We start from the raw sequence: 72,089 nt of genomic DNA, 5'->3' as shown, positions 1-72,089 counted from the left end.
TCTGGACAGCACTTTTTGATTGGTGGATGGATTTTTTCCACCAATCAGCAAGGACAACCCAGGTTGTTCACCAAAATGGGCCGGCATCTAAACTTAGATTCTTGCATTTCAAATAAAGATACCAAGAGAATAAAGAAAATTTGATAATAGGAGTAAATTAGAAAGTTGCTTAAAAATGAATGCTCTATCTGAATCACAAAAGAAAAAAATTGGGTTCAGTGTCCCTTTAATGCTTTTATTAAAAATTAATATTACATAAATATACTTTTACATGTTTTCTTCTACTTAATAGAAAAGGGCTCCAATGCACTTATATATATATATATATATATATATATATATATATATATATATATATATATATATATATATATATATATATATGTACAGGTATATATCTATATATATCCATACATACATACATATACATCTTTAGACATGTGTATATGTATGAATCTCAAAGTTAAAGCCCTTTTTCTGCCTTTTTTTCTGCCTTTCTGTCTTTTTTATTATGAGTGCAATTGTACTGTGTAATGTATTTATTAGATGGTGTTATTATGAGTGTAACTGTACTTTGTAATATATTTATTATATGTATGTATTAGATGGTGTTATTATGAGTGTAACTATATTGTGTAATGTATTTATTAGATGGTGTTATTATGAGTGTAACTGTACTGTGTAATGTATTTATTAGATAGTGTTATTATGAGTGTAACTGTACTGTGTAATGTGTTTATTGGATAGTGTTATTATGTGTGTAAATGTACTGTGTAATGTATTTATTAGATAGTGTTATTATGTGTGTAACTGTACTGTGTAATGTATTTATTAGATGGTGTTATTATGTGTGTAACTGTACTGTGTAATGTATTTATTAGATGGTGCTATTATGAGTGTAACTGTACTGTGTAATGTATTTATTAGATAGTGTTATTATGTGTGTAACTGTACTATGTAATGTATTTATTAGATGGTGTTATTATGAGTGTAACTGTACTGTGTAATGCATTTATTAGATAATGTTATTAGATAATGATCGGAACAGCCAATAGAATGCGAGCTCTATCTGATTGGCTGATCCAATCAGCCAATCGGATTGAACTTGAATCTGATTGGCTGATTCAATCAGCCAATCAGATTTTTCCTACCTTAATTCCAATTGGCTGATAGAATCCTATCAGCTAATCGGAATTCGAGGGACGCCATCTTGGATGACGTCACTTAAAGGAACGTTCATTCGTCGGGAGTCGCCGGAAGAAGAGGATGGATCCGCGTCGGCTGCTTCAAGATGTCCTGCTCCACGCAGGATGGATGAAGATAGAAGACGCCGCCTGGATGAACATGTCTACCGGTCCGGATGTCCTCTTCTTGCCGGATAGGATGAAGACTTCGGAGCCTCTTCTGGACCTCTTCTTGCCGGATAGGATGAAGACTTCGGACCCTCTTCTGGACGGATTGGTGATACCCGGCGTGGTGAAGATAAGGTAGGGAGATCTTCAGGGGCTTAGTGTTAGGTTTTTAAGGGGGGTTTGGGTTAGATTAGGGGTATGTGGGTGGTGGGTTGTAATGTTGGGGGGGTATTGTATGTTTTTTTAAAATGCAAAAGAGCTGTTTACTTTGGGGCATGCCCCGCAAAAGGCCCTTTTAAGGGCTGGTAAGGTAAAAGAGCTGTTAACTTTTTATTTTAGAATAGGGTAGGGCATTTTTTTATTTTGGGGGGCTTTGTTATTTTTTTAGGGGGCTTAGAGTAGGTGTAATTAGTTTAAAATTCTTGTAATCTTTTTTTATTTTTTGTAATTTAGTGTTTTTTTTTGTAATTTAGTTTAGTTGATTTAATTGTAGATAATTGTAGGTAGTTTATTTAATTAATTTATTGATAGTGTAGTTTTAGGTTTAATTGTAACTTAGGTTAGGATTTATTTTACAGGTAATTTTGTAATTATTTTAACTAGGTAGCTATTAAATAGTTATTTACTATTTAATAGCTATTGTACCTGGTTAAAATAAATACAAAGTTGCCTGTAAAATAAATATAAATCCTAAAATAGCTACAATATAATTATTCGTTATATTCTAGCTATATTAGGGTTTATTTTACAGGTAAGTATTTAGCTTTAAATAGGATTAATTTCTTTAATAAGATTTATTTTATTTCGTTAGATTTAAATTATATTTAATTTAGGGGGGTGTTAGGGTTAGGGTTAGACTTAGCTTTAGGGGTTAATACATTTATTAGAGTAGCGGCGAGGTCTGGTCGGCAGATTAGGGGTTAATACTTGAAGTTAGGTGTCGGCGATGTTAGGGAGTGCAGATTAGGGGTTAATACTATTTATTATAGGGTTTTTGAGGCGGGAGTGAGGCGGTTTAGGGGTTAATACATTTATTATAGTGGCGGCGAGGTCCGGTCGGCAGATTAGGGGTTAATAAGTGTAGGTAGGTAGCGGCGACATTGGGGGGCAGATTAGGGGTTAATAAATATTATGTAGGTGTCGGCGATGTTAGGGGCAGCAGATTAGGGGTACATAGGGATAATGTAGGTTGGGGCGGTGTGCGGGCGGCAGATTAGGGGTTAACATTTTTTATTATAGTGGCGGCGATGTGGGGGGACCTCGGTTTAGGGGTGCATAGGTAGTTTATGGGTGTTAGTGTACTTTAGAGCACAGTAGTTAAGAGCTTTATGAACCGGCGTTAGCCCATAAAGCTCTTAACTCCTGACTTTTTTCTGCGTCTGGAGTTTTGTCGTTAGAGTTCTAACGCTCACTTCAGCCAAGTCTCTAAATACCAGCGTTAGGAAGATCCCATTGAAAAGATAGGATACGCAATTGGCGTAAGGGGATCTGCGGTATGGAAACGTCGCGGCTGGAAAGTGAGCGTTAGACCCTTTCCTGACTGACTCTAAATACCAGCGGGCGGCCAAAACCAGCGTTAGGACCCCTTAACGCTGGTTTGGACGGCTAACGCAAAACTCTAAATCTAGGTGAGTGTTATTATGTGTGTAACTGTACTGTGTAATGTATTTATTAGATGGTGTTATTATGTGTGTAACTGTACTGTGTAATGTATATTTATTAGATGGTGTTATTATGAGTGTACCTGTACTGTGTAATGTATTTAGTAGATGGTGTTATTATGAGTGTAACTGTACTGTGCAATGTATTTATTAGATAGTGTTATTATGTGTGTAATAGTACTGTGTAATGTATATTTATTAGATGGTGTTATTATGAGTGTACCTGTACTGTGTAATGTATTTATTAGATGGTGTTATTATGTGTGTAATAGTACTGTGTAATGTATATTTATTAGATGGTGTTATTAGGAGTGTACCTGTACTGTGTAATGTATTTATTAGATGGTGTTATTATGAGTGTAACTGTACTGTGTAATGTATTTATTAGATGGTGTTGTTATGAGTGTAACTGTACTGTGTAATGTATTTATTAGATGATGTTATTATGAGTGTAACTGTACTGTGTAATGTATTTATTAAATGGTGTTATTATGTGTGTAACTATACTGTGTAATGTATTTATTAGATAGTGTTATTATGAGTGTAACTGTACTGTGTAATGTATTTATTAGATGGTGTTATGTGAGTAATTGTACTGTGTAATGTATTTATAAGATAGTGTTATTATGTGTGTAACTGTACTGTGTAATGTATTTATTAGATAGTGTTATTATGAGTGTAACTTTACTTTGTAATGTATTTATTAGACAGTGTTATTATGAGTGTAACTGTACTGTGTAATGTATTTATTGGATAGTGTTATTATGAGTGTAACTGTACTGTGTAATTTATTTATTAGATGGTGTTATTATGAGTGTAACTGTACTGCGTAATGTATTTATTATATGTATGTATTAGATGGTGTTATTATGAGTGTAACTGTACTGTGTAATATATTTATTATATGTATGTATTAGATGGTGTTATTATGAGTGTAACTGTACTGTGTAATGTATTTATTAGATGGTGTTATTATGAGTGTAACTGTACTGCGTAATGTATTTATTAGATGGTGTTATTATGTGTGTAACTGTACTGTGTAATGTATTTATTAGATGGTGTTATTATGTCTGTAACTGTACTGTGTAATGTATTTATTAGATGGTGTTATTATGTGTGTAACAGTACTGTGTAATGTATTTATTAGTTAGTGTTATTATGAGTGTAACTGTACTGTGTAATATATTTATTAGATAGTGTTATTATGTGTGTAACTGTACTGTGTAATGTATTTATTAGATGGTGTTATTATGTGTGTAACTGTACTGTGTAATGTATTTATTAGATGGTGTTATTATGTGTGTAACAGTACTGTGTAATGTATTTATTAGTTAGTGTTATTATGAGTGTAACTGTACTGTGTAATATATTTATTAGATAGTGTTATTATGTGTGTAACTGTACTGTGTAATGTATTTATTAGATGGTGTTATTGATTGGTGGATGGATTTTTTCCACCAATCAGCAAGGACAACCCAGTTTGTTCACCAAAATGGGCCGGCATCTAAAGTTAGATTCTTGCATTTCAAATAAAGATACCAAGAGAATAAAGACAATTTGATAATAGGAGTAAATTAGAAAGTTGCTTAAAAATGAATGCTCTATCTGAATCACAAAAGAAAAAAAATTGGGTTCAGTGTCCCTTTAATGCTTTTATTAAAAATTAATATTACATAAATATACTTTTACATGTTTTCTTCTACTTAATAGAAAAGGGCTCCAATGCACATATATATATATATATATATATATATATATATATATATGTCTTTCAGAGTATAACACTCAATGTCAAGGCCCAGAACTGAAAACAAACCTCCCAGATATAGCAGGCTGCTGATTATATGATTTGTTTCAGCTGGAAAGCAGGTGGAGCCAGAGAGACAAAGTTGCAGCAAACAGAAAGACCCAATATTCTTAGCCTGTGATCAAGCCAACTGGTGGCAAAGTGGTAAAACAACAGGCTGGGAAGAACAGCAGCAGAAATAGAGACTGGTCCCAGGTTCAATTCTAGGCTGGATCATGACAGTGACATGCATGGTAAAAAAACAATGCAGAAATTAGAGATCACTTTTTAAAGAATCATATTTGTAAATGTGCATACAAAAATAATTCTATGAATTCAAAATTGTACATTAATAATCTGGGTAGATAGCTAGATGAAGAAAAGTACTTTTAAAAGGATGACAAATGTTTGTTTTTGTTTCCCCATTTTCCCCAACCAAGCACCTCTTCAAAAAAAATGTTCCCATCTGTCAGCTGTACTTATGGATTTTGAAAATGCTGTATTCTATATGGTCTTGGTGAAACCATAAACTGTGGTACTCATACCATTAGATCTGGTTAAATGCAGGATTTAGGCTTGTCTGTATGTATTTCAAAATTAAGTCAGCTGTAGTGTAAACTGAACAGTTTTAAGTTAACCTGTCTCATTTCATTCAAACACTGAGTAATCTTAGTCTGAGAGTATAACATTTTATGCAGATGTAAAAATCATAGATTAAACGCCTCCTTGCATCTAGAAAGTCCTTGCATAAAGGGGCAGTAAACTGGAATGTAATTATTATATATATATTAATTAAAAAACTCATATCTGCCAAAAGGGCACCTACCATTTGTGTATTGAGGAGGAAACATTTCTGCATGGTTTTAAATATAGAATTTCGACAGCATTGTCAAATAATCATAAATACACTGCTGCTAAAAAAAATGTGTTTTTATGGACCCCTGGCCCCACCACACAACTACTACCACACTGAAGTTACAATCCGAAATTGCACAAAGAAATAAAAAACATTTATTGAGTAAGTCCTACCTCCTCTGCAAATGAAAGTGATCTGACGTCTGACTCAGGCACACACTGTACAAGCAAAGTGCTAAGTCTGTCTCACACTGTGCATAGTGGTTTAGTGCACACTCAGAAATCCTGTCAAATGCTAATACTTTACTCCTTGTAATAACATTTCCCATGCTTAATTAGCACTCTGCTGTAGTACCCACTGGTGGCTGCCAAAATTAAACAAAAAAAAAAACTTTAGTTGTTCTTGCCTCATGGGGCCCCCCTGGCCCATTGGGCCCCTGACAGGAGTCAACCCTGTCACCCCCTGATGGCGGCCCTGAATAGGAATATCTATTTACAAATACATAGAACATATTCTGCTATGTACAGAATATAAGAATGGAAAATATTTACACTAAATACATAGTTAAAGGGATACTGAACCCAATTTTTTTCTTTTGTGATTCAGATAGAGCATGCAATTTTAAGCAACTTTCTAATTTACTCCTATTATCAATTTTTCTTCGTTCTCTTGCTATCTTTATTTGAAATAAAAGCCATCTAAGCTTTTTTTGGGTTAAGAACTCTGGACAGCACTTTTTGATTGGTGGATGGATTTTTTCCACCAATCAGCAAGGACAACCCAGGTTGTTCACCAAAATGGGCCGGCATCTAAACTTAGATTCTTGCATTTCAAATAAAGATACCAAGAGAATAAAGAAAATTTGATAATAGGAGTAAATTAGAAAGTTGCTTAAAAATGAATGCTCTATCTGAATCACAAAATAAAGAAATTGGGTTCAGTGTCCCTTTAATGCTTTTATTAAAAATTAATATTACATAAATATACTTTTACATGTTTTCTTCTACTTAATAGAAAAGGGCTCCAATGCACTTATATATATATATATATATATATATATATATATATATATATATATATATATATATATATATATATATATATATATATATATATATATATATATATATGTCTTTATAAGTATACATATATATTTATGTGTTTCTATGTGTATATATGTCTGTAAATAATAATATACACAAACAAATACATAAATACATATGAACACACATTTATATATATATATATATATATATATATATATATATATATATATACTGTATATATATATATATATATATATATATCTATATATATCAATACATACATATACATCTTTAGACATGTGTATATGTATGAATCTCAAAGTTAAAGCCCTTTTTCTGCCTTTTTTTCTGCCTTTCTGCCTTTTTTATTATGAGTGCAATTGTACTGTGTAATGTATTTATTAGATGGTGTTATTATGAGTGTAACTGTACTTTGTAATATATTTATTATATGTATTTATTAGATGGTGCTATTATGAGTGTAACTGTACTGTGTAATGTATTTATTAGATAGTGTTATTATGTGTGTAACTGTACTATGTAATGTATTTATTAGATGGTGTTATTATGAGTGTAACTGTACTGTGTAATGCATTTATTAGATAATGTTATTATGTGTGTAACTGTACTGTGTAATGTATTTATTAGCCAGTCGGCTAGATTAAGAGTTTTGCGGCCAAAGGGGTGCGTTAGCTATGCGTGTTTTTTCCCCCCCGCACCTTTTAAATAACGCTGGTATTGAGAGTTCTCTGAAGGGCTGCATTAGGCTCCAAAAAGGGAGCGTAGAGCATCATTTACCGCCACTTCAACTCTCAATACCAGCGTTGCTTACGGACGCGGCCAGCTTCAAAAACGTGCTCGTGCACGATTCCCCCATAGGAAACAATGGGGCAGTTTGAGCTGGAAATAAACCTAACACCTGCAAAAAAGCAGCGTTCAGCTCCTAACGCAGCCCCATTGTTTCCTATGGGGAAACACTTCCTAAGTCTGCACCTAACACCCTAACATGTACCCCAAGTCTAAACACCCCTAAACTTACACTTATTAACCCCTAATCTGCCTCCCCTGCTATCGCTGACCCCTGCATTTTATTATTAACCCCTAATCTGCCGCTCCATACACCGTCGCAACCTACATTATAGCTATGTACCCCTAATCTGTATTTATTAGATGGTGTTATTATGAGTGTAACTGTACTTTGTAATATATTTATTATATGTATTTATTAGATGGTGTTATTATGAGTGTAACTATATTGTGTAATGTATTTATTAGATGGTGTTATTATGAGTGTAACTGTACTGTGTAATGTATTTATTAGATAGTGTTATTATGAGTGTAACTGTACTGTGTAATGTATTTATTGGATAGTGTTATTATGTGTGTAACTGTACTGTGTAATGTATTTATTAGATAGTGTTATTATATGTGTAACTGTACTGTGTAATGTATTTATTAGATGGTGTTATTATGTGTGTAACTGTACTGTGTAATGTATTTATTAGATGGTGCTATTATGAGTGTAACTGTACTGTGTAATGTATTTATTAGATGGTGTTATGTGAGTAATTGTACTGTGTAATGTATTTATTAGACAGTGTTATTATGTGTGTAACTGTACTGTGTAATGTATTTATTAGATAGTGTTATTATGAGTGTAACTGTACTTTGTAATGTATTTATTAGACAGTATTATTATGAGTGTAACTGTACTGTGTAATGTATTTATTAGATGGTGTTATTATGAGTGTAACTGTACTGTGTAATACATTTATTAGATAATGTTATTATGTGTGTAACTGTACTGTGTAATGTATTTATTAGCCAGTCGGCTAGATTTAGAGTTTTGCGGCCAAAGGGGTGCGTTAGCTACGCGTGTTTTTTCCCCCCGCACCTTTTAAATAACGCTGGTATTGAGAGTTCTCTGAAGGGCTGCATTAGGCTCCAAAAAGGGAGCGTAGAGCATAATTTACCGCCACTTCAACTATCAATACCAGCGTTGCTTACGGACGCGGCCAGCTTAAAAAACGTGCTCGTGCACGATTCCCCCATAGGAAACAATGGGGCAGTTTGAGCTGGAAATAAACCTAACACCTGCAAAAAAGCAGCGTTCAGCTCCTAACGCAGCCCCATTGTTTCCTATGGGGAAACACTTCCTAAGTCTGCACCTAACACCCTAACATGTACCCCGAGTCTAAACACCCCTAAACTTACACTTATTAACCCCTAATCTGCCTCCCCTGCTATCGCTGACCCCTGCATTTTATTATTAACCCCTAATCTGCCGCTCCATACACCGCCGCAACCTACATTATAGCTATGTACCCCTAATCTGCTGCCCCTAACATCGCCGACCCCTATATTATATTTATTAACCCCTAATCTGCCCCCCCCAACGTCGCCGCTACCTACCTACACTTATTAACCCCTAATCTGCCGACCGGACCTCGCCACCATTATAATAAATGTATTAACCCCTAAACCGCCTCACTCCCACCTCAAAAACCCTATAATAAATAGTATTAACCCCTAATCTGCCCTCCCTAACATCGCCGACACATAACTTCAAGTATTAACCCCTAATCTGCCGATCGGACCTCGCCGCTACTCTAATAAATGTATTAACCCCTAAAGCTAAGTCTAACCCTAACACCCCCCTAAGTTAAATATAATTTAAATCTAACGAAATAAAATAAATCTTATTAAATAAATTAATCCTATTTAAAGCTAAATACTTACCTGTAAAATAAACCCTAATATAGCTACAATATAACGAATAATTATATTGTAGCTATTTTAGGATTTATATTTATTTTACAGGCAACTTTGTATTTATTTTAACCAGGTAGAATAGCTATTAAATAGTTAATAACTATTTAATAGCTACCTAGTTAAAATAATTACAAAATTACCTGTAAAATAAATCCTAACCTAAGTTACAATTAAACTTAACACTAAACTATCAATAAATTAATTAAATAAACTACCTACAATTATCTACAATTAAATCAACTAAACTAAATTACAAAAAAACCCCACTAAATTACAAAAAATAAAAAAAGATTACAAGAATTTTAAACTAATTACACCTACTCTAAGCCCCATAAAAAAATAACAAAGCCCCCCCCAAAATAAAAAAATGCCCTACCCTATTCTAAAATAAAAAGTTAACAGCTCTTTTACCTTACCAGCCCTTAAAAGGGCCTTTTGCGGGGCATGCCCCAAAGTAAACAGCTCTTTTGCATTTAAAAAAAACATACAATACCCCCCCCAACATTACAACCCACCACCCACATACCCCTAATCTAACCCAAACCCCCCTTAAAAAACCTAACACTAAGCCCCTGAAGATCTCCCTACCTTATCTTCACTACGCCGGGTATCACCGATCCGTCCAGAAGAGGCTCCGAAGTCTTCATCCTATCCGGCAAGAAGAGGACATCCGGACCAGTAGACATTTTCATCCAGGCGGCGTCTTCTATCTTTATCCATCCGGCGTGGAGCGGGACCATCTTGAAGCAGCCGACTCGGTTCCATCCTCTTCTTCTGGCAACTCCCGACGAATGAAGGTTCCTTTAAGTGACATCATCCAAGATGGCGTCCCTCGAATTCCGATTGGCTGATAGGATTCTATCAGCCAATCGGAATTAAGGTAGGAAAAATCTGATTGGCTGATTGAATCAGCCAATCAGATTCAAGTTCAATCCGATTGGCTGATTGGATCAGCCAATCAGATTGAGCTCGCATTCTATTGGCTGATCGGAACAGCCAATAGAATGCGAGCTCAATCTGATTGGCTGATCCAATCAGCCAATCGGATTGAACTTGAATCTGATTGGCTGATTCAATCAGCCAATCAGATTTTTCCTACCTTAATTCCAATTGGCTGATAGAATCCTATCAGCTAATCAGAATTCGAGGGACGCCATCTTGGATGACGTCACTTAAAGGAACGTTCATTCATCGGGAGTCGCCGGAAGAAGAGGATGGATCCGCGTCGGCTGCTTCAAGATGGTCCTGCTCCACGCCGGATGGATGAAGATAGAAGACGCCGCCTGGATGAACATGTCTACCGGTCCGGATGTCCTCTTCTTGCCGGATAGGATGAAGACTTCGGAGCCTCTTCTGGACCTCTTCTTGCCGGATAGGATGAAGACTTCGGACCCTCTTCTGGACGGATCGGTGATACCCGGCGTGGTGAAGATAAGGTAGGGAGATCTTCAGGGGCTTAGTGTTAGGTTTTTAAGGGGGGTTTGGGTTAGATTAGGGGTATGTGGGTGGTGGGTTGTAATGTTGGGGGGGTATTGTATGTTTTTTTTAAATGCAAAAGAGCTGTTTACTTTGGGACATGCCCCGCAAAAGGCCCTTTTAAGGGCTGGTAAGGTAAAAGAGCTGTTAACTTTTTATTTTAGAATAGGGTAGGGCATTTTTTTATTTTGGGGGGCTTTGTTATTTTTTTAGGGGGCTTAGAGTAGGTGTAATTAGTTTAAAATTCTTGTAATCTTTTTTTATTTTTTGTAATTTAGTGGGTTTTTTTTTGTAATTTAGTTTAGTTGATTTAATTGTAGATAATTGTAGGTAGTTTATTTAATTAATTTATTGATAGTGTAGTTTTAGGTTTAATTGTAACTTAGGTTAGGATTTATTTTACAGGTAATTTTGTAATTATTTTAACTAGGTAGCTATTAAATAGTTATTAACTATTTAATAGCTATTGTACCTGGTTAAAATAAATACAAAGTTGCCTGTAAAATAAATATAAATCCTAAAATAGCTACAATATAATTATTGGTTATATTGTAGCTATATTAGGGTTTATTTTACAGGTAAGTATTTAGCTTTAAATAGGATTAATTTATTTAATAAGATTTATTTTATTTCGTTAGATTTAAATTATATTTAATTTAGGGGGGTGTTAGGGTTAGGGTTAGACTTAGCTTTAGGGGTTAATACATTTATTAGAGTAGCGGCGAGGTCTGGTTGGCAGAATAGGGGTTAATACTTGAAGTTAGGTGTCGGCGATGTTAGGGAGTGCAGATTAGGGGTTAATACTATTTATTATAGGGTTTTTGAGGCGGGAGTGAGGCGGTTTAGGGGTTAATACATTTATTATAGTGGCGGCGAGGTCCGGTCGGCAGATTAGGGGTTAATAAGTGTAGGTAGGTAGCGGCTACATTGGGGGGCAGATTAGGGGTTAATAAATATTATGTAGGTGTCGGCGATGTTAGGGGCAGCAGATTAGGGGTACATAGGGATAATGTAGGTTGCGGTGGTGTGCGGTCGGCAGATTAGGGGTTAACATTTTTTATTATAGTGGCGGCGATGTGGGGGGACCTCGGTTTAGGGGTGCATAGGTAGTTTATGGGTGTTAGTGTACTTTAGAGCACAGTAGTTAAGAGCTTTATGAACCGGCGTTAGCCCATAAAGCTCTTAACTCCTGACTTTTTTCTGCGTCTGGAGTTTTGTCGTTAGAGTTCTAACGCTCACTTCAGCCAAGTCTCTAAATACCAGCGTTAGGAAGATCCCATTGAAAAGATAGGATACGCAATTGGCGTAAGGGGATCTGCGGTATGGAAAAGTCTCGGCTGGAAAGTGAGCGTTAGACCCTTTCCTGACTGACTCTAAATACCAGCGGGCGGCCAAAACCAGCGTTAGGACCCCTTAACGCTGGTTTGGACGGCTAACGCAAAACTCTAAATCTAGGTGAGTGTTATTATGTGTGTAACTGTACTGTGTAATGTATTTATTAGATGGTGTTATTATGTGTGTAACTGTACTGTGTAATGTATATTTATTAGATGGTGTTATTATGAGTGTACCTGTACTGTGTAATGTATTTATTAGATGGTGTTATTATGAGTGTAACTGTACTGTGCAATGTATTTATTAGATAGTGTTATTATGTGTGTAATAGTACTGTGTAATGTATATTTATTAGATGGTGTTATTATGAGTGTACCTGTACTGTGTAATGTATTTATTAGATGGTGTTATTATGTGTGTAATAGTACTGTGTAATGTATATTTATTAGATGGTGTTATTAGGAGTGTACCTGTACTGTGTAATGTATTTATTAGATGGTGTTATTATGAGTGTAACTGTATTGTGTAATGTATTTATTAGATGGTGTTGTTATGAGTGTAACTGTACTGTGTAATGTATTTATTAGATGATGTTATTATGAGTGTAACTGTACTGTGTAATGTATTTATTAAATGGTGTTATTATGTGTGTAACTATACTGTGTAATGTATTTATTAGATAGTGTTATTATGAGTGTAACTGTACTGTGTAATGTATTTATTAGATGGTGTTATGTGAGTAATTGTACTGTGTAATGTATTTATTAGACAGTGTTATTATGTGTGTAACTGTACTGTGTAATGTATTTATTAGATAGTGTTATTATGAGTGTAACTGTACTTTGTAATGTATTTATTAGACAGTGTTATTATGAGTGTAACTGTACTGTGTAATGTATTTATTGGATAGTGTTATTATGAGTGTAACTGTACTGTGTAATTTATTTATTAGATGGTGTTATTATGAGTGTAACTGTATTGTGTAATAATGTATTTATTAGATGGTGTTATTATGTGTGTAACTGTACTGTGTAATGTATTTATTAGATGGTGTTATTATGTGTGTAACTGTACTGTATAATGTATTTATTGGATAGTGTTATTATGAGTGTAACTGTACTGCGTAATGTATTTATTACATGGTGTTATTATGTGTGTAACTGTACTGTGTAATGTATTTATTAGATGGTGTTATTATGTCTGTAACTGTACTGTGTAATGTATTTATTAGATGGTGTTATTATGTGTGTAACAGTACTGTGTAATGTATTTATTAGTTAGTGTTATTATGAGTGTAACTGTACTGTGTAATGTATTTATTAGATAGTGTTATTATGTGTGTAACTGTACTGTGTAATGTATTTATTAGATGGTGTTATTGATTGGTGGATGGATTTTTTCCACCAATCAGCAAGGACAACCCAGGTTGTTCACCAAAATGGGCCGGCATCTAAACTTAGATTCTTGCATTTCAAATAAAGATACCAAGAGAATAAAGAAAATTTGATAATAGGAGTAAATTAGAAAGTTGCTTAAAAATGAATGCTCTATCTGAATCACAAAAGAAAAAAATTGGGTTCAGTGTCCCTTTAATGCTTTTATTAAAAATTAATATTACATAAATATACTTTTACATGTTTTCTTCTACTTAATAGAAAAGGGCTCCAATGCACTTATATATATATATATATATATATATATATATATATATATATATATATATGTCTTTATAAGTATACATATATATTTATGTGTTTCTATGTGTATATATGTCTGTAAATAATAATATACACAAACAAATACATAAATACATATGAACACACATATATATATATACTGTGTATATATATATATATATATATATATATATATATATACACAGGTATATATCTATATATATCCATACATACATATACATCTTTAGACATGTGTATATGTATGAATCTCAAAGTTAAAGCCCTTTTTCTGCCTTTTTTTCTGCCTTTCTGCCTTTTTTATTATGAGTGCAATTGTACTGTGTAATGTATTTATTAGATGGTGTTATTATGAGTGTAACTGTACTTTGTAATATATTTATTATATGTATTTATTAGATGGTGCTATTATGAGTGTAACTGTACTGTGTAATGTATTTATTAGATAGTGTTATTATGTGTGTAACTGTACTATGTAATGTATTTATTAGATGGTGTTATTATGAGTGTAACTGTACTGTGTAATGCATTTATTAGATAATGTTATTATGTGTGTAACTGTACTGTGTAATGTATTTATTAGCCAGTCGGCTAGATTAAGAGTTTTGCGGCCAAAGGGGTGCGTTAGCTATGCGTGTTTTTTCCCCCCCGCACCTTTTAAATAACGCTGGTATTGAGAGTTCTCTGAAGGGCTGCATTAGGCTCCAAAAAGGGAGCGTAGAGCATCATTTACCGCCACTTCAACTCTCAATACCAGCGTTGCTTACGGACGCGGCCAGCTTCAAAAACGTGCTCGTGCACGATTCCCCCATAGGAAACAATGGGGCAGTTTGAGCTGGAAATAAACCTAACACCTGCAAAAAAGCAGCGTTCAGCTCCTAACGCAGCCCCATTGTTTCCTATGGGGAAACACTTCCTAAGTCTGCACCTAACACCCTAACATGTACCCCAAGTCTAAACACCCCTAAACTTACACTTATTAACCCCTAATCTGCCTCCCCTGCTATCGCTGACCCCTGCATTTTATTATTAACCCCTAATCTGCCGCTCCATACACCGTCGCAACCTACATTATAGCTATGTACCCCTAATCTGCTGCCCCTAACATCGCCGACCCCTATATTATATTTATTAACCCCTAATCTGCCCCCCCCCCAACGTCGCCGCTACCTACCTACACTTATTAACCCCTAATCTGCCGACCGGACCTCGCCACCATTATAATAAATGTATTAACCCCTAAACCGCCTCACTCCCACCTCAAAAACCCTATAATAAATAGTATTAACCCCTAATCTGCCCTCCCTAACATCGCCGACACATAACTTCAAGTATTAACCCCTAATCTGCCGATCGGACCTCGCCGCTACTCTAATAAATGTATTAACCCCTAAAGCTAAGTCTAACCCTAACACCCGCCTAAGTTAAATATAATTTAAATCTAATGAAATAAAATAAATCTTATTAAATAAATTAATCCTATTTAAAGCTAAATACTTACCTGTAAAATAAACCCTAATATAGCTACAATATAACGAATAATTATATTTTAGCTATTTTAGGATTTATATTTATTTTACAGGCAACTTTGTATTTATTTTAACCAGGTAGAATAGCTATTAAATAGTTAATAACTATTTAATAGCTACCTAGTTAAAATAATTACAAAATTACCTGTAAAATAAATCCTAACCTAAGTTACAATTAAACCTAACACTACACTATCAATAAATTAATTAAATAAACTACCTACAATTATCTACAATTAAATCAACTAAACTAAATTACCAAAAAAAAAACACTAAATTACAAAAAATAAAAAAAGATTACAAGAATTTTAAACTAATTACACCTACTCTAAGCCCCATAAAAAAATAACAAAGCCCCCCCAAAATAAAAAAATGCCCTACCCTATTCTAAAATAAAAAGTTAACAGCTCTTTTACCTTACCAGCCCTTAAAAGGGCCTTTTGCGGGGCATGCCCCAAAGTAAACAGCTCTTTTGCATTTAAAAAAAACATACAATACCCCCCCCCAACATTACAACCCACCACCCACATACCCCTAATCTAACCCAAACCCCCCTTAAAAAACCTAACACTAAGCCCCTGAAGATCTCCCTACCTTATCTTCACCACGCCGGGTATCACTGATCCGTCCAGAAGAGGCTCCGAAGTCTTCATCCTATCCGGCAAGAAGAGGACATCCGGACCAGTAGACATGTTCATCCAGGCGGCGTCTTCTATCTTTATCCATCCGGCGTGGAGCGGGACCATCTTGAAGCAGCCGACTCGGTTCCATCCTCTTCTTCTGGCGACTCCCGACGAATGAAGGTTCCTTTAAGTGACATCATCCAAGATGGCGTCCCTCGAATTCCGATTGGCTGATAGGATTCTATCAGCCAATCGGAATTAAGGTAGGAAAAATCTGATTGGCTGATTGAATCAGCCAATCAGATTCAAGTTCAATCCGATTGGCTGATTGGATCAGCCAATCAGATTGAGCTCGCATTCTATTGGCTGATCGGAACAGCCAATAGAATGCGAGCTCAATCTGATTGGCTGATCCAATCAGCCAATCGGATTGAACTTGAATCTGATTGGCTGATTCAATCAGCCAATCAGATTTTTCCTACCTTAATTCCAATTGGCTGATAGAATCCTATCAGCTAATCGGAATTCGAGGGACGCCATCTTGGATGACGTCACTTAAAGGAACGTTCATTCATCGGGAGTCGCCGGAAGAAGAGGATGGATCCGCGTCAGCTGCTTCAAGATGGTCCTGCTCCACGCCGGATGGATGAAGATAGAAGACGCTGCCTGGATGAACATGTCTACCGGTCCGGATGTCCTCTTCTTGCCGGATAGGATGAAGACTTCGGAGCCTCTTCTGGACCTCTTCTTGCCGGATAGGATGAAGACTTCAGACCCTCTTCTGGACGGATCGGTGATACCCGGCGTGGTGAAGATAAGGTAGGGAGATCTTCAGGGGCTTAGTGTTAGGTTTTTAAGGGGGGTTTGGGTTAGATTAGGGGTATGTGGGTGGTGGGTTGTAATGTTGGGGGGGGGTATTGTATGTTTTTTTAAAATGCAAAAGAGCTGTTTACTTTGGGGCATGCCCCGCAAAAGGCCCTTTTAAGGGCTGGTAAGGTAAAAGAGCTGTTAACTTTTTATTTTAGAATAGGGTAGGGCATTTTTTTATTTTGGGGGGCTTTGTTATTTTTTTAGGGGGCTTAGAGTAGGTGTAATTAGTTTAAAATTCTTGTAATCTTTTTTTATTTTTTGTAATTTAGTGTTTTTTTTTTTGTAATTTAGTTTAGTTGATTTAATTGTAGATAATTGTAGGTAGTTTATTTAATTAATTTATTGATAGTGTAGTTTTAGGTTTAATTGTAACTTAGGTTAGGATTTATTTTACAGGTAATTTTGTAATTATTTTAACTAGGTAGCTATTACATAGTTATTAACTATTTAATAGCTATTGTACCTGGTTAAAATAAATACAAAGTTGCCTGTAAAATAAATATAAATCCTAAAATAGCTACAATATAATTATTCGTTATATTGTAGCTATATTAGGGTTTATTTTACAGGTAAGTATTTAGCTTTAAATAGGATTCATTTATTTAATAAGATTTATTTTATTTCGTTAGATTTAAATTATATTTAATTTAGGGGGTGTTAGGGTTAGGGTTAGACTTAGCTTTAGGGGTTAATACATTTATTAGAGTAGCGGCGAGGTCTGGTCGGCAGATTAGGGGTTAATACTTGAAGTTAGGTGTCGGCGATGTTAGGGAGTGCAGATTAGGGGTTAATACTATTTATTATAGGGTTTTTGAGGCGGGAGTGAGGCGGTTTAGGGGTTAATACATTTATTTTAGTGGCGGCGAGGTCCGGTGGGCAGATTAGGGGTTAATAAGTGTAGGTAGGTAGCGGCGACATTGGGGGGCAGATTAGGGGTTAATAAATATTATGTAGGTGTCGGCGATGTTAGGGGCAGCAGATTAGGGGTACATAGGGATAATGTAGGTTGCGGCGGTGTGCGGTCGGCAGATTAGGGGTTAACATTTTTTATTATAGTGGCGGCGATGTGGGGGGACCTCGGTTTAGGGGTGCATAGGTTGTTTATGGGTGTTAGTGTACTTTAGAGCACAGTAGTTAAGAGCTTTATGAACCGGCGTTAGCCCATAAAGCTCTTAACTCCTGACTTTTTTCTGCGTCTGGAGTTTTGTCGTTAGAGTTCTAACGCTCACTTCAGCCAAGTCTCTAAATACCAGCGTTAGGAAGATCCCATTGAAAAGATAGGATACGCAATTGGCGTAAGGGGATCTGCGGTATGGAAAAGTCGCGGCTGGAAAGTGAGCGTTAGACGCTTTCCTGACTGACTCTAAATACCAGCGGGCGGCCAAAACCAGCGTTAGGACCCCTTAACGCTGGTTTGGACAGCTAACGCAAAACTCTAAATCTAGGTGAGTGTTATTATGTGTGTAACTGTACTGTGTAATGTATTTATTAGATGGTGTTATTATGTGTGTAACTGTACTGTGTAATGTATATTTATTAGATGGTGTTATTATGAGTGTACCTGTACTGTGTAATGTATTTATTAGATGGTGTTATTATGAGTGTAACTGTACTGTGCAATGTATTTATTAGATAGTGTTATTATGTGTGTAATAGTACTGTGTAATGTATATTTATTAGATGGTGTTATTATGAGTGTACCTGTACTGTGTAATGTATTTATTAGATGGTGTTATTATGTGTGTAATAGTACTGTGTAATGTATATTTATTAGATGGTGTTATTAGGAGTGTACCTGTACTGTGTAATGTATTTATTAGATGGTGTTATTATGAGTGTAACTGTACTGTGTAATGTATTTATTAGATGGTGTTGTTATGAGTGTAACTGTACTGTGTAATGTATTTATTAGATGATGTTATTATGAGTGTAACTGTACTGTGTAATGTATTTATTAAATGGTGTTATTATGTGTGTAACTATACTGTGTAATGTATTTATTAGATAGTGTTATTATGAGTGTAACTGTACTGTGTAATGTATTTATTAGATGGTGTTATGTGAGTAATTGTACTGTGTAATGTATTTATTAGACAGTGTTATTATGTGTGTAACTGTACTGTGTAATGTATTTATTAGATAGTGTTATTATGAGTGTAACTGTACTTTGTAATGTATTTATTAGACAGTATTATTATGAGTGTAACTGTACTGTGTAATGTATTTATTGGATAGTGTTATTATGAGTGTAACTGTACTGTGTAATTTATTTATTAGATGGTGTTATTATGAGTGTAACTGTATTGTGTAATAATGTATTTATTAGATGGTGTTATTATGTGTGTAACTGTACTGTATAATGTATTTATTGGATAGTGTTATTATGAGTGTAACTGTACTGCGTAATGTATTTATTAGATGGTGTTATTATGTGTGTAACTGTACTGTGTAATGTATTTATTAGATGGTGTTACTATGTCTGTAACTGTACTGTGTAATGTATTTATTAGATGGTGTTATTATGTGTGTAACAGTACTGTGTAATGTATTTATTAGTTAGTGTTATTATGAGTGTAACTGTACTGTGTAATGTATTTATTAGATAGTGTTATTATGCGTGTAACTGTACTGTGTAATGTATTTATTAGATGGTGTTATTATGAGTGTAACTGTACTGTGTAATGTATTTATTAGATGGTGTTATTATGTGTGTAACTGTACTGTGTAATGTATTTATTAGATGGTGTTATTATGAGTGTAACTATACTGTGTAATGTATTTATTAGATGGTTTTATTATGAGCGTGACTGTACTGTGTAATATATTTATTAGATGGTGTTATTATGAGTGTGACTGTACTGTGTAATGTATTTATTAGATGGTGTTATTATGTGTGTAACTGTACTGTGTAATGTATTTATTAGATGGTGTTATTATGTGTGTAACTGTATCGTGTAATGTATTTATTAGATGGTGTTATTATGTGTGTAACTGTACTGTGTAATGTATCTATTAGATAGTGTTATTATGTGTGTAACAGTACTGTGTAATGTATTTATTAGATAGTGTTATTATGTGTGTAACTGTACTGTGTAATGTATTTATTAGATAGTGTTATTATGAGTGTAACTGTACTGTGTAATGTATTTATTAGATAGTGTTATTATGTGTGTAACTGTTCTGTGTAATGTATTTATTAGATAGTGTTATTATGTGTGTAACTGTACTGTGTAATGTATTTATTAGATAGTGTTATTATGTATGTAACTGTACTGTGTAATGTATTTATTAGATAGTGTTATTATGAGTGTGATTGTTCTGTGTAATGTATTTATTAGATAGTCTTATGAGTGTAACGGTACTGTGTAATGTATTTATTAGATGGTGTTATTATGTGTGTAACTGTACTGTGTAATGTATTTATTAGATGGTGTTATTATGTGTGTAACTGTACTGTGTAATGCATTTATTAGATGGTGTTATTATGTGTGTAACTGTTCTGTGTAATGTATTTATTAGATGGTGTTATTATGTGTGTAACTTTACTGTGTAATGTATTTATTAGATGGTGTTATTATGTGTGTAACTGTTCTGTGTAATGTATTTATTAGATGGTGTTATTATGAGTGTAACTGTATTTTGTAACATATTTTTGATGTTTTTGTGCTACTTTTATGTTTCGCAAATCAGTTAACCAGAGCTCTGAAGTTGTGGTAATCATTCTAGCGTAATTTGCAATTGCGCTTGTGCAATCAACTTTACTATTAACTCGTAATACGAGTGGTAAGCCCAATGAGTGCAAACCCTTAATATATATAAACATTTGTGCTCCACTCGTTATCTGTCCCGTTATGTTACAATCTCATACTGTCCCTTTTAAGGGACCTCAAATGTATGCATATAAAATAAAAGTAGTTAAGCACAAAAACAAGGTTAATTAAAAAAAAAATTGTTTAAATTAATAATGACACAAGCATTAAAGATTTTTTTTTGTAGCCTAATGCTAAAATATAAATAGCTGACTGGGTAATAAGGGAAACTCCTATGATTCTATTGGTGGTTACGAAGAAAACCATTACATATGTGCGTTCAGAGGTTTCAGATACCTCTGGATGCGAAAGAAGGTGGCTACTTGTGCCGTTTGGCTATTTTTGGAGCCAAATTTATTATTGGGAAACTGCAACACACCAGGATCTGGATGTGTACAGATCTTAAAGGGACACTGTACCCAAAATTTTTCTTTCGTGATTCAGATTGAGCATGAAATTTTAAGCAACTTTCTAATTTACTCCTATTATCAAATTTTCTTCATTCTCTTGGTATCTTTATTTGAAATGCAAGAATGTAAGTTTAGATGCCGGCCCATTTTTGGTGAACAACCTGGGTTGTCCTTGCTGATTGGTGGATAAATTCATCCACCAATAAAAAAAGTGCTGTCCAGAGTACTGAAACCAAAAAAAAGCTTAGATGCCTTCTTTTTCAAATAATGATAGCAAGAGAACGAAGAAAAATTGATAATAGGAGTAAATTAGAAAGTTGCTTAAAATTGCATGCTCTTTCTGAATTACAAAAGAAAAAATTTGGGTTCAGTGTCCCTTTAACCCCTTAGTGACCAGACCACTTTTCAATTTGTTGACCATCTGGGACCAAGGCTATTTTTGCATTTCTGCGATGTTTGTGTTTAACTGTAATTTTCCTCTTACTCATTTACTGTACCCACACATATTATATACTGTTTTTCTTGCCATTAAATGGACTTTCTAAAGATATGATTATTTTCATCATATCTTATAATTTACTATAAAAAAAAATATAAAATATGAGGAAAAAATAAAAAAAAATGCACTTTTTCTAACTTTGAGCCCCAAAATCTCTTACACATCTACAACCACCATAAAATACCAATGCTAAACAGTTTCTAAATTTTATCCTGAGTTTATAAATACCCAATGTTTACATGTTCTTTGCTTTTTTTGCAAGTTATAGGGCAATAAGTACAAGTAGCACTTTGCTATTTCAAAACCATGTTTTTTCAAAATTGGCGATAGTTACATTGTAACACCAATATCTGTCAGGAATCCCTGAATAACCCTTCAAATGTATATATTTTTTAAAAGAAGACAACCTAAGGTATTAAACTTGGGGTATTTTGACTTTTTTCATGCAACCATTTTACCACCAATCTATGCCAAAGTTTGGGGGGAAAAAAAAAATAATTTGATTTTTTGACAAAATAGCAATTTAAGAATACATTTACTGATAATATTAAGGGTTACTGCCAAATAACACCCTAATATGTCTTCAGCAGCATCTCCTGGGTACAGTGATACCACCCATGTATAGGTGTGTCGGGTTCTCGGGGGGCTAAAAGCTCTTATTTTTAGAGAGCGCATTCCAGTTTTTCAACTTGGAATTTTCACATCGGTCATCATGCACCCATGTCCTATTTGGGACATTTCTGAAGCTGGCCAATGGAATTTACCCCCATAAAACCATATATTTTTGAAAAGTAGACACCCTAGGGTATTTCAAATGCTGGTATTTTAACACTTTCCATGCACTAATTCAACCACCAGTCTTTGTCAAACTTTTGGGTAGTCATTTTTTTGTGTTATTTTTCACACACATTGTACTTTAGGCATGGATTCTCAGTTCCTGTTATGTGTTACTGCCAAAAAACACCTTAATATGTGTTCAACAACATCTCCTGAGTATAGTGATACCACCCATGTATAGGTGTGTCGGGTTCTCTGGGGGCTAAAAAGCCTTAATTTTAGGAAGCGCATTCCAGTTTTTCAACTTGGAATTTTCACATCGGTCATCATGCACCCATGTCCTATTTGGGACATTTCTGAAGCTGGCCAATGGAATTTACCCCCATAGAACCATATATTTTTGAAAAGTAGACACCCTAGGGTATTTCAAATGCTGGTATTTTAACACTTTCCATGCACTAATTCAACCACCAGTCTTTGTCAAACTTTTGGGTAGTCATTTTTTTGTGTTATTTTTCACACACATTGTACTTTAGGCATGGATTCTCAGTTCCTGTTATGTGTTACTGCCAAAAAGCACCTCAATATGTGTTTAACAACATCTCCTGAGTACAGTGATACCACCCATGTATAGGTGTGTTGGGTTCTCTGGGGGCTAGAAGGCCTTATTTTTAGGAAGCGCATTCCAGTTTTTCAACTTGGAATTTTCACATCGGTCATCATGCACCCATGTCCTATTTGGGACATTTCTGAAGCCGGCCAATGAAATTTACCCCCATAAAACCATATATTTTTGAGAAGTAGACCCCCTAGGGTATTTGAAATGCTGGTATTTTCACACTTTCCATTAACTTATTTAACCACCAGTCTTTGTCAAACTTTTGGGTAGTCATTTTTTTGTGTTATTTTTCACACACATTGTACTTTAGGCATGGATTCTCAGTTCCTGTTATGTGTTACTGCCAAAAAACACCTCAATATGTGTTCAACAACATCTCCTGAGTACAGTGATACCACCTATGTATAGGTGTGTTGGGTTCTCTGGGGGCTAGAAGGCCTTATTTTTAGGAAGCGCATTCCAGTTTTTCAACTTGGAATTTTCACATCGGTCATCATGCACCCATGTCCTATTTGGGACATTTCTGAAGCCGGTCAATGAAATTTACCCCCATAAAACCATATATTTTTGAGAAGTAGACCCCCTAGGGTATTTGAAATGCTGGTATTTTCACACTTTCCATGAACTTATTTAACCACCAGTCTTTGTCAAACTTTTGGGTAGTCATTTTTTTGTGTTATTTTTCACACACATTGTACTTTAGGCATGGATTCTCAGTTCCTGTTATGTGTTACTGCCAAAAAACACCTCAATATGTGTTCAACAACATCTCCTGAGTACAGTGATACCACCCATGTATAGGTGTGTTGGGTTCTCTGGGGGCTAGAAGGCCTTATTTTTAGGAAGCGCATTCCAGTTTTTCAACTTGGAATTTTCACATCGGTCATCATGCACCCATGTCCTATTTGGGACATTTCTGAAGCCGGCCAATGAAATTTACCCCCATAAAACCATATATTTTTGAGAAGTAGACCCCCTAGGGTATTTGAAATGCTGGTATTTTCACACTTTCCATGAACTTATTTAACCACCAGTCTTTGTCAAACTTTTGGGTAGTCATTTTTTTGTGTTATTTTTCACACACATTGTATTTTAGGCATGGATTCTCAGTTCCTGTTATGTGTTACTGCCAAAAAACACCCCAATATGTGTTCAACAACATCTCCTGAGTGCAGTGATACCACCCATGTTATAGGTGTGTTGGGTTCTCTGGGGGCTAGAAGGCCTTATTTTTAGGAAGCGCATTCCATTTTTTACACTTCCCATTTTCACATCCCATGCACCCATGTTCTATTTAAGACATTTCTGAAGCCGGCCAATGTAATTTACCCCCATAAAACCATATATTTTTGAAAAGTAGACATCCTAGGGTATTTCAAATGCAGGTATTTTAACACTTTCCATACACTAATTCAACCACTAGTCTTTGTCAAACTATTGGGCATTCATTTCTTTGTGTTATTTTTCACATACATTGTACTTTAGACATGGATTCACAGCTCCTGTTATGTGTTACTACCAAAGAAGACACCAATATGTGGTCACCAACATCTCCTGAGTTCAGTGATACCACCTATGCATAGGTTTGGTGGCTTGTTTTGGCGGTGCAATGCCAAATGTCTGACATGTGTTTGTGATTTTTTTTCACATTTAACATATTTTCTTTGCCTATCGTCTTTTTTGGGGGTCTTTTAACATACCCCAATTTATTTGTTTTCCATAAATGTGATTATATTTAAAAAGTTGACACCCCAAGGTATTATACATGGAGTGGTTTGATGACTTTGATGCAACCGTTTTAGCCCAAAAAATTGGAGAAAGTATATGGTGGTAATTTTTCAATTTTCATTGTTACAGACACATTGCTTTTTTACTATGATTTAGGAGAGACTGTTGTAAGTTATTGCAAAAGAATACTTCAGGTTGTTTTCTGCAAGGCACCCTGAGTACACCTATGCCCCCCATGCATAGGTTTGCCAGGATTTTGGGAAGGTTATGTTACATGATTTTAGTTATTAAAAATGAGAGTATTTCTTCTGATAGGCCTATCTTTAGTTTGGGGCCTATCGCATACCCCACTTTTATTTATTGCATTCAAAGTGTATATTTTTTAAATGTTGACACCCCAAGGTATTGTATATGGTGTGCTTTGATGCCTTTGAAGCAACCGTTTTAGCCCAAAAAATTGGAGAAAGTGTATGGTGGTAATTTTTCAATTTTCATATTTACAGAAACATTGCTTTTTGACTATGATTTAGGAGAGATTGTTGTAAGTTATTGCAAAAGAATACTTCAGGTTGTTTTCTGCAAGGCACCCTGAGTACACCTATGCCCCCCATGCATAGGTTTGCCAGGATTTTGGGAAGGTTATGTTACATGATTTTAGTTATTAAAAATGAGAGTATTTCTTCTGATAGGCCTATCTTTAGTTTGGGGCCTATCGCATACCCCACTTTTATTTATTGCATTCAAAGTGTATATTTCTCCTGTTAAGTGTAGTCAGTCCACGGGTCATCCATTACTTATGGAACATTTCTCCTCCCAACAGGAAACTGCAAGAGAATTACCCAGCAGAGCCTGCCATATAGCTCCTCCCCTCACCTGTCATACTCAGTCATTCTCTTGCAGCCTAACTAGATAGGAAGCTGTGAGAGATCTGTGGTGTTTTTTAACTTAGTTTATTTCTACAATCAAAAGTTTGTTATTTTTAAATGGCACCGGAGTGTGCTGTTTATTCTCAGGCAGCTTTAGAAGAAGAATCTGCCTGGGTTTTTTTTCTATGGTCTTAGCAGACGTAACTAAGACCCACTGGCTGTTCTCATCTGAGGAAAAGTGAGGTAACTTCAGAGAAGGGGAATAGCATGCAGGGTCCCCCTGCAACAAATAGGTATGTGCAGTAAATTATTTTCTGAGGAATGGAATTGACTGAGAAAATACTGCTGATACCATTGTAAAGTAAGTTCAGCCTTAAATGCAGTGATAGCGACTGGTATCAGGCTGATGTGTGTATGTGTGTACACTGAATGTATTTTCTAAGGAATGGAATTGACTCTGAAAATACTGTAAATACTGAAATAATGTATGAGCCTTAACTGCAGTAAAAGCGACTGGTAGCAGGCTTGTAAATAATAATACATAACTTTTTAATGTATGTTTAAAACGTTTACTGGCATGTTAATCGTTTTTTGTGAGGTACTTGGTGATAAAACTTATTGGGGCTTGCTTTTTACCACATGGCCATTTTTGTTTTCTGCATAGAAACAGTTTCTGAGCTTCCCCACTGTTGTAATATGAGTGGGAGGGGCCTATTTTTTGCGCAGTAAAAATTCAGTCACAATCTGTCTACTTCATCCTCCATGATCCAGATCGTCTCTAGAGAGCTCAGGGGTCTTCAAAATCCATTTTGAGGGAGGTAATCAGTCACAGTAGTCCTGTGACAGTGTATTTGACTGTGAGAGAAACGTTAATTATATAATTGTTATCCGTTTTTGGGTACTAAGGGGTTAATCATCCATTTGCTGGTGGGTGCAATCCTTTGCTAACTTAATACATTTACTGTGAAAATTTGGTTGCTATAACTATTTTTGTTCATTGTTATTTCAACTGTGTCAGTTTTTCTGTGCTTCTTAAAGGCACAGTAACGTTTTTTATATTGCTTGTAAATTAATTTTGAAAAGTATTTCCAAGTTTGCTAGTCTCATTGCTAGTTTGTTTAAACATGTCTGACTCAGATGAATCTCTTTGTTCACTATGTTTAAAGGCCAATGTGGAGCCCAATAGAAATTTATGTACTAATTGCATTGATGCTACTTTAAATAAAAGTCAATCTTTACATGTAAAGAAATTATCACCAGACGACGAGGGGGAAGTTATGCCGACTAACTCTCCTCACGTGTCAGTACCTGCGCCTCCCGCTCAGGAGGTGCGTGATTTTGTGGCGCCAAGTACATCAGGGAGGCCCTTACAAATCACTTTGCAAGACATGGCTACTGTTATGACAGAAGTATTATCTAAGTTGCCAGATTTAAGAGGCAAGCGCGATAGCTCTGGGTTAAGGATAGAGCGCGCGGATGAGATGAGAGCCATGTCAGATACTGCGTCACAGTTTGCAGAACTAGAGGACGGAGAGCTTCATTCTGTGGGTGACGGATCTGATCCAGGGAGACTGGATTCAGAGATTTCCAATTTTAAATTTAAGCTAGAGAACCTCCGCACATTGCTAGGGGAGGTATTAGCGGCTCTGAATGATTGTAACACGGTTGCAATTCCAGAGAAATTATGTAGGTTGGATAAATACTATGCGGTACCGGTGTATACTGACGTATTTCCTATACCAAAAAGGCTTACAGAGATTATTAGCAAGGAGTGGGATAGACCTGGTGTGCCTTTTACCCCTCCTCCCATATTTAGGAAAATGTTTCCTATTGACGCCACCACACGAGACTTATGGCAGACGGTCCCTAAGGTGGAGGGAGCAGTTTCTACTTTAGCTAAGCGTACCACTATCCCGGTGGAGGATAGTTGTGCCTTTTCAGATCCAATGGATAAAAAATTAGAGGGTTACCTTAAGAAAATGTTTGTTCAACAAGGTTTTATTTTACAGCCCCTTGCATGCATTGCGCCTGTCACTGCTGCGGCAGCATTCTGGTTTGAGTCTCTGGAAGAGGCCATTCGCTCAGCTCCATTGGATGAAATAATGAACAAGCTTAAAACACTTAAGCTAGCTAACGCATTTGTTTCTGATGCCGTTGTGCATTTAACCAAACTTACGGCTAAGAACTCCGGATTCGCCATCCAAGCGCGTAGAGCGCTATGGCTTAAATCCTGGTCAGCTGACGTGACTTCTAAATCTAAATTGCTTAATATTCCTTTCAAAGGGCAGACCTTATTCGGGCCCGGCTTGAAAGAAATTATTGCTGACATTACGGGAGGTAAGGGCCATGCTCTACCTCAGGACAGGGCCAAATCAAAGGCCAAACAGTCTAATTTTCGTGCCTTTCGTAACTTCAAAGCAGGAGCAGCATCAACTTCCTCCGCTCCAAAACAGGAAGGAGCTGTTGCTCGTTACAGGCAGGGCTGGAAAGTTAACCAGTCCTGGAACAGGGGCAAGCAGGCCAAGAAACCTGCTGCTGCCCCCAAGACAGCATGAAGAGAGGGCCCCCTATCCGGAAACGGATCTAGTGGGGGGCAGACTTTCTCTCTTCACCCAGGCTTGGGCAAGAGATGTCCAGGATCCCTGGGCGTTGGAGATCATATCCCAGGGATACCTCCTGGACTTCAAGACTTCTCCTCCACGGGGGAGATTTCATCTTTCAAGGTTATCAGCAAACCAAACAAAGAAAGAGGCGTTTCTACGCTGTGTACAAGACCTCTTACTAATGGGGGTAATCCACCCAGTTCCGCGGACGGAACACGGGCAGGGATTCTATTCAAATCTATTTGTGGTTCCCAAAAAAGAGGGAACCTTCAGACCAATCTTGGACTTAAAAATCCTAAACAAATTTCTAAGAGTTCCATCATTCTAAATGGAGACTATTCGAACCATCCTTCCCATGATCCAAGAGGGTCAGTACATGACCACGGTGGACTTAAAGGATGCCTACCTTCACATACCGATTCACAAGGACCATTACCGGTATTTGAGATTTGCCTTCCTAGACAGGCATTACCAGTTTGTAGCTCTTCCCTTCGGATTAGCTACGGCTCCAAGAATCTTTACAAAAATTCTAGGATCACTTCTGGCGGTACTAAGACCGCGAGGCATAGCGGTGACTCCGTACCTAGACGACATTCTGATACAAGCGTCAAGTTTTCAAACTGCCAAGTCTCATACAGAGATAGTCCTGGCATTTCTGAGGTCGCATGGGTGGAAGGTGAACGTGGAAAAGAGTTCTCTATTACCACTTACAAGAGTTCCCTTTCTAGGGACTCTTATAGATTCTGTAGAGATGAAAATTTACCTGACAGAGGCCAGGTTATTAAAACTTCTAAATGCTTGCCGTGTCCTTCACTCCATTCCACACCCGTCAGTAGCTCAGTGCATGGAAGTAATCGGCTTAATGGTAGCGGCAATGGACATAGTACCATTTGCGCGCCTGCATCTCAGACCGCTGCAATTGTGCATGCTAAGTCAGTGGAATGGGGATTACTCAGATTTGTCCCCCCTACTAAATCTGGATCAAGAGACCAGAGATTCTCTTCTATGGTGGCTCTCTCGGCCACATCTGTCCAAGGGGATGAACATTCGCAGGCCAGATTGGACGATTGTAACAACAGACGCCAGCCTTCTAGGCTGGGGAGCAGTCTGGAATTCCCTGAAAGCTCAGGGATTATGGACTCAGGAGGAGAATCTCCTCCCAATAAATTTTCTGGAGTTAAGAGCATTATTCAATACTCTCCTAGCTTGGCCTCAGTTAGCAACTCTGAGGTTCATCAGATTTCAGTCGGACAACATCACGACTGTGGCTTATATCAACCATCAAGGGGGAACCAGAAGTTCCCTAGCGATGTTGGAAGTCTCAAAGATAATTCGCTGGGCAGAGTCTCACTCTTGCCACCTGTCAGCGATCTACATCCCAGGCGTGGAGAACTGGGAGGCGGATTTTCTAAGTCGCCAGACTTTTCATCCGGGAGAGTGGGAACTTCATCCGGAGGTCTTTGCTCAACTGGTTCGTCGTTGGGGCAAACCAGATCTGGATCTCATGGCGTCTCGTCAGAACGCCAAGCTTCCTTGTTACGGATCCAGGTCCAGGGACCCGGGAGCCGTGCTGATAGATGCTCTGACAGCCCCTTGGGTCTTCAACATGGCTTATGTGTTTCCACCATTCCCAATGCTTCCTCGTTTGATTGCCAAGATCAAACAGGAGAGAGCTTCGGTGATTCTGATAGCGCCTGCGTGGCCACGCAGGACCTGGTATGCAGACCTAGTGGACATGTCGTCCTGTCCACCGTGGTCTCTGCCTCTGAGACAGGACCTTCTAATTCAGGGTCCTTTCAAACATCCAAATCTAATTTCTCTGAGGCTGACTGCATGGAGATTGAACGCTTGATTCTATCAAAGCGTGGTTTCTCGGAGTCAGTTATTGATACCTTAATACAGGCTAGGAAGCCTGTTACCAGAAAAATTTACCATAAAATATGGCGTAAATATTTACATTGGTGCGAATCCAAGAGTTACTCATGGAGTAAGGTTAGGATTCCTAGGATATTGTCCTTTCTACAAGAGGGTTTAGAAAAGGGCTTATCTACTAGTTCGTTAAAGGGACAGATTTCTGCTCTGTCTATTCTTCTACACAAACGTCTGGCTGAAGTTCCAGACGTTCAGGCTTTCTGTCAGGCTTCAACTAGGATTAAGCCTGTGTTTAAGTCTGTTGCTCCGCCGTGGAGCTTAAACTTAGTTCTTAATGTTCTTCAAGGCGTTCCATTTGAACCCCTTCATTCCATTGATATCAAGTTGTTATCTTGGAAAGTTCTGTTTTTGATGGTTATTTCCTCGGCTCGGAGAGTCTCTGAGTTATCTGCCTTACATTGTGATTCTCCTTATCTGATTTTCCATTCAGACAAGGTAGTTCTGCGTACTAAACCTGGGTTCTTACCTAAGGTAGTTACTAACAAGAATATCAATCAAGAGATTGTTGTTCCATCTCTGTGTCCTAACCCTTCTTCAAAGAAGGAACGACTTTTGCATAATCTGGACGTAGTCCGTGCCCTGAAATTCTATTTGCAGGCAACTAAGGATTTTCGTCAAACTTCTTCCCTGTTTGTCGTTTACTCTGGACAGAGGAGAGGTCAAAAGGCTTCGGCTACCTCTCTCTCTTTTTGGCTTCGTAGCATAATACGATTAGCCTATGAGACTGCTGGACAGCAGCCCCCTGAAAGGATTACAGCTCATTCTACTAGAGCTGTGGCTTCCACCTGGGCCTTTAAAAATGAGGCCTCTGTTGAACAGATTTGCAAGGCTGCGACTTGGTCTTCGCTTCACACTTTTTCAAAATTTTACAAATTTGACACTTTTGCTTCTTCGGAGGCTATTTTTGGGAGAAAGGTACTTCAGGCAGTGGTTCCTTCTGTTTAATGTTCCTGCCTTGTCCCTCCCTTCATCCGTGTACTTTAGCTTTGGTATTGGTATTCCATAAGTAATGGATGACCCGTGGACTGACTACACTTAACAGGAGAAAACATAATTTATGCTTACCTGATAAATTCCTTTCTCCTGTAGTGTAGTCAGTCCACGGCCCGCCCTGTTTTTACGGCAGGTCTAAATTTTAATTAAACTCCAGTCACCACTGTACCCTATGGTTCCTCCTTTCTCGTATGCTTGGTCGAATGACTGAGTATGACAGGTGAGGGGAGGAGCTATATGGCAGGCTCTGCTGGGTAATTCTCTTGCAGTTTCCTGTTGGGAGGAGAAATGTTCCATAAGTAATGGATGACCCGTGGACTGACTACACTACAGGAGAAAGGAATTTATCAGGTAAGCATAAATTATGTTTTTTTAAATGTTGACACCCCAAGGTTTTGTATATGGTGTGCTTTGATGCCTTTGAAGCAACCGTTTTAGCCCAAAAAATTGGAGAAAGTGTATGGTGGTAATTTTTCAATTTTCATTTTTACAGACACATTGCTTTTTGACTATGATTTAGGAGAGACTGTTGTAAGTTATTACAAAAACATACTTCAGGTTGTTTTCTGCAAGGCACCCTGAGAACACCTATGTCCCCCATGCATAGGTTTGACAGGGGTTTTGGTTAAAAAAAAACAGGCCCAATTTTAGAAAAAAATAGAGTAGTGAAATGTAAAAATCTGGCACAGTAAAAGTAAAAAAAACAAAAAAACATCTAACTGTAAACATAACCAAAAAAAAAATATATATATATATATAACAGCAAATGTATTTATTTTTTTAAAAATTGACCATTGTATGGTACCGCTTGAAGCAGTCCCCAATGCAGAGTGCAGGCTGTCCAGGGCAATCAGGACAGTGATATATGGTGTCCCTTCTCTTCCCCCTCTTGGTTCAGACTCTGCATTTTTTTTGTGGTTTCTGCTTTGCGGCAGTAGGGGGGATTTTAAAAATAAAATGGGTAGCCCCAACTCTGATCTCTCCCATCACCGCCCGGGGAGCAGGTGCATCATGGTACAAAATCCCCGTAATAATCTGGAGCTGAAACTGTAAAAAAGTCTTTTTAACTCTGGGGTTTGCTTTTTTGAACAACAAAAAAGCGTTGTGGGTTGCAATCTGCATTAGGTAAATTGCAACCTTTTTGTACCAGGCCCTTGTCTTCCACATAATTAGGTAGGGCTGCAGCAGCTGATCAGCCAGATCAACCCCACCCATATGCCGGTTATAAGACTTGATGCACACTGGCTTCCTTATGATCTCAGCTCTGCCACGTACAGAAACCGCCACCGTCCTCTCTGTGTGGATGGTGGTAAGAAGGTATACATCCTTCTTGTCTCTGTACTTCAGTGCCAACAGCTCCTCTTGGCGCAGAGCTGAGGTCTCCCCCCTTCGTAGCCGGGTGCGTACAAGCTGTCCTGGGAAACCTGCGCGGTTCTTTTTAATTGTACCTCAAGCTACTGTATCAAAGCAATACAGTAGCTTGAACAAAAGGACACTTGTATAAAAATTGTCTAAGTACAAGTGATACCCTTTGTTCATTAGGGGTAATATCAGGTCCCAGACAATCTTGCCAGTGGTTCCCATATGTTCTGGGCAACCTGGAGGGTCAAGTTGGCTATCCTTTCCCTCATACACCCGGAAGGCCTGAGTATACCCATTCTCGCTGTCACAGAGCTTATACACCTTTACCCCATATCTGGAGCGCTTGGAAGGAATAAACTGCTTGAATCCCAGCCTTCCCTTATACTTCATTAGGGATTCATCAACACATATATTCCTTCCAGGTGTATAAGCCTCTGCAAACCTGGCAGAAAAGTGGGTTATCAGGGGGCGGATTTTATACAGCCTGTCAAATTGGGGATGCTCCCTAGGGGGGCACAGGCTGTTGTCGCTGAAGTGCATGAAATGCAGAATCATTTCATACCTCTTCCTCGACATAATCTGGGAGAAAATGGGGGTAGAGCAGATGGGGCTAGTACTCCAGTAGGAGCGAATGGAGGGTTTCTTTATGATGCCCATCAGCATGGTCAATGCCCAGAATTTTTTGAATTCTGGCACATTGATGGGGGCCCATTGCTGCTTTGCCAAATATGTTCCAGGCTTTGCAGCACGGAACTGATGGGCATATAAATTAGTTTGGGCGACAATGTTCCCCAATACATCATCGCCCAGAAACACTTCCAGAAACTGCTGGGGGCTAAAACCTGCCACATCTATATTTATGCCAGCATTTGCTGTGAAGGGTGGGATATCTGGCCTCTGGAGATGAGGTGTTACCCACTCTTCAGCAGCAATGGCAGCAACACGCCTCCTTCTGGCAGGGGGGCTAGCAGGGGGGCTGGTAGGGGGTCTAGCAGCCACAGATACATCACTATCAGTTGAGACTGCATCTAGTGATGTATCTGAGCATATGGCAGGGTCAAAATTGGGGTCTGAGTCATACATAGAGGCATCTGACTCTGACGCAAGGATGGCATACGCCTCCTCAGCACTATATATTTTCTGTGACATTTTTGTATCCGTCACAGAAAAAATTTACTAATTTTTTTTAAATTAAATTAATTAACTAAATTAATTAACTAAATAAACTAGCAAAAAAGTACTGCTATGCTACTGCCAGTGATTTATAGCGATCACTGGCAAGCTAGGGGTTAATGGCTCTGAAAATTAAATTAAATTAACTAAATGGTTCTGAAAAGAGCCTCTGGATTTTTAAAAAATTACAACAACAAAATTAACCCCTAAAAAAATGCACAGACAGCAAAAAAGTACAACTATGCTACTGCCAGTGATTTATAGCGATCACTGGCAAGCTAGGGGTTAATGGCTCTGAAAATTAATTTAAATTAACTAAATGGTTCTGAAAAGAGCCTCTGGATTTTTTAAAAATTACAACAACAAAATTAACCCCTAAAAAAATGCACAGACAGCAAAAAAGTACAGCTATGCTACTGCCAGTGATTTATAGCGATCACTGGCAAGCTAGGGGTTAATGGCTCTGAAAATTAAATTAAATTAACTAAATGGTTCTGAAAAGAGCTTCTGGATTTTTAAAAAATTACAACAAAAAAAATTAACCCCTAAAAAAATGCACAGACAGCAAAAAAAAGTGCAGCTATGCTAATGCCAGCTCTGAAAAGAGCCTTTGGTTCTATATTTTTTTAACAAATAAAAGAATTAAATCTCTCTCTGCAAAAAAACAGGTCTCTCTCTCTCTCCAACAAAATCGCAAGTGAGGAGAGGGAGGGAGATCCACACTGATCAGTGTCAATATTTACAAATATTGACATGATCAGACAAATGGGGTATTTTATTATTATTATTTTTTTTTGGGTGGGAGGCTCAGATTGGGTGACCCTAGCTTGCCCCTATGATGAGGCAGGCTAGGGACACCCCCTGAGGCCCCATGATGCACTGGGCATCGCCATCTTGGATGCCTAGTGAAGGGGGAGGGGGGGGGCTATTTAGGGCTTTTTTTTTTATATACTTTTTTTTTTTTTTTTTTTTTACTTTTATTTATAACTAACTAAGTGCCTCGACCCACCAAGGCACTTAGCACACAAGCAGAGCATCGGAAGCGTGTCCGATCGCTTCCGATGCTCTGAAACACTGCCGGGCTCCACGTGGAGCGAAACCGGAAGTGATCACTCGTGGGGGAGTGATCAATCCGGTCCCGGCACTCGGGAACAGTATTGCAGGATGCCTAGACCTCAAGGCAAGCCTGCAATACTGTTAGAGCAGCTGGAAGCGATTTCGATCGCTTCCAGTGCTCTGTTAAACCGACGACGTATGCCATACGTCCTCGGTCGTTAAGTGCTTTTTTTTTGAGGACAAATGGCATACGTCGTCGGTCGTTAAGGGGTTAAGACCAGATTACAAGTGGAGCACTAAATATCACTTGTGAGCGAGCGATATTAGCGCCCCACTTTGTAATACCAGGGCACAATAATGTGCACTGGTATTACAAGTAAATCGCAATGCAAAAGTGTCCCCATAAAGCTATTCTAACCTTGGTATAGAGAGTATAATCAATAATATCAAAACCTTAAGTTCAAATCCCCTATGTGCATAATAGGTATATCATATATATACATGTATCTGGAGAATGATACGACACAGCAAAATATTTATGAGGTAGATAACATATGTAGATGTACAATTAAGACAGGTCTATGTATCAAAGTTTCCCTTGTGACAAATGATGTAAAGGTCTTTGTTACATTAGCTTACTGGCAGGGTCTGTATTTTCTATGACCACATCTGTACATCCCAGAACAGGTCAACCAAGCAATAGATATTTAGCACGGGCCGGGATTTCTCCTTTGTGACGTCAGCACCTCTGCATCGGCAACAGTGTGTCAGTGCCGGAAGTGGACGCTAAGGACGCCATGGACCAAGGAGCCTGTCTAAATGTGTGCAGAGGCCTGGAGGCGACTGTTCCCTGTTACCCTACTGAGGAAATTTTAAGTGGGGAGAGCAAAGCTCCAGGGCTCTGGGCATTAGAGACTATAGTCCACATTGGGATAATACATCCAGGGAAGGGAACATTCTATGATATTACGTTCCGCTATTTGACATGTATATGCTTAAGGGCAGGATTTTGCCTTATTGATATCAGTTGTTCTATGATTAACACACCTCAGTCTATTTCTTGTGAAGTTATATACACATATTAACACATAAATATATATGTATATAGTCATTTACATATATATTTACATTGGGCTCTATGGGAACACACAGTTCCCATAGACCACAATGTAAAGACACTTTTCAGTGCTGTTTTTTTCTAACATCTTACTCCCACCAACTTTAAATCCCAAGGACGCCATGGACCAAGGAGCCTGTCTAAATGTGTGCAGAGGCCTGGAGGCGACTGTTCCCTGTTACCCTACTGAGGAAATTTTAAGTGGGGAGAGCAAAGCTCCAGGGCTCTGGGCATTAGAGACTATAGTCCACATTGGGATAATACATCCAGGGAAGGGAACATTCTATGATATTACGTTCCGCTATTTGACATGTATATGCTTAAGGGCAGGATTTTGCCTTATTGATATCAGTTGTTCTATGATTAACACACCTCAGTCTATTTCTTGTGAAGTTATATACACATATTAACACATAAATATATATGTATATAGTCATTTACATATATATTTACATTGGGCTCTATGGGAACACACAGTTCCCATAGACCACAATGTAAAGACACTTTTCAGTGCTGTTTTTTTCTAACATCTTACTCCCACCAACTTTAAATCCCAAGGACGCCATGGACCAAGGAGCCTGTCTAAATGTGTGCAGAGGCCTGGAGGCGACTGTTCCCTGTTACCCTACTGAGGAAATTTTAAGTGGGGAGAGCAAAGCTCCAGGGCTCTGGGCATTAGAGACTATAGTCCACATTGGGATAATACATCCAGGGAAGGGAACATTCTATGATATTACGTTCCGCTATTTGACATGTATATGCTTAAGGGCAGGATTTTGCCTTATTGATATCAGTTGTTCTATGATTAACACACCTCAGTCTATTTCTTGTGAAGTTATATACACATATTAACACATAAATATATATGTATATAGTCATTTACATATATATTTACATTGGGCTCTATGGGAACACACAGTTCCCATAGACCACAATGTAAAGACACTTTTCAGTGCTGTTTTTTTCTAACATCTTACTCCCACCAACTTTAAATCCCAAAAACTGGCCTTAGTGTTTTCCAGTTTCACAAGAATACATTTGGCTCAGAAAATAGCTGAACAGAACGAGTGGCTACCTTTTTCCGCATACAGAGGTATCTGAAACCTCAAAATGCATTTTTTTTTAAAACTATACATGAATAAAAGCAGAAAAATTGTTTTATTTAGGGTAGTACTTCCTTTATATATAACAGTAAAATAGCATTGTTCTCTCATAGATACACAATGTGTAGTTTATTTTTAATTTATCCCTACAAAAGTCACAGGGTAGAGACAAGTTTGATTCTCAAATCCATCTAAAAATCCTGACCTTTTGCCTATATGTTTGTCTGTTTACAAGCATAACTATCTATTACATCTTGTCTGTTTAATATTAGGTTTACTCACAGACTTGCTTTCAGAGATATAGTTTTACAAATGTTTTGATAAAAATAGGATTTTCCAGCTGGAGGCTGATACAGATTGCCCTGCAGATAAAATATTTGGAGAGCAATAAAACATCCCAATAACAGTGTGCCATATTGGTTTTGTAATAATCTGTTACACGTTGTGCTGACCCACTGTGGTAAATCTGAAACATGTTTCTTGTCTGTTGACATAACAAAAATGTATGAGACTGTTAACAGGGATTTATCTAATGATAAGAGTTGCGAATGTGGGTATTTTTTTTTATTAAAACACATATCTTGTATCCAGAGGTCATGACACACATATATTTTGAAGACATTTACCAGTATGCTTTGCCAAACTTTTTTGTTTCGTATTTCATGGTATCATTGCTCATTTTTACCCCCCCCCCCCAAAAAAAAAAAATTCTATGGTCTGCGGATTCTACATTCTTCAGCTAAAGTATTTTCACTGGATATTTGATAAAGTAATCTGAAGCAGGCTTGTCCAGTCTAAGGCACCGGGGCCACAATGTGTAGCCTTCCACTATCCTAAACTTAATATTTCATTTGTACGAATCAGGGAGGAATTTTTCACAACATCTGGTCTGACTACAGTGTACTGGGAGGCACATTAATGACAAAAAGTGTATAAATTCTGGTTCTTTATAATAACACAGGTACATCACTGCATGTCACAGACAATGTCAGATATTTGCACTTGTAAATGACAAAAAAACTAAAGAACTTTTTGAAGTTTGTTAAATAAAGTACAGCATCTATTAAACACATAATTTGTATCAATTAGATATACATTTATCATGTCCTCAGCCCTATGAGTGAACAAGTAAAATATGTGACCCCTGGACTGAGGAGACTCCCGGTGGGCGGGATCTACGGCAGCAGAGCGCGACTAGGCCGCGCGGACCGAGGGAAAGCTAACCCGCCAGTTCCAAGCCAGTGGCTGCTATTGGAGCCGGGCATAGGCGCTACAAGTCAGTTTGGAGCACCACTAAAGACCGTGTGCCGGTGCTGAGAAGCACATACTGAAAGTGGCGTACGAACATGAGTATAGTGATACTCCGCCAAGTCTCTCATTTGCCGTAAAAAGCTTCGTAGCTGAAGCAGCACTCTCTGATTGACGTTGCTGAGGAGAAACATGCTGAATACAAGCTCACGTCCGGTGTTATAAAGATAAGTGTGTTTCTGCTTTTCCTGGAATATGGCTAATGTATGCAAAGTGCAAAGTTTAAAGTCTGGGTGAATAATCTAAGCTTGAGGTGTCAATCTTTTGATTACTGTTTACCTGCTGGGGTGGAAAAAGCGTTAGAGAGGACGCTATCCTGTGTATAATAAGGTTGCAGTGGCCAAGATTAGCTGTGCTAGCAGCAAAGGAAGAGGAGCTGGTAAGGGTTAAGTGTTGCATAGAAGTCTGGTAGCATAATATGCGTAAAGTGTATGTGGAAGCATATTTGTTCTTATGGAAAAGCCAGTGAAGCTGCACACTTTATAAGAACTCACAAATATACCCCTCTTATACCCTATCATACCCCTCCTTAAAGTTTGTTGTAATAATTTCTCACGGCACGCTGTGGGCACGGCATGAAAACACAATAACAAGCTGAACTGAGATATCGTTGCACAGAGCCCTAAAAGGTTTCAGTATTACCGCACATTCCTCAGCTTATCTAGAGGTCCCAGTGAAGAGGCATACATTTAGCTAACAGTGACTGTCTTGCTTTTTCTCCATATCTCTTTGATGCCTATCTCTTTCCTGTAAGGAATTACAGAACTGCCTGCAAAATGGCTAAGCAAGGAAAATAAAAATAAGAAGGGAGGAACACAGGAAAAGTTTATAAGAGCTGCATGTGTGACTTTCTTTAGGAACTTTTCTAATTAAGACTGTGTAACTGACGGTGCTCAGATTAAACATCAGGAAAAGCAAAAAAGGAAAAAGTCTTAAAAATTGCTGGAACTTTCCTTATCAAGAAGAAGATCTCTTACAAACCGGTTATTTAAATGGTTAAATGCTCAAGCTGGGAGCACTTGACTCTAAATATATAAGTTTAAAATTATTGGTGGATCTGTTAGCATTCAGTGTAAAATTGGCTATAGGCTAATCTGCTGTAGGAAGCTATACTAATTGCTCTGGATAATCAGGCTCCTGCAGCTACACCAAAGATAGAGAGCACATAGTATTGGAAAAATGTTTTCTGGTTTAAAAAGCTCTTTGCAGTAAAATTTCTTAACCAAGTGTTATATTTTGCATAGAACTGTATCTATATGTTGATGCTAATGATTAATATCTTAAATATTGTCTCATATATATTGAATGTCTGGTAAAAGAGTTAAAGATAAAGATCCTGGTCTTTAGGGAAGGGGAAGGGAAGGGGAAGGTGGCAGAAAAGAGGAAGGAAAGAATTTAGAACTGCAAGAATTGTTTACATGGTTTCTTTTTTTCTCCTTGCTTTCCCATTTCTTTTTGCTAGCTGTGTATTTCTCATATAAGGGACTCATTACTCTGTAAACCTATTTCAGAGGTGTTAGTGAGCGTGCTACTTGATTGGTATATAAACTGCTATAAGGATTGTATATTCTATTTTAAGATAGTCTAAATCTATGAAAAAGCCAGACTGTGCTTGATAAATATTGTTTTTTTTTCCTTGCGTAGAGGCGTAGCCTTTTAGGCCTAATATTGATGGTAATTGGTTCGCAATATTTGCCTATAAGGAATCAAGGGCCTAGAGTATAAAGAGCTTAAGTCAACTTTTAGTCAATTTTTCTATCTGTATATAATAAGATGTAATAATAGCTGGTGAGCAAATATTATAAGACTCCCCCTACACTACATTAGTGTGCTCACTTTTTGCTTCCTTTTTTCTTTTTTTTTTTTCTCTTCACTTTTTCACTTCCCGCCTGAGGAGCTACAAATCACTTAGCACTAACAGACACAGAGATTCACCACTCTAGTTTTACTAGTCAGAAGGCTAGCTACTGACCCACTTGTTGTCTTTTTTTTTTTTTTTTTTTTTTTTTCCTTTCTCCTTACCTCCCCTTTTGTGGGGTTTCGCTTGTCCTTCTTCTTTTCACTTTCCCAATTGTTTGCTACAAATTTTCACTTTTTTGTATCTCATCTTCACATACACAGATAAATCTCACTTAAAGGGAGTAGATTAATATAAATGGACAGATTTGTCCATAATTTAAAAGATAAATCACCAATTATGACGTCAGCAAAAAATAGAGAGAGAAATAGGAATAAAATTGTTAATGATCAAACACAAGAAAGCGCAGAAAGCCTAAATGTAATACATGGCAATATAGATACACAATTACTAATAGATCAGATATCAGCTCTAATGCTTCCCCAGTTTGACAAATTAAGATTAGAACTTTCAGCTGTGTCAAACGAAGTAAAACAATTTAACCAGAGGTTAGGAGAGGCAGAAAATCGAATCTCCGATCTAGAGGATAAATTAAGCATTAAAAGTAACATAATTGAGACACTCTCAGAGCAAATCACAAAACTACAAGAGAGAGTTGATACAGCAGAAGATAGATCAAGAAGGAACAATTTAAGATTCATAGGTATATCAGAAAAATTCGCAAACGCAGATCTAGAAGCTCTAATTACAAAGGAAATCCCAAAACGTCTAGGAATACTAAGGGAAGGCTCAGAAATTTTAGTTGAAAGAGCTCATAGACTAGGCCCCAATAAACAGCTGGTATCAGAAGAGCGTCCAAATAGGTCTTTCTCTAGACCTGTGATAGCTAAATTCTTAAATTACAAAGATAAACTAGAAATCTTAAAACACTACAAAAAACTCTCAGAACCACTAATGCTAGAGGATAGAAAGATTCTTATCTTCCAGGATTTTTCTTTGGAAACTTCCAATAAAAGGAAAGTAATGTCCCAGTTGTGCTCACAGTTTATTCAAAAAGGTATACAAGCGTTTGTAATCTATCCTGCTATCTTAAAGATAGGGGATAAGGGAGGTTTTAAATCTTTCCAGAACAGTGAAGAAGCTATACAGTATCTTGCTAAAAGATCATGAAAGGCACGATGATATATTCTCAGACAGTGCTAAATGATTTTTATTTTCCCGTCTCTTTTTTTTTTTTTTTTTTTTCTCTTCTTCTCTTTCTTTTTTCCTCAGCCTTCTCTATATACGTAGTTTTAATAAAGTAACGGAAGTAACCAAGGTGGATATATCTATAATAAAAACCGTTTAGAATAATAATATGGCTACTGGTTTAAAACCGCTAATTCATTTCACATCATGGAATGTCGGAGGAATTGTATCCCCGATAAAAAGAAAGGCAATCATTAAACATCTTAGAAAATTTAATACTGACATTGGATTATTGCAAGAGATCAGATTATCGGCAGCGGAAATAGTTAAATTAAAAATTAACTGGGTAAAAGAAATTCTAGCCACACCATGTACAGAAAGGAAAAAAGGAGTCGCTATTTTGCTGAGCAAAAATTTGGACTATAAAATTTTAGAGGTTAAACTAGATGAAAATGCTCGTTTTCTTATAGTGCAACTAGAAATTAGGAAGAAGATATATACTATATGCAATGTATATGGTCCGAATAATTTAGATATGGACTTCTGGGGTAAACTCCAAGCAGTATTGTTGAATTATGTAGAGACCAATTTAATAATAGCTGGAGATTTCAATTTAACGCCTAAATTTCCAATAGATAGGAAGAGCACAAAAGGTAGAGAGAAGGATTGTAGAATAGTTAAGGAAATGAGAATCTTAAATACATTCAAAAAAACACTTAAAGTATCTGATATATGGCTAGTTCAGTACCCAGATGTCAAAAGATTCACATGTCTATCTAAATCACTACGATCACTTTCTAGAATTGATTACTTCCTAGTAGCTGACTCCATTCTTAAAACAGAACCTAAGACTGATATAAAGGATTTCGCAATATCTGACCATGCACCCATCACATTAGAATTTTTTGCAGATGATATAAGAACTAGTAGTTACAAAAGTAACTCTTTCTATTTCCCCAAATACATGCTAAAAAATGCATCCTTTGTAGCTATGTTAAAAGAAAAATGGCATATCTTTCTAAATCTAAATAGAGAATATGACGACAGAGTAGAAACGCTATGGGAAACAGCAAAAGCTGTATTAAGGGGTGAAATTGTAAGTTTTATGTCTAGATTTAAGAAAAAAAGAAAGGAAAGAGAAAAGCAACTTACTAACCAATTAACTAATATGTATAATAGATATCTTCAATGCGGCTCAAAGAATAACTGGTTAAAATATACCCAGGCGAAACAGGAGAGAGATCTTTTCTATCTATGTGAAGCCACAAGAGAGGATCTAAAAAAAAAGGCAAAACATATGAAGTTTGGGAATAAGACAGGTAGTTATTTGGCTAGATTAGTGAAATCTGAGAAGAAAAGTAGTATAATATCTGCATTAAGAGTAGAGGATAAACTTCTACATGATCCCACAGAGATTAATGAGACCTTTCATCATACATTTCAGAAATTCTACAGTGCACGGGAGATAGATATGGTCAATAAGGATTTGTTCTGGGAAACTATTGTAACCCCTAAATTGTCAGCAGAAGAAATGGAAAAAATTAACTCACCAATTTTAGAGGAGGAAGTAGAGGGTACAATATACAAATCTAAATTAAACAAAGCCCCGGGTCCAGATCAGCTTCCAGCCGAATTTTATAAAATATTAAATAAAGAAATCACACCACACTTGACTAGATTATTTAACTACTATTATGTAGAGAATGGAGTAATGTCAAAAAACTTTACTAGGGCTGTCACAATTATGATCTTTAAGAAGGGAAGGGACCCTGAAAGGGTAGACTCATACAGGCCCATCTCTCTACTTAATGTAGATTATAAGATTCTGGCTACTATAGTAGCAGAAAGATTAAAAAATATCATGGGTAATATTATACATTCTAACCAGGTGGGCTTCATGAATGGTAGAAGTTCTGTAGTAAATATCCGAAAGGCATGTCTCATTATTGAATATTTTAAAGAATTATCGTACCAACCTGAGAAACTTCATAAATTAAACCAGGACGCAGCTATAATAGCTCTAGACGCTGAAAAAGCTTTTGATGCAGTTCAGTGGGATCATCTTTTTACGTCTTTGCTTAGATTTGGTTTCTCAGGACCATTCGTAAATTTCATTAAAATCATTTACAACAATCCGGTTTCTACAATCTCGGTGAATGGGCTAGTCTCTACAGAAATAATATTGGAAAGAGGTACCAGACAAGGTTGCCCCCTTTCCCCCTTTTTATTTAATTTGTCAATTGAGCCGCTAGCGATCAAAATCCGCCAGGTGTTGCAAGGGGTCCTATGTAAAAATATAGAAGAAAAGATTTTATTATATGCGGACGATATACTGATCTTCTTAAGAAATAGTAAGTACAATATCCCAAAATTAATGGAAATGATAGAACTATATAGCTCCTTCTCAGGTTATAAAATAAATGTTAATAAATCGGAACTCTTATGGCTCAGTAATTATAAGGATTCGCATAAAAGTCCATTTAAAGTTGTTGATCAAATCTCGTATCTAGGTATCATTCTTAATAAGAATCCAAAATGTTGGTATGACTCAAATTTAACTCCAACTCTACAGAAAATATATATCCAGCTAAATGCCTGGAAACATTTACCACTATCTCTATCTGGAAAGATTGGTTTAATTAAAATGATTATTGTCCCTAAGATCCTTTATAAACTACAGAATCTACCCCTCCTTCTAAAGAAGGCCGATATCTCACTGTTTAATAAAAATATAATAGAATTTCTGTGGGGAAATGGAAGGAGAAAAATCTCTCTAAAAACACTATCATATTCCAAAGAATATGGGGGCTATGCATTACCAGATATTAGGAATTACAACTTAGCATGCCTGGTTAAAATAGCAGCTGAATGGCTGATAGATAAAGAATATTTCACAGATAAATTATTAGAAGAAGAGATTGTAAAACCTTATACAACTAAAGCGTTATTACACACACAAGTTAAAGATATCCCTCAGAAAATCAAACGTCTGTTTTCATATCTCAGCATTATAAAAGCTTGGCAACAATACTGCAAGAAATTAAGAGTCAATTTTGTAGTATCTAAGTTTTTAACAATAACTGGTTATCCTCCGTTTCCAGAAGCCTTAAAATCCGCAGTATTCCATAGATGGAAAAGAAAGGGCTTAATTAATATTAGTCAAATAATTAATTTTACTTCAGTTATAGCACAGATTAAAACATTTGAAGAGCTAAGAGGTGAATTTGACCTCCCTAGCAAAGATTTTTTTGCTTATCTACAATTAAGAGATCTTGTTAACAAATTATTACAGAATCAAAATAATGAATGGGGCTGGCCGTCACTTACTCATCTTTTGGATCTATGTAAGAGTGGGAATTTCTCAATAAAAAAATGGTACAGGGAATCATTAAGACAGGAGGGTAATTCAAATCTCCAACTGATTGTTAAGAAATGGCATTTGAAGGGTTTAACAGTATGCAATGAAGAATATATACAAAATAGTATCATGAGATCTAATAAGATTTTTATTTCTACTAACTTTAGAGAAGTAAATAATAATATATTAAATCAAATATATCTTACCCCTTCTGCCATGGCAAGATGGAATAGCAAAACGCAAGATAAATGTGTTAAATGCGGTAGCAGGGGGGCTGATATTGTGCATTACTTTTGGGAATGCACATTAATTAGACAATACTGGAATAAAATGAGTTTTTGGCTATCAAGAATATTAAAAAAAGAGTTTAAGATCCATCGAGCTTTAGTATTTTTTCTATTCCCTCCAGATATAAAAGAAAAGATCAATAATAAGGAATTTATTGAATTAGCTATTGGGGTGGCCAGGTTCTTATTATTGAAAACATGGATCTCGAAAAAAGTGCCTGCTATATCTGAAGTAAATAACCAGATTATGAAACAAATGACTATAGAGCAATGCTTATTAGAATTAGACAAAAGCAATGAAGTTGAGAGATTTTTCAAGAAATGGGAGATATTGATATATTCACAGTCATTGGATATGCAAAAGAAAATTATCTATCCACTTAGATCTACAGAGTATGTAATGAATGCCATACTTAGAAATGAGCTACCCTTGGTATACTGAGCTGGGTATAGGAGAAGACTGAGGACACTATATTATACTTATATCCCCTTTTGTCCTTTTTTTTTTTTTTTCTTTTCTCTCTTTCCCCCCATCTTGTTTTGCTGTTTACATACCATATAATAAAAGGTTGTTCTTGCAGGGAGGAATTAATTGTTTTGGTGTTGTTAAGAAGGGTAGGGGATTTGAAGGACTGAGACTTTACTTAGTTTTTGTGAGTAAGCCCGTGGTTAAATGGCTGGTATATAACATAGAAGGAAATTTTTTTTTTTCTTTCTTTTTTTGTTTTGTTTTTTCTCTCTTTCTTCGAATGTAAAATGTATTTCTATAACTTCTAAATATGTGAATTTGAGATGTAATATACCCCAATGTCCTTCCCCTTTGCTTTTTTTTTTTTGTATCCCTCATGGATTTCCTTTCTCAATAAAAAATATTATAAAAAAAAAAAAAAATATGTGACCCCTCATGTGAAAAGCTTAGCACCTCTAGTCCAAAGTGAATTTGAAAAAACGTAATTTATGTAAGAACTTACCTGATAAATTCATTTCTTTCATATTAGCAAGAGTCCATGAGCTAGTGACGTATGGGATATACATTCCTACCAGGAGGGGCAAAGTTTCCCAAACCTCAAAATGCCTATAAATACACCCCTCACCACACCCACAAATCAGTTTAACGAATAGCCAAGAAGTGGGGTGATAAGAAAAAAGTGCGAAAGCATAAAAAAATAAGGAATTGGAAATAATTGTGCTTTATACAAAAAAATCATAACCACCACAAAAAAGGGTGGGCCTCATGGACTCTTGCTAATATGAAAGAAATTAAATTATCAGGTAAGTTCTTACATAAATTATGTTTTCTTTCATGTAATTAGCAAGAGTCCATGAGCTAGTGACGTATGGGATAATGACTACCCAAGATGTGGATCTTTCCACGCAAGAGTCACTAGAGAGGGAGGGATAAAATAAAGACAGCCAATTCCTGCTGAAAATAATCCACACCCAAAATAAAGTTTAAATGAAAACATAAGCAGAAGATTCAAACTGAAACAGCTGCCTGAAGTACTTTTCTACCAAAAACTGCTTCAGAAGAAGAAAACACATCAAAATGGTAGAATTTAGTAAAAGTATGCAAAGAGGACCAAGTTGCTGCTTTGCAAATCTGATCAACCGAAGCTTCATTCCTAAACGCCCAGGAAGTAGAAACTGACCTAGTAGAATGAGCTGTAATCCTTTGAGGCGGAGTTTTACCCGACTCGACATAAGCATGATGAATTAAAGATTTCAACCAGGATGCCAAAGAAATGGCAGAGGCCTTCTGACCTTTCCTAGAACCGGAAAAGATAACAAATAGACTAGAAGTCTTTCGAAAAGTCTTAGTAGCTTCAACATAATATTTCAAAGCTCTAACCACATCCAAAGAATGCAATGATTTCTCCTTAGAATTCTTAGGATTAGGACATAATGAAGGAACCACAATCTCTCTACTAATGTTGTTGGAATTCACAACCTTAGGTAAAAATTCAAAAGAAGTTCGCAACACCGCCTTATCCTGATGAAAAATCAAAAAAGGAGACTCGCAAGAAAGAGCAGATAATTCAGAAACTCTTCTGGCAGAAGAGATGGCCAAAAGGAACAAAACTTTCCAAGAAAGTAATTAAATGTCCAATGAATGCATAGGTTCAAACGGAGGAGCTTGAAGAGCCCCCAGAACCAAATTCAAACTCCAAGGAGGAGAAATTGACTTAATAACAGGTTTTATACGCACCAAAGCTTGTACAAAACAATGAATATCAGGAAGATTAGCAATCTTTCTGTGAAAAAGAACAGAAAGAGCAGAGATTTGTCCTTTCAAGGAACTTGCTGACAAACCTTTATCCAAACCATCCTGAAGAAACTGTAAAATTCTTGGAATTCTAAAAGAATGCCAGGAAAAATGATGAAAAAGACACCAAGAAATATAAGTCTTCCAGACTCTATAATATATCTCCCTAGATACAGATTTACGAGCCTGTAACATAGTATTAATCACAGAGTCAGAGAAACCTCTTTGACTAAGAATCAAGCGTTCAATCTCCATACCTTTAAATTTAAGGATTTGAGATCCTGATGGAAAAAAGGACCTTGAGACAGAAGGTCTGGTCTTAACGGAAGAGTCCATGGTTGGCAAGAAGCCATCCGGACAAGATCCGCATACCAAAACCTGTGAGGCCATGCTGGAGCTACCAGCAGAACAAACGAGCATTCCTTCAGAATTTTGGAGATCACTCTTGGAAGAAGAACTAGAGGCGGAAAGATATAGGCAGGATGATACTTCCAAGGAAGTGACAATGCATCCACTGCTTCCGCTTGAGGATCCCTGGATCTGGACAGATACCTGGGAAGCTTCTTGTTTAGATGAGAGGCCATCAGATCTATTTCTGGAAGCCCCCACATTTGAACAATCTGAAGAAATACCTCTGGGTGAAGAGACCATTCGCCCGGATGCAACGTTTGGCGACTGAGATAATCCGCTTCCCAATTGTCTATACCTGGGATATGAACCGCAGAAATTAGACAGGAGCTGGATTCCGCCCAAACCAGAATTCGAGATACTTCTTTCATAGCTAGAGGACTGTGAGTCCCTCCTTGATGATTGATGTATGCTACAGTTGTGACATTGTCTGTCTGAAAACAAATGAACGATTCTCTCTTCAGAAGAGGCCAAGACTGAAGAGCTCTGAAAATTGCACGGAGTTCCAAAATATTGATCGGTAATCTCACCTCCTGAGATTCCCAAACCCCTTGTGCCGTCAGAGACCCCCACACAGCTCCCCAACCTGTAAGACTTGCATCTGTTGAAATTACAGTCCAGGTCGGAAGAACAAAAGAAGCCCCCTGAATTAAACGATGGTGATCTGTCCACCACGTCAGAGAGTGTCGTACAATCGGTTTTAAAGATATTAATTGAGATATCTTTGTGTAATCCCTGCACCATTGGTTCAGCATACAGAGCTGAAGAGGTCGCATGTGAAAATGAGCAAAGGGGATCGCGTCCAATGCAGCAGTCATAAGACCTAGAATTTCCATGCATAAGGCTACCGAAGGGAATGATTGTGACTGAAGGTTTCGACAAGCTGATATCAATTTTAGACGTCTCTTGTCTGTCAAAGATAGAGTCATGGACACTGAATCTATCTGGAAACCCAAAAAGGTTACCCTTGTCTGAGGAATCAATGAACTTTTTAGTAAATTGATCCTCCAACCATGATCTTGAAGAAACAACACATGTCGATTCGTATGAGATTCTGCTAAATATAAAGACTGAGCAAGTACCAAGATATTGTCCAAATAAGGAAATACCACAATACCCTGTTCTCTGATTACAGACAGAAGGGCACCGAGAACCTTTGTAAAAATTCTTGGAGCTGTTGCTAGACCAAACGGTAGAGCCACAAACTGGTAATGCTTGTCTAGGAAAGAGAATCTCAGAAACTGAAAGTGATCTGGATGAATCGGAATATGCAGATATGCATCCTGTAAATCTATTGTAGACATATAATGCCCTTGCTGAACAAAAGGCAGGATAGTCCTTACAGTTACCATTTTGAATGTTGGTATCCTTACAAAACGATTCAATATCTTTAGATCCAGAACTGGTCTGAAGGAATTCTCCTTCTTTGGTACAATGAAGAGATTTGAATAAAACCCCAGCCCCCGTTCCAGAACTGGAACTGGCATAATTACTCCAGCCAACTCTAGATCTGAAACGCATTTCAGAAATGCTTGAGCCTTCGCTGGATTTACTGGGACACGCAAAAGAAAAAATCTCTTTGCAGGAGGTCTTATTTTGAAGCCAATTCTGTACCCTTCTGAAACAATGTTCTGAATCCAAAGATTGTGAACGGATTTGATCCAAATTTCTTTGAAAAAACGTAATCTGCCCCCTACCAGCTGAGCTGGAATGAGGGCCGCACCTTCATGTGGACTTAGAAGCTGGCTTTGATTTTCTAGAAGGCTTGGATTTATTCCAGACTGGAGATGGTTTCCAAACTGATACCGCTCCTGAGGATGAAGGATCAGGTTTCTGTTCCTTGTTGTGACGAAAGGAACGAAAACGATTATTAGACCTGAATTTACCTTTAGATTTTTTATCCTGTGGTAAAAAAGTTCCTTTCCCTCCAGTAACAGTGGAAATAATAGAATCCAACTGAGAACCAAATAATTTATTACCCTGGAAAGAAAGGGAAAGCAGAGTAGACTTAGAAGACATATCAGCATTCCAAGTTTTAAGCCATAAAGCTCTTCTAGCTAAAATAGCTAGAGACATATACCTGACATCAACCCTAATGATATCAAAGATGGCATCACAAATAAAATTATTAGCATGTTGAAGAAGAATAATAATGCTATGAGAATTATGATCTGTTACTGGTTGCGCTAAAGCTTCCAACCAAAAAGTTGAAGCTGCAGCAACATCCGCCAAAGATATAGCAGGTCTAAGAAGATTACCTGAACACAAATAGGCTTTTCTTAGAAAGGATTCAATTTTCCTATCTAAAGGATCCTTAAAGGAAGTACCATCTGCCGTAGGAATCGTAGTACGCTTAGCAAGAGTAGAGACAGCCCCATCAACCTTAGGGATTTTGTGCCAAAACTCTAATCTGTCAGATGGCACAGGATATAATTGCTTAAAACGTTTAGAAGGAGTAAATGAATTACCCAAATTATTCCATTCTAAACGTTTAGATTTAGTATCAAGAGGACCAGAATCCTGAATTTCTAAAGCAATTAGAACTTCTTTAAGTAAAGAACGAATAAATTCCATTTTAAATAAATATGAAGATTTATCAGCATCAACCTCTGAGACAGAATCCTCTGAACCAGAAGAACCATTATCAGAATCAGAATGATGATGTTCATTTAAAAATTCATCTGAACAAAGAGAAGTTTTAAAATATTTTTTATGTTTACTAGAAGGAGGAATAACAGACAAAGCCTTCTTAATGGATTCAGAAACAAAATCTCTTATGTTATCAGGAACACTCTGAGTATTAGATGTTGACGGAACAGCAACAGGTAATGGAACTTTACTAAAGGAAATTTTATCTGCATTAACAAGTTTGTCATGACATTCAATACAAACAACAGCTGGAGGAACAGATACCAAAAGTTTACAGCAGATACACTTAGCTTTGGTAGCTCCAGCACCAGGCAGCGATTTTCCTGAAGTATCTTCTGACTCAGTTGCAACGTGGGACATCTTGCAATATGTAATAGAAAAAACAAAATATAAAGCAAAATAGATCAAATTCCTTAAATGACAGTTTCAGGAATGGGAAAAAATGCCAGTGAACAAGCTTCTAGCAACCAGAAGCAATAAATAATGAGACTTAAATAATGTGGAGACAAAAATGACGCCACATCCGGAACGCCGACACTTTTGACGCAAAAAAAACGTCAAAAAAATGACGCAACTTCCGGCGACACGTATGACGCCGGAAATAGAAAAAAATTTTGCGCCAAAAAAGTCCGCGCCAAGAATGACGCAATAAAATTAAGCATTTTCAGCCCCCGCGAGCCTAACAGCCCACAGGGAAAAAGTCAAATTTTTAAGGTAAGAAAAAATGATTGATTCAAATGCATTATCCCAAATATGAAACTGACTGTCTGAAAATAAGGAATGTTGAACATCCTGAGTCAAGGCAAATAAATGTTTGAATACATATATTTAGAACTTTATTAAAAAAGTGCCCAACCATAGCTTAGAGTGTCACAGAAAATAAGACTTACTTACCCCAGGACACTCATCTACATGTTGTAGAAAGCCAAACCAGTACTGAAACGAAAATCAGCAGAGGTAATGGTATATATATAAGAGTATATCGTCGATCTGAAAAGGGAGGTAAGAGATGAATCTCTACGACCGATAACAGAGAACCTAAGAAATAGACCCCGTAGAAGGAGATCATTGCATTCAAATAGGCAATACTCTCCTCACATCCCTCTGACATTCACTGCACGCTGAGAGGAAAACCGGGCTCCAACCTGCTGCGGAGCGCATATCAACGTAGAATCTAGCACAAACTTACTTCACCACCTCCATAGGAGGCAAAGTTTGTAAAAACTGATTTGTGGGTGTGGTGAGGGGTTTATTTATAGGCATTTTGAGGTTTGGGAAACTTTGCCCCTCCTGGTAGGAATGTATATCCCATACGTCACTAGCTCATGGACTCTTGCTAATTACATGAAAGAAATACAGGTATCAACTTGAGTTAAAGGGGCATTGTACTTCAAAATTGGATTTTTGTTTCCAATGACATTTTATAGTAGCTGTAGAGTATAAAATAGATGACCATGCAAAGCAACAAAGTTCCATTTGAAAGACTGTGTGGTGCTCTTAAAGTCAAAAAGTGTTGTCCATGGTTTATCCTTTTTAGCTGATGAATTTGATAAAATGGTCTTGTAAATGTGTCAATCAGTATCAATAGTTTAGATTGTGATCAAAAACAGGACTGGCACATGTTGAGTATAGGACCATGTTTTACAGAAATGATAATGAAAAAAAGTACTGCCAATTAACAATGTACATTGAAAACGGCTCATCTGTGGCCATTAAAATGCCGATAGCAAAAATATATTGTGATCAACCACTATATTATATGAAAGAAAAAATATTAGTATTAAAGGGACATGAACCCCTATTTTTATTCTTTCAGAATTCCGATAGAGCATACAATTTTAAACAGCTTTGCAATTTGCATCTGTTATCAAATTTGCATAATTTCCTTTATGTTCTTTGATGAAGGCGCAGCAATGCACTGCAGGGAGCTAGCTTAATACATCTAGTGAGCCAATCACAAATATGTGCAGACACCAGTCATCAGCTAGTTCCCACTAGTATAGGATATGTGCATATTCTTTTTCAACAAGGGATACCAAGAGAACAAAGCAAATTTGGAAATAGAAGTGAATATAAAAGTGTCTTAAAATTACATATCATGCAAGTTTAATTTGGACTTCAGATCCCTTTAATATATGTTAGATATTGTTACTAGTAGCAATACATTCAATACATTAGGTAAATCTAAAACTCATGTTGTATATACTAAAGGCTATATATATATGTTTATGAAATAATAGTCACGTAACAAAATCGTAAAGGGAAATAAAATAATTAAAAAAAAGGCTCTAATATGTTATAACATTTTATTATTGCACAATTTTTTGTGTATAACTATGTGTTTTATCCCTGCAAAGTGATTAAACACATAGTTAAAGTCAACAAGTCGGCTTCAGAACAGCAATGCACTGCTGGGAGCTAGCTGAACACATCTGGTGAACCATTGTCAAGAGACAAATTTGTGTAAAGCCACCAGTCACCAGTTAGCTCCAAGTAGGATTTGTACATATTCTTTTTCAACAAAGGAAACAAAGAGAACAAAGCAAATGTGAAAATAGAAGTGAACTTAAAAGTGTCTTAAAATCACATGCTCTGTTTGACTTGCTAGATTATTTTTGAAATTCCTATCCCTTTAATGGGACACATTTTTTTTCCTTTGATGATTTATGATAGAACATACTCTTTAAAATAACTTTCCAATTTACCTTTATTATCAAATTATTTTAATTTTTTGGTATCCTTTGTTTAAAGGGATCAGCAATTCACTACTGGGAGCTAGCTAAACACCATGTTCAAGCCAATGACAACAGTTATATGTGTGCAGCCACCAATCAGCAGCTAGCTCTCAGTAGTACACTGCTGCCCCTAAGCTTAACGTGTTATATTTTTCAAGAAAAAATAACAAGAGACTCAAACACATTATTTAATAGAAGTAGGAGGTGCATTATACATGGTGTTTACTGTTTATATGTATTTATATGTGTATATATGTTTGTAAATACATATATACACATATAAACACACATATCCCCCTAGATTTGAACGGTGTCTTTTTGTAATAAAAGGAGAACTGTCAATTTCAGGTTTACAACTGGTAATCTAGGTTTGGGACTTCACAAGATATAGCGCTGTATTTTTCTGTGTGTATCTATTGGTTGTCTGTCATACCTCTTTCCCTTACAGGTTTGGGGTGTGTGGGATTTGTGTATATATAGCTGCTTTTCACGATGGAATCTCATACATTTGGAGTTTACTTTGATGTCACCAATAGAAAACACTCTATCTGTAGATTTGAATAGTGGTAATGGATGTATGAGGTCTGATAGTAGTAACAATCCCAGAGAGCTATTTAAACAGATAGAAAAATTTAACAAGATTCAGATTATAAACTGGTGAGACATCATTGGTTTAATCATTCCTAAGGGATTAACACTAACAAAAACTCAAATTTTCAACAGTACAGACATAGAGTTACTGACAGAGTGGGATTCCATTCTGGGGGACTGTTCCATTCACCTAATAAAGGTGATTATTACATTTCGGGAACAGAACCTTTAAAAATTAACCACAGAACTGAAGAAATTGGAGATTTTGGTAACAGCATTTAAAGGAGATGAAAAATATGATAAATTGGATAAAGAAATTAGAGAACGCCTAAGCAAACTAGAAAGAGACACACAATTAAAGAAGAAGGAAAAGTTTGAAAGGCATTCTTTGGCTAAACAGAAAGAGGAATTTGACAATTTAGAGTCAGATACCACAGTACCAGCAACACCAATAACACCAGGTACTCCACTAACAGCCAGTGTGAAACAGACACAATTTAATTTTGATAGACCCAGTAAGATGAAACAAACTTACAAACCCCCATATAAGAGGAACAACATGCAGAATAATAGGCACTCCACTAATGGGGTACAGAGAAACAATAGCAATAATCACCATTCCTACAAAGGAGAGGAGTACACTTATTACAATAAAAATATAGCATATCCACACCAAGTACAATCTCAAGGAACCTGGTGAGGTAGTCCAAGCCATAACAACAATAACACAAATAATATAAGAGCAGACTACAACATTGGGACACAACATAGATTTAAAGAATTGACAGATGGACAGGAATGTAATGAATCTGAATGGGAGGATTAAGAAACCTTTACATGTGAATCTAGAAATGTTATAGAGAACATCCAAGGCCCTTATGGACAAACACATTTTTAGAACAAGGACCATGAAACAGGTTCAGACCCAGGGTTGAAATAGAAGGTGCAAGGCCAAACCAGGTAGATTGGAACCTAGAATGGAGACCACCACACAGATAAAATCAAATGAAGGGAAGAAAAAGAAACATCAAAATAGAAGAGGGTGTAGGGCAGGAAGAAGACTGCAATACAAAAAGAAGAAGATCCCAGAGGATGTAGCTGAGAAAACTATAAAAAAATAATATTTCCTCGCACAAAATGCAATAGAAGAGAAACTTTTGAAAAAGGTCTCTTGTTCGCTCCTACACAAACTCCTAGTTAATTTAATTTGTTTGTGAATATCAACAAATTTATTAGAAAGCTAACCTTAGTTAGACATTTTGAGAAAGGGAAAACCCAAAAATAAGGGGATGTCCTAACTCAGGATGATAGAGAAACTTTATAAGCTCTATTAGACCTGGAACAAGAATGCTAAAGCCAAGAGTATAACAATTACAATTTTGATATTTGGTCATCTAAAGAGGGAGGGTCCTCTGAAAAGGAAAGTTTTTACACATAGTAACTAGTTAAAACCAAAATCAATATTGTTTCCAGTGCACTCACAGGGAAAATATATTACCCAGCTTAAAGACTCAGTAATTCAAGAATGCACTGAGATGTGTAAAGATTTTAAGATAAAAAAATCATAATTTAAGTGTTATGGAAAAAGAGGCTCCAAAGAGGTTGAAAGAGAATGGAAACATTATTCTCTGGGCTGTGGACAAGGGAGGTGGCATTGTCATTCAGGATAAAGCAGATTATTTAAAAGATGCATATAATCTATTATCCGATCACGATATATATGAAATACTGAATGACGATCCCACCCCTGTATTCCTTAAAGAATACAGACTTCACATAGCTTTAGAGATAGGATATTAAATCAGAAAACGTGGAAATTTTTGGCAAATGATGAACCGAATATTGCAATATTCTATCATTTGCCAAAAATACATAAGAACCTAAGATGACAACCTGGAAGACCCATAATATCGGGCATAGACTCGTTAACTGCAAGATTATCTGAGTATGTGGATGTATTCTTGAAACCAATAGTGATAGAGTTAAAATCCTATCTAAGGGACACACCACAACTATTAAAATGATAGAGAATATATTTTGGAAGCCCACATACTGATGGGCAACTTTAGATGTATCAGTCCTATATACGTCCATTCGCCATGGTGGTGGCATTGATGCTGTAAAATATTTTTTAATCAAATGTGAACGATTTACGGATTTACAAAGAGATTTAATTTTAGAATCCATTAGATTTGTTCTGGAGAAGAATTATTTCTTGTTTCAGAACAAATTCTATTTGCAGAAAAATGGTACCACCATGGGTGGGGACAAAATTTGCTCCAAATTTTGCAAATCTGTATGTGGGTTTATTTGAAGATAATATGATGTAGGAGAATAATGAATATAAAAACAAGAATCTAATTTTTTGGAAAAGATACATAGATGACATTCTGGTAATCTACGATGGGGACAGTTCCAGTTGGTCAAGTTTTACAGAGGAATTGAACTCCAATCTGATGAATTTGAAATTCACTGAAAACTCTGACACAAGTGAAATAAATTTCCTAGATGTAATACTTTTTAATATGGGAAATACAGTTGGTACAAAGGGATACAAGAAAGAAACGGACACAAATGGCTACGTATCTTCAAAGTAAGATGTTTGGAACATATAAAAAACATAGAGGCAGGAGTTCTGAAAAACCCACTAGTAAGGCACTTTAAAATGCTCACAATAGTGACCCTTCTAAATTTTACATTAAAGTAATAGAGCAGGTACAGACAGGTCCAAGGGGGGGGAGTAGGCTCCTGGAACTAAGGAAAAGTGAGAACTTTTGGATCCATGCTTTGAATTGTCTGGATCCATCTGGTCTCAATAAGGATATTACTTTGGCTGCTTTTTTGTGATAAAATGTACACATCTATCTCTCTCTGTCTATATCTATCTATCTATCTATCTATCTCTGTGTATATCTATCTATCTATCATGTCTGTCGGCTTGTCTATCTCTTCTGTCCATCTGCTCATTATATTGATTTAGACTTTCATATGATCTATCTAAATATCTCTGTCTGACTTAACGTATTGTGTGTCTGTCTTTCTACCTCTTCAGTCTGTCTATCTCTCCTGTCTGTCTGCTTGTCTATCTCTTCTGTCCATCTGCTCAATATATTGATTTAGACTTTCATATGATCTATCTAAATATCTCTGTCTGACTTAACGTATTTTGTGTCTGTCTTTCTACCTCTTCAGTCTGTCTATCTCTCCTGTCTGTCTGTCTATCTCTGCTGTCTGTCTATCTATTCTCTCTGTCTGTCTGTCTATCTCTGCTGTCTGTCTATCTCTTCTGTTTGTCTGTCTGTCTCTGTTGTCTGCCTATCTCTTCTGTCTGTCTATCTCTGCTGTCTGTCTATTTTGTCTGTCTATCTCTGCTATCTGTCTACCTATTCTGTCTGTCTGTCTATCTATCTCTTCTGTCTGTCTGTCTGTCTATCTATCCTGTCTGTCTATATCTTCTGTCTGTCTGTCTATCTCTGCTGTCTGTCTATGTCTGTCTGTCTGTCTATCTCTTCTGTCTTTCTATCTCTGCTGTCTGCCTATCTCTTCTGTCTGTCTATGTCTGCTGACTGTCAATCTTTTCTGTCAGTCTGTTTGTCTGTCTCTGCTGTCTGTCTATCTCTTCTGTCTGTCTGTCTATATCTTCTATCTGTCTGTCTATCTCTTCTGTCTGTCTATCTCTGCTGTCTGCCTATCACTTCTGTCTGTCTATCTCTGCTGTCTGTCTATCTCTTCTGTTTGTCTATCTCTGCTGTCTGTCTATCTCTTCTGTCTGTCTGTCTGTCTGTCTATCTCTGCTGTCTGTCTATCTTTTCTGTCTGTCTATCTCTGCTGTCTGTGTGCTATACACATACATTATTTTAGCATGGTGTAAGATTTTGGGGCACACAGATCTTGTACATAAAGCCATTACAATGACTTGCACTAAGGTTCGCTAATAGATTTTGGTGCTAGGAACCACATTCACACATAACTCTACAGCATCACATTTTTATGTTAACATAACTTTGACTATGGAATAGATGAGTGTGACATTCTGGATTTTATTATCACATCCTTTATAGCTGTGCTTCCTGTAGAAGCATTTCACAAGATATAGTATCATATTCCGGCCATCAGATTATAGGAACTAATTTTTCTACCATGGATTTAAAGCAACTGTATAGCAATTTAGTTTTTCCAAAGCATATACTAGTTATTATTTCTCTTGCACCATGATGTGACTTGAGTGATGTTCATTAATTTTGTAGAATGAAGCTTTTAACTGTCCCATAAAATGTTTCTCAATCTTACAAATGCCCAGGTTGAGTCACTCATACTCTTAAAGTACTATTTATCACAGCTCCCAGAATGCAGTGTCAACTCTCCCTGCAGGAAGTGATCATGTGCACACATCTCTACAAAATGATAAAACTAATAGTGATCATGTGCACACATCTCTACAAAATGAAAAAACTAATTGTGATCATGTGCACACATCTCTACAAAATGATAATACTAATAGTGATCATGTGCACACATCTCTACAAAAGGATAATACTAATAGTGATCATGTGCACACATCTCTACAAAATGATAAAACTAATAGTGATCATGTGCACACATCTCTACAAAAGGATAATACTAATAGTGATCATGTGCACACATCTCTACAAAAGGATAATACTAATAGTGATCATGTGCACACATCTCTACAAAATGATAAAACTAATAGTGATCATGTGCACACATCTCTACAAAATGATACTTTTTGTGGAATAGGATCAGTAAAAGGAGCAGGAACAGCCCCTTGATAAATATTTATAATAGGGTAAGTCTGTTAGATCTAATCTGCTGCTATATAAAACAACATTTACCAGATTGCATAGTATTTTTCAAGAAAGGTTCACAGCATGATTCTCTAAAAGAATTTCACACTGTAAATCTCACAGTTTTTTTTGCCAACCAAAAGTTATATATTTACTCCGAACACACAGTTCCAATAGACCACAATGTAAAGAACCTTTTCAGTGCCCACACAGCCAACTTTAGCCCCTAAAAACTGCCTTGTGCAGTAAATTTCATAAAAATAAAGATGCTGCTATCTTTATTTCTTTAATGAAATGCAGTACACTGTATTTTGGGGGAATTTGGGGCACTTTTATAAAATGAACTAGAGATCTGATCTCTGTAACGGCTGGTTAATTATCGCGCGCCCGCAAACAGGTGTGATAATTTAGCGCTATACTTGTAATCTAACCCTTCATTTTATGAGTCTGGTTACCATTTAACTTAGTGAAGAAATTCTGTTAGCTGACAGAATATTTCACATGTTCCTTTGCAATAGTGTGTCCCCTTTCTATGTTCATTTTTGTTCCACATGGTTTATCTGATGTACCTAGAGAATAATAATACAATCTATCTGATCAAAGTTAAATTCCAGCCATCCTCAACAGACATAAATGTTACTTTTGAGTGTTTTGTAAACAATATTTCCAAAAGGTATCTACGTAATAAAGACAAGTTGTAAAAGATTTACGTGAAAAGTATGTTTATAGAAGAAATCTGTTTTACAAACGGCATCATTATGTTTAATAAAACTAAACAAAAATATGCCCATCCAATATTCAGATCATTTTCTTTTGCCTATGAAAAGTTCAATTTTTAAAGGGAATATGAAACACAAATTGTTTCTTTTATGATTCAGATAGATCATGCAATTTTATGCAACCTTCTAATTTACTCTTGTTTTGTTTAAAATTGTTTATGTTTCTGAGCTGAATGAAGAGCCTACTCTTTGAATGTTAAAGAAACAGTTTGACAAAGATTTTTTCTTCAATATAAGTGAATATATAGGGCTAGATAACAAATGGTTGCTTTCATATTACAAGTTAAAAAAAAAAAAAAAAAAATCCTGAGATCGGGCAAACACCATTGCATTTTCACATTTCCCATAGAAGTCAAAGGAGAAAAAAAAATTGTTGGAAAAAAACACCCATCGGGCAAACAACATAGCATATTTGCATTAGCAAATGTCAAATATTTACAGTAAATACATAGTTAATCACTTTATTAAATATGAATATTGCATAAATATGTTTTATCATGTTTTCATCTAATTAATGGCAAAGGGCTCTAATGCACTTATACATATGTCTATGTATGTACAGATATATTTATGCGTTTATATGTGTATATATGACTGTCAGTTAATATATACACATAAATACAATATATATATACACATACGCAATGTTTCTGTAAGTATCTTTATGTTAAAGTACTTTAGTGGCTTTTTTTTTCTAACAACCGAGATCTCATATCTTTGAGCCCTTATAACTTTTGTGTGCATTTTTTTTTTCTAAAAAACAAAATAATAGTAGACACTGTTATACAGGTTGTACTCTCACTACTTTACATTGTAGCAAAGTGTCATTTCTTCACTGTTGTCACATAAAAAGATGTAATAAAATATTTACAAAAATGTGAGGGGTGTGCTCACTTTTGTGAGATACTGTATATATATATATATATATATATATATATATATATATATATATATATATATATATATATATATATATATATATATATATAATGTGACTTTAATGTACAGAAATAATACTCAAACTGTGCATTTTAGCTTTTTATTCAAAGGGACATGATACCCAAATGTTTAAGCCCTTGAAAGTGATGCAGCGTAGCTGTAAAAAGCTGATTAGAAAATATCACCTTAACGTCTCAATGTAAAAAAGTAAGATATTTTACTTCATAATCTCCTCAGTAACCACATCCCATTGTAAATTGACTTTAAAGGGTTATAACTGTAGCTGTAAAAAGCTGATTAGAAAATACCACATGAACATCTTTATGTAAAAAGGAAGATATTTTACCACAACATTTCCTCAACTCAATTACAACAACAATTGTAAGTGCTCTGGGAACGGTTATTCTTCAGCTACTGTCAACTGCATGTTGGAAATAAAAAAAATCAAAAAAAAAAATCAGCCAATCAGCTTCATCAGTGCTGATGCCACACTTTGCTTTACTGTGATCTCATGAGATTTCCCTGAAATCATGTGAGATTTCATAGTACACTTCCTTAAACTAAGGAGGGAAATAACATGACTGTGCCTGCACTTGCCAGTTGCAGGCTCCCATGCAAGTCCTATGACTAGCATCATGATTGACTTCTCAAAGTCTCTCTACAATGGGATGTGGCTAGGTACATAGAGATATTCAGGTGATATTTTCTAGTTAGCTGGTAAGCTGTATCATTTTCAATTGCTTCAACATTTGGATATTATGTCCATTTAAGCAGCCAATGAAGATACTAGTCCCAGGACTTGCAAGGTGCGCATGTGACAGGTACAAATACAGTCACAATATTTCCCTACTCAGTTTAAGCAACTTTACTATAAAATCCCTACAAGATTTCAGTAATCTCTCAGTAGAAAAACAGTAAAGCAAAGTGTGACATCAGCCCTGATGATTTCTTTTTCTTTTCTTTTTTTAAACCTGCAGCTGATAGTAGCTGAAGGATACCTGCTTACACAGCAGTTACTGTTGTAAGATAAATACATTTTTGAGGTAAAATGTTTTTCATTCTTTCCATACACATCTTCAGGTGATTTTTATGGTTATTCTGCATCACTTTCAACTGATTTAGTGCATGGGTATTATGCCCCTTTAAGAGTATTCAATTAAGCTACAAATATATTTAGGTCTGCTATCATTTCCGCTCCTTTCCTTTACTATTATATTTCATTGCCAAGAAGAATTTTTATCTGATTGTGGTTTTGCTATATTTGATAACAATATTAATATATAAACATTAAAATTGTTTACTGCAAATCACTTTTCAATATACTTCCATGTTAGTAAAATGAGTTTTATTACTGAATGTTCCTTAGAATTTAGTAGCCATGTTCAAAGGTTAAAGGGATACTAAACCCACACTATACCCACATTTTTTATTTCATCAGATAGAGCATGCAATTTTAAGCAATGTTATAATTCAATCCCATTATCAATTTTTCTTCATTCTCTTGCTATCTTTATTTGAAAAGCAAGAATGTAAGCTTAGAAGACGGACCATTTTTGTTTCAGCACCTGGGTTGCGCTTGTTGATTGGTGGCTAAATGTAGCCACAAATAAGCAAGCACTATCCAGGGGGCTAAACAAAAAATGGGCTGGCTCCTATGCGTCACATTCCTGCTTTTTAAATAAAGATAGCAAGAGAAAGAAGAAAAATTGATAATAGGAGTAAATTAGGAAGTGGCTTAAAATTGCATGCTCTATCTGAATCATGAAATAAAAAATTGAGGTTTAGTATCCCTTTAAGCAAACAGAAATCTTGTGATTCCAATTTTCATAAAATCACAAGAGTTCTAATTCAGCAGTTTTTTCATAAATTTCAACACCACCAGAGTAATCTATGTATTAAAATTTAAATGCCAGAAGGCCTATGTTCGAATGACGTCCCTTAAACTACCAACAAGATTGCAAGAGCACCTACGCAATATTAAAAATGCGTTCAAAGATCTAGCCAATAAGAAAGCAATTACTTTGGTAGTGTACCATTTTTATAAATACCATCAAGCCAAACCAGATGTGGAGTGCAAAAAATAAGTCTGGGGATAAGAGGTGGGGATATGGAGAAGGCATTGTTACAAAATGAAAGTAGATGGATATATTTACTTAAAGGGACACTGTACCCAAAAATTTTCTTTCGTGATTCAGATAGAGCATGCAATTTTAAGCAACTTTCTAATTTACTCCTATTATCAAATGTTCTTTATTCTCTTGGTATCTTTATTTGAAATGCAAGAATGTAAGTTTAGATGCCGGCCCATTTTTGGTGAACAACCTAGGTTGTCCTTGCTGATTGGTGGATAAATTCATCCACCAATCAAAAACTGCTGTCCAGAGTTCTGAACCAAGAAAATAGCGTAGATGCCTTCTTTTTCATATAAAGATAGCAAGAGAATGAAGAAAATTTGATAATAGGAGTAAATTAGAAAGTTGCTTAAAATTGCATGCTCTATCTGAATCACGAAATAATTTTTTTGGGTACAGTGTCCCTTTAATTCTGTCCAACCCCACAGGCTAAATGAGCACAATAATTATTTTTGCTACTTATAAGAATATAGAATTTAGAATAATCCATCCGCTTGTAGGAATATACATTGTAAGAGTCAAGAATAGGCTGGTAAATATATAGCTCATATCATCTATCTAAATATAGGTGTAAATGATACCTGAATTCCAATCTTTATAAATATTGAAGCATTAAAGGAACACTGAACCCACATTTTTTTCTTTCATGATTCAGATAGAGCATGAAATTTTAAGCAACTTTCTAACTTACTCCTATTATCAAATTTTCTTCATTCTCTTGGTATCTTTATTTGAAATGCAAGAATGTAAGTTTAGATGCCGGCCCATTTTTAGTGAACAACCTGGGTTATTCTTGCCGATTGGTGGATAAATTCATCCACCAATAAAAAAGTGCTTTCCAGAGTCTGAACCAAAAAAAGGCTTAGATGCCTTCTTTTTCAAATAAAGATAGCAAGAGAACGAATACAAATTGATCATTGGAGTAAATTAGAATATTGCTTAAATTTGCATGCTCTATCTGAATCACGAAAGAAAAAAATTGGGTTCAGTGTCCCTTTAAGCAATAGGGGTATGTACATTATTCGAACCCATAAAAATATGATGAATGTATGGGTCAAAAATCTATTCACTTTATACCATACATCCATACATTCTTAACCTTAATACATCTAAAACCTATGTATAACCAGTCTGATAGGTATATGAAAGACAACTTAAATAATGCAATCAGGAGGATATATCAGATGATATTACCAAGCTAAGCGAATTATTGGAAAGTATGAAATGAGTACATTGACATACCCCAAAAAAGTGAATCGAGATACTGTAATCTTATTACTTGATAACCATACTAAATGATATCCTGAAGAATAGATACTTAAACTAGTAATATCGGGGTGTGAGTAACAAGCTTTGGGTGTAATTTATAAATATAATGCATAAATACATAGCACATCAAACATGACCTTTTATGTCACAGATTGCTAATTTTAGCATCCTCATGCTTAGCACTTGTTAACGTAAAGATATAAAGAAAAGGGCGCCTCCTAATGTAGCCAATAGGTTTGTTGAATGGGAGTACAAATAATGAAATAATACTCACAAAGTGTAGCGGCGAAGGTAATGCCAAGGAAAACAATCTGGGAACTTAGCAGTGACCCAGTATACTGTGCACAGGTAAGGGCAGCTCCTCCTAGAATCGATGGAAGATTCAGCAATCTGGAAAATGGGAAGAAAAGAAGGGCGACTCCTAGTGCAGAGCAATCAGGTATATGAACCCCGTAAGTGGATCCCAAGTGAAGGGGTACTCACAATTTGGAGCGCACACGATAGTGCAAATTTTGCCTACTGGGTATATTTCAGTGACCCAGTGCACATATAGGTATCTAAGAGATATATGAACAATCCAAATGTATCCTCTGATGGTATATACGAACAGCCGTAAAAGAACAGGAGACTCCAGGTATTGAAAAAAGTAAAAACCTTTATATAATGCTAAAAAAATATAATAGAAATTGTAGTGTACAATAATAAAATGTTTTAAAAACAAATCAGTATGACATGCTACGCGTTTCTCGGTGTTAACCACGCCGTTTCCTCAGGCTAGTAACACGCATGATTTAATTCTATAACAAAGATATAGAATCACGCTCCAGCGGTGTAAATTATTACGCCTATGTATATTATTGTCTTAGCTAGTTCACCTCTTAATAAACTGCTTCTTTTCACTTTTTTAAACTGTGTCTTTCCCTTGTGTTAAACATCTCAATTTTGGCACATCACAACGATTTAAGTCACCAAATCACTTTATTAATTGTACTTCATTATTTATTAAAAATAATTTCTCTTTGCACAATTTTTCTTTATTATCTATTAACTCAAGCCCGATTGTAGTATTTATGAAATCTCATAAAATGTAATAATCAAAAATAATAGATTTATAGAACCAATATAAGATACTCTTTATCATTTGATTTTAACTGCTCAAGTCTGATATATATAGATTCTTAATAGTAGACATTTATCTTTTCTAATGTAGGATACATGTCCCAATATTTGAAATAATAAGTATCTATATGTAGCCATTCTAACCACTAACACGTGAATCACCAATAGAAGATCGCTAAGTACGATCAGGATATAACATCTTAACTGTGATTGAGCCAATGCCAAACAGAATCTGATACGCTATGACGTCAGAAGAGGTGGAGCAAACACGCATATTAAAACCCACGCAAACGGCGTGTCCGCACCCTTTGTTCTGGCGAAACATGTCAGGGGACAGAGGGGAATCTAATTTTTAAACAGCAAATGAAAGTCTGATAATTATAGAGGATTAGTCTGGTACCTTTAGACTTAGTTATTTCAGGGGAGGCTGCGGATGTATGCGCGTGTACCTCCTTTACTTACTACACAGCCTTAAAGGGACACTGAACCCAACATTTTTCTTTTGTAATTCAGAAAGAGCATGCAATTTTAAGCAACTTTCTAATTTACTCCTATTATCAATTTTTCTTTGTTCTCTTGCTATCTTTATTTGAAAAAGAAGGCATCTAAGCGTTTTTTGGGTTCAGTACTCTGGACAGCACTTTTTTTATTGGTGGATGAATTTATCCACCAATCAGCATGGACAACCCAGGTTGTTCACCAAAAATGGGCCGGCATCTAAACTTACATTCTTGCATTTCAAATAAAGATACCAAGAGAATGAAGAAAATTTTATAATAGGAGTAAATTAGAAAGTTGCTTAAAATTTAATGATCAATCTGAATCAAGAATTTTTTTTTTGGTTACAGTGTCCCTTTAAGCCTATCCACTGATATTACCCCCTTAATTATTTAGTCAGGTAGCTTTGAACAGAGTGTTTGTACGTTGCCACTTACTAACTATATATAAGCAGTATCTATTGTATTGTGACACAATAGACTAGCTGAATAAGAGCATCCAAACTATAATAATTTGTATTACAATACTGAAATCTATACCATACTGCAGTTAAGGGAACTGTAGTATGCTTACTAGTATTGATTTTGTATATGTTCTAATTATATAAGCCTCTTATGCTATGCAGCACTATTAGTAGTTGCAACTTTGATGGCAACAGCACAAGTCTAATATTTCTTACTTATATGGAAATAGACTATGGATTAATATCTACATCCTAGGTCTAAATCTCTTACGTATAGAAGTACTCTCCCTGCCTTTTACTTGAGGCCACATTTATACATTTATTACCAGACTTGACCCATTTGTATTTTTAAATGTGTGTGTATTGTTTCATTTTAAAAGCATCCTAATAAAGGTTAAATTTTATATTTTCAATTTTGCTCTTCCACCATATTACGTTGCTCTATAAATTTAGCCGCTAAGGAATGTGAGCGCTATCCAATTGTACATTATTATCAGTTGTGTACTGATTAACGCCTAGATTACGAGTTTTGTCGGTAATGGTGTGCGTTACTAACGAGCAGTTTTTTCCTTACCGCTCACCTACAGTAACGCTGGTATTACGGGTCCTTAGAAACCCAAAAAAGTGAGCGTAGAGCAAAATTTAGCTCCACATCTCACCTCAATACCAGCGCTGCTTGCGGTAGCGGAAAGCTGGCAAAACGTGCTTGTGCACGATTTCCCCATAGGAATCAAAGGGGGAGAGCCGGCTGAAAAAAACCTAACACCTGCAAAAAAGCAGCGTAAAGCTCCTAACGCAGCCCCATTGATTCCTATGCGGAAATACTTTTTATGTCTACACCTAACACCCTAACATGAACCCCAAGTCTAAAACACCCCTAATCTTACACTTATTAACCCCTAATCTGCCGTCCCCAACATCGCCGACACCTGCATTTTATTATTAACCCCTAATCTGCCGCTCCGGACACCGAAGCCACCTACATTATACTTATGAACCCCTAATCTGTCGCCCCCAAGATCGCCGACACCTACATTATATTATTAACCCGTAATCTGCTGCTCCGGACACCGCCGCAACCTACATTATATTTATGAACCCTAATCTGCTGCCCCCAACATCGCCGAACCCTACATTATATTTATTAACTCCTAATCTGCCGCCCCCAATGTTGCCGCAACCTACCTACACTTATTAACCCCTAATATGCTGTCCCCAATGTTGCCGCCACTATACTAAAGTTATTAACCCCTAAATCTAAGTCTAACCCTAACACCCCCTAACTTAAATATAATTTAAATAAATCTAAATAAAACTTACTATCATTCACTAAATTATTCCTATTTAAAACTAAATACTTACCTATAAAATAAACCCTAAGCTAGCTATAATATAACTAATAGTTGCATTGTATCTAGCTTAGGGTTTATTTTTATTTTATAGGTAACTTTGTATTTATTTTAACTAGGTACAATAGTTATTAAATAGTTATTAACTATTTAATAGCTACCTAGTTAACATAAATTCAAATTTACTTGTAAAATAAATCCTAACCTAAGTTACAATTACACCTAACACTACACTATAATTAAATTAATTACCTAAACTAACTACAATTAAATACAATTGAAAAAAATTATCTAAAGTACGAAACACTAAATTACAGAAAATAATAAAATAATTACAAGTTTTTTAAACTAATTACACCTAATCTAATCCCCCTAATAAAATAAAAAAGCCCCCCAAAATAATAAAAAGCCCTACCCTATACTAAATTACAAATATCCCTTAAAAGGGCCTTTTGCGGGGCATTGCCCCAAAGTAATCAGCTCTATTACCTGTAAAAAAAAATACAATACCCCCCAACATTAAAACCCACCACCCACACACCCAAACCTACTCTAAAACCCACCCAATACCCCCTTAATAAAACCTAACACTAACCCCTTGAAGATCACCCTACCTTGAGAAGTCTTCACCCAGCCGGGCCAAAGTCCTCAACGAAGCCGGGTGAAGTGATCCTCCAGACGGGCAGAAGTCTTTATCGAAGCCGGCCAGAAGAAGTCCTCCAGACGGGCAGAAGTCTTCATCCAGGCGACATCTTCTATCTTCATCCATCCGGCGCGGAGCGGGTCCATCTTCAAGACATCCGACGCGGAGCATCCTCTTCTGGCGACGTCTTCAAACAGAATAAATGTTCCTTTAAATGATGTCATCCAAGATGGCGTCCCTTGAATTCCGATTGGCTGATAGAATTCTATCAGCCAATCAGAATTAAGGTAGAAAAAATCCTATTGGCTGATCCAATCAGCCAATAGGATTGAACTTCAATCCTATTGGCTGATCCAATCACCCTAAGATAGCTACAATTAACTATTAGTTATATTGTAGCTATCTTAGGGTTTATTTTATAGGTAAGTATTTAGTTTTAAATAGGAATAATTTAGTGAATTGTAGTTATTTTATTTAGATTTATTTAAGTTAGGGGGTGTTAGGGTTAGGGTTAGAGTTAGATTTAGGGGTTAATAAATTTAATATAGTGGTGGCGACGTTGTGGGCGGCAGATTAGGGGTTAATAAATGTAGGTAGATGTCGGCGATGTTAGGGACGGCAGATTAGGGGTTAATAAAATTAAACTAGTGAATTAGGAAAATTACCAATGGCACTACATGTATATAAAAGACCTGTCTTATCTTTATTGGTCGACTAGTACGCCTTTATGTGGGTGCTATGTGTATTAAATTGACTACAAACTAAAGAGAAAAGAATACACTTACTAAGCACTCCCAGGTCGATTGCAGAGAATATCTATATAAATTGTGTTAGCTATATTCATTCCAAGGGTGGAGATAGGGAGACAAGAAAATTTGACTATAATTAAAATATAACTTTTATTGGGGTCAAAAAAATAAAATAGGAAAAGTTGATTAAAAACACACTTAAGCGCCGACTGTAGTGGAAAAGAGATAAGTGTAATATACTGTTAAATACCAATAATGCACCCAAGTAATACTTCTATTCAAGGGTTTCGCCAATGTTAGCTACATGCAAACGGATCAGGAATAAGTTATTGACCAAAAATTGACAATTATTATTGGTTTTTGACCACTATGTAGAAAACAATAGCTCTGTAAGCAAAAAAGTGGAGTGTGTGGAATACCACTGGTGTATGAAGGCGTGCACACGGACAATAGGTTGTGATGGAACAAATATAAATGAAGTTAGATACTACCCATATACTATTGGTAAATAACGAAAAGAGGTATAACAATTGAAAAATTAACTCAGTTATTCACTGAGTTTGGACAATAATACCAAATACATTCATAAAATATTTGATCAGTAGGTGAAGATAAGGATGGCCCGTGTATCCCATAGGATAATTGAATGGGGTTCAATATAAGACTCTTAATAATATTACTCGTTGGTTAAAGTAATCATAGATGAAAAAAGAAGAAATTCCCCAGACAGATCACCATACGATCTATATGGCAGTTATCTGATATGACACTGCTGGTAGTGTGGTACACTAGGGTCCTATATCATGCTCTATGGGAGTGGATTAGTTAAAAGTAATCAAGAGTTACAATTAATACTTCATAATAGCCCATGTGTACCGTGGGATAACTTAAAGGGGTTCAAAAGATGACACTTTGATGGTAATATTCGTTTATTAGAGTGGTTCTAAGTAAAGTGAAATTCCCCAGACAGATCACCAAGCGATCTGGGTAATGGTTATATGATGTGACTATAAGTCATGTAGTCACTTGGATGACAATACTCGTTTTGTGAGTCCACTAACCTCTCATCGTTTAACAACATAAGCTAAATACAGCGAGTGTTGCACTCACACCTGATTAAACCAGTTAAAGGGACATTATACACTCATTTTTTCTTTGCATAAATGTTTTGTAGATGATCTATTTATATAGCCCATAAAGTTGTTTTTTAAAATAAATGTATAGTTTTGCTTATTTTTAAATAACATTGCTCTGATTTTCAGACTCCTAACCAAGCCCCAAAGTTTTATGTGAATACTGTCAGCTACCTTCTCCAGCTTGCTCCTGTTTGTGTAAAGGGTCTTTTCATATGCAAAAGAAGGGGGAGGGGGGAGTGTCTTATTTGCCACTTGCAGTGGGCTTTCCAGCTACCTTTTCAACAGAGCCAAGCTGACAGCTTCTAAGTAAGTTTTTAAACAGTTTTATACTGGATTTTTATATCAGTATCTGTGCATCTTATTCTTTATAGTAGTGTCTATTACATGCAGTTATATGAAAATGAGTTTATACTGTCCCTTTAAGTAGGGAGCTAAATAGACCCGTGGAACAGAAATTAATAGTCTCCGGTTGTACAGCACATATGCGTGTATTTGTATTGGCCTCTTTGGTTGAAAAAATAATGCGGTAGATTCACTTAATCAGTACCAAGGAGTTTTAAGCTATCTGTGTCCACGCACTGTCAGATATCAGCAAATACACAGTGATTACTAATTATGTGTTATCACGATCGCACTGTATAGCATTAACAAATATATATTGGTCATTAGCTTTGCTCAATTGCACATGCACACACGCTAACCGTGGCAGGCGTTCTAGAAACTGACTAGAACTCGGTTGAATTTGCTAAATAAAATGTATGGTTTAATCAGGATCCTTACACAACCATCATATTCCATACACGCTTGAAGTCAGTGCGAAAGGATTTTAAACTGTCTGTGTCCACGCTCTGTCAAGTACCAGTGGATACACAGTGATTACTAGTTATATTTTGTCACAATCGCACTGTGTAGCATTAACAAGTATGTATTGCTGTCTAGCTGTGCGCCATTGAACACACGCGCACGCTATCCATAGCACACGTCCTAGGAAATGAATTGAATTTAGTTGAATTTGCTAGATAAAATGTATGGTATAATTAGGATCCTTACACAACCAAAGTGATTCACACTGCCTGTATGGTCAGGTTAGGTAGATATCATATTCCATACACGCTCGTAGGAGGAATATTCATTCATTCACTCACTTCCTCTATATTATTCAGGGTTAAGTACAGAGTGCTAGTCGTTTATAAATTGCCACTCATAATGTATTGTGCTGTGTCATTAGTTTAATGTTTGAAAGGCATAGCCTAGATAACATATTTGACTACAGTAAATAATTCGGAAGCTTAAGGCTTTCTAAAATCACATGGCTTTTTCAAAGGTCAAAAAATAAATAAATTAAGCTAGTGTTTGCGATGCGGGAGGGCAGCGGTTTAGGGGTTAATAAATATTTTATAGTGGCGGCGATGTCCAGTTCGGCAGATTAAGGGTTCATTTTTTTTTAAAGTGTTTGCGATGTGGGGCTCGGTTTAGGGGTTAATAGGTAGTTTATGGGTGTTAGTGTACTTTTTAGCACTTTAGTTAAGAGTTTTATGCTACGGCGTTAGCCCATAAAACTCTTAACTACTGACTTTTAAATGCGGTACCAGTCTTGACAGGAGAGGCTGTACCGCTCACTTTTTTGCAGACTCATAATACCTGCGTTTTGCAAGTCCCATTGAAAATATAGGATACGCAATTTACGTAAGTGGATTTGCGATATTAACAACTCTGGCCAAAAAAGTGAGCGGTGAGCCTGTCATTTCAAGACTTGTAATACCAGCGTTAGGAAAAAAGCAGCGTTAGGACCTCTTAACGCTGCTTTTTAACCTTAACGCAAGACTCGTAGGTGTAAGTTTGGCTAATTCAGCAGTTGTTCAGTTAAAAGAACATGAAACCCATTTTTTTCATGATTCAAATATAAGATAGAATTTAAAAAAAGTTTCTAATTTACTTTTATTATTAAATTAACTTCATTCCCATGCTATTTTTTGTTGAAGAGAAAAGCTTTTGAACACTAGATGGCAGCAGTGTTTCCACTATGTATAACATTGTTAAAAAACATTCTTGCAAAATTACAGCCTTATCGGACTTCAGACATGTGCACACTCCTGAATATACCTACTTGCTTTTCAATAAAGGATATCAAGAGAACAAAATAACTGGTTATTGAAGTAAATTGAGAAGTGCTGGGAAATTGTACACTTTATCCAACTCATTAAAGTAAAATGTTGGTGTTTCATGCTCATTTAAACCAAATGTATCTGTGTTGCTAAAATAAATTGTATGTTAAATAGCGAATTTGATCATCTTTTCCACTGCTACATAAATTCACTAAACCATGCCTGTCTCACAACTTAGTAAATATGCTTCAGAGAATAGCCCACAGGAATAATGTATCTGAATTGCTCTTTCATTTTTATTTTAATAATTATTTTTAATGGGGCATTACATGCAGTAAAATGTAAAGTGCTTGCTCCTACATTATTCAACTCATGCTCACAAAGAACACTGTAACATGCCCTGTTCTGAAC

The sequence above is a fragment of the Bombina bombina genome, chromosome 2, assembly GCF_027579735.1.
Source record: "Bombina bombina isolate aBomBom1 chromosome 2, aBomBom1.pri, whole genome shotgun sequence".
NCBI lineage: Eukaryota > Metazoa > Chordata > Amphibia > Anura > Bombinatoridae > Bombina > Bombina bombina.
The sequence above is the reverse complement of the archived record's forward strand: the minus strand, read 5'-3'. Positions refer to the sequence as shown.